This window comes from Gallinula chloropus (assembly GCF_964237585.1).
Source record: "Gallinula chloropus genome assembly, chromosome: 15".
Classification (NCBI taxonomy): domain Eukaryota; kingdom Metazoa; phylum Chordata; class Aves; order Gruiformes; family Rallidae; genus Gallinula; species Gallinula chloropus.
The window spans coordinates 16,034,569-16,096,009 of NC_140100.1; the positions used below are offsets into that span (position 1 = coordinate 16,034,569).

Genomic DNA, 61,441 nt, shown 5'->3' on the forward strand with positions numbered 1-61,441 from the left:
ATGGGATCCTGCATGCTGCTCCAATTCCCAGTCTTAAATATTATATAGTAGAAGTGGGTGAAAAGGGTGAAAGTTCTCAAGATATGGAATGAATCCTGTGAAGGGAATGTCCAGCAGTTTGGGATTCTTGTGCCTGAAGAGATGCAGAGTATGACATGTCCTGGAGGTCTGGACAGTCCTGAGCGGTATGGATAGGGAATGCCTCTCCCAAGGCAAGGCAGGAACCAGAGACTTGCACAGCCAGTGTAACTGAGCTGTGGGATTATTTGGCACAGGGAAATGGGACAGATAAAGAATCTTCTGACTCAGAAAGCCAGAGGAAGGAACAGAAGAGATGGAAAGATAATACGTTTGGCTCAGGAAGACCTGGGGCAATAAGTGGCAGTTGAGCTCATTACTCGTGTGCTGTATTCTTACGCCTTTACTGAGACAGCCACACTTGGTCACCCTTGGAGATGGGTCGTGGGGTTATGGGTCTTTTTGTTTGGGTCTCAGCTGGCTGTTAAACATGAAGGAAAATGCTTTTGAGGCTCACTTCAGTAGCAGTATAGAGTTTTATGTGACTTAAGTTCTCAGACTGTTTTGGAGTAACCTCCTCTTTATGTATTACCTTCAGGATCTGTTGAAGACCCGACTATTGAAGTTACTGCCTCTAAAACTTGGGGAAGTGCTGCAAATTATGGAAAGAGAATTCCCCACTCGATGCAATAGGATTCTCTCTTTGTGGAATAATCTCTGCAACCACTGTGGACTCTGTATAGAACAGACGTGTGGAGCCGTATCTCTGCCAAATGCAGCTATTTCAGTGTCAGACTGGATGGTTTTTGGTATCTTTCATCATTTCAAAGCAATAAGTTAATCTCTTAAGAAGTGGCAACTAAAAAAGAAACAAACCCAGTTCACAGGAGTATCACTGCAGCATGCAATATAGATGTTTTAAATGTGTTTTTAAAAAAATTTAATAACTTGGGAATGAAAAGAAGCTCTTGCACTGTTTTACCAAGGCCTGGAAGTTAAACTTACTGTGAATTTTTATGATGCCAGTGCAATACTTTTGTTTGTAAGGGTGCTTTTAAAATACCTACGTTAAACTCTTAAACTCTCGATGCAAAGTTGCGAATGTAAGAGAAGATGTTTATAGTGTAAATATTTGTTTACAGTGACCCTTGTAAAGTTTTGTGATTATTCTGGAATAACTCAGAGCTGGAGATTTTAGAAGTAGACAACAAGTAAAAATGGCAGTGTTGGCATACTGATGTTGCAAATGATGTAAAAGGATGATTTGAAGAAGCAGCATTTTCAGTCCCGTGATGTTGGGAATTATTTTTCTAATGTGTTTGGGGAGGGGAACAGCCAAGATACCCCAACCCCTCGTTGATTAACAATCACTCTGATGCTTTATAAAATATTAACAGATTTACCTTTAGATGTAAATGAGCAATAGCACCTAAGAAAGATTTATATTAAAGTTAATGATGCCTAGAGTTGTTGTGTGGAGAAGTTCCTCCGGAGCTGCTCTGGTTCTGGGCTGGAGCTGGAGCCCGCCATTGGCAAATATGGGTAGATCTGAAAGCGTCACAGTACACCTGCCTCTGTGCCACACCTCACTGCGTGCTGGAGGTGGGTCCAAGGGAAGTGTTTATGGAGAATGCTGCGCCTCTACTTCCTGGTGCTGACCTCCTGGAATGACTGTGGGTGCTCTTGTAAATCACTGCAGTCACTCTCACCTGCTCTGCGTGCGCTCATCTCCCAGCGTTTCGAGGAGGCCAGATGAGCACTAACCTGGAAGGGCTGTAGTGGGGCTGCTTCTTTACCAACTGCAGGTTTTGGGACTGGGCACACTTGTTTCCTCCTTTTAGAGGAACTGAAATGTGACACCGCTGTCCTGTTACACCACCTGATTTAAAAGGCAAACTCCTCCCTTAAAACCTATGGATCCCTGTTCTGTCATTTGGAGATTGGATTCCATTTCATTTAATCGCTCTGAACAGCAATAACTGCTTTTACTGATTCCTCCTGGTTTCACTTATAAACTGAAGTATGTTTAATCAGTGGAATGATTAGTAGCAGCTATAAACTAAATCAAAACTTTAGTGAGCAGCCACTCACGTTCTTCATCTGGTGAACAGCTCTTTTCCTGATCCAGTGCTGCAGTGGCAGTTACTGGGGTGAATTGACCAGGGCTTTGCATTCCCTCTAGATTACAATGTTGTTAATTTAAAATCCATATCAGTGCTTAATGATTGTTCAACAAGGATGCAGCTAGAATGTTGTGCTGTTGTGACTTCACTCAACAACTGCATGGGATTCAAACATTTGCAGTTATGAACCCTCTGTAGGTTTGGAAGATGAGGTAGGAGCTGACACACAGGGAAGGAGGATGGTAATGGCAGTGGAGTGCTAGAATGTTACCGGCATGGTGTGTCTAAACAAAGCACTTGCTGTGGAGCAGTGAGAGCCTGCCAGCTGGACACCTTCTTTTTGCACAGGTCCACCAGCTCCCAGTCTGGGCAGCCTGTTTGCCTTCCAGGCTAGGAACCGGGAGCTGGGTTATTCACAGCTAAACATTAACCACCGCACGGCTTTAGTCTCCTGGTGCCCTTATCAGCTGTCACTCTCTGCTGCTGCACAAAGTCCAAGCAGCACCCGTTTCGGGCTGCTCACTGCTGGGGGAATGGAGGGTTGCTCCTACAGCCAGGATGCCTTTGCACTGCCAGGCCAGCCCCACACACCCGGGTTGCAAGCAGCCCCAATCGTGAGGAGCCAAAGCCTGGCTCCAGGAGCGTGGTTATAGGGGAGGTTAATGCCTGGAAGCTCGGAGAGGCCTCTGGTATTCTGCTGAGGAAAAGAGCCGGACCCTAAGCTGTAACTAGGCAGAGGGGTGGCTGATGGCCTCTCTCACCGGGACTGTACCTGACGAAGGCTTCAGTGTGGCTTTTGTGGTTTACTTTGCTCACATGGGAACGCCTTCTCCAGGGAGAGCCGTTAAATCACGCCGTGAGTGCTGCATCGATCGCTTCGGCCTGACTGCGGGGGCGAGACCCGCTGCGAGGGGACACCGGCTGCCGTGGACAGAGCCCGCAGAGCGGGCTGGGCTCCAGCGACGCGTCACCCCGAGCCGCTGCGACCGGGTGTGGGGAGCCCGGAGCGGCATCACCCCTCCCGACCGGCCCGGACGAGGGATGATGCCGCTCCGGGCCGGGCCGGCGGGATCCCGCCGCCGGGGCCGTAACTTCATCCCCAACGCTACCGGCCTGCGCCCCGGGGAGGCTCCGCTGCTAGCCCGGGCCGCGGGTAAAGCTGGAGCTCCGCTTCCCCGGGCCGCGCCGAACGGAAGCGCTGCCGTTACCGCGCGCTCCCGGGAACGGGCTCCGGCCGGGCCAGAGCGGCCGGGATCCTTCCCGCCTGGCTTCTCTATGGTGCGAGGGGAGGAGCGCCGCTGGCTTCCGGCGGCTGGCGCGGCCTTTCCGCCCGGCCGCGGCATGTGGCGGCTGGGGCAGCCCGCGCGCGAGGCATCCCACGCGCCGCCGCGCCTGCCCCGCTAGCGGGGCGCGTGCTGCCGCCAGCGCGAGGCGCGGCGGGACCCGCGGGGCGGCCGTTGCCGGGGCCCCGGAGCCCGGGGGGCGGGGGGGGGAGGGGGCGAGGCTAGGCCCGCGGGTGCTCGGTCTCCCCGGAGGCGCGGGCCGCGGCCATGCTGGGAGGGGACGAGTTCATCAGCTCCCCGCCCAGGAAGACGGTGCGGTTCGGCGGGACGCTGGCCGACATCCTGCTGAAGCACGAGAAGGTGACTGCACCGCGGGCCCCCGGCCGGCCGCCGCCGCTCGGGATGCTGGGGCGGGGCGGCGCTGGGAGGGCCGTGCGCCTGGGCCGAGCGCCGCGGGCTGGCGCCGGGCTGTGCGGCCCGGTACGGTTCGGCTCGGCACGGTACGGTATGGAACGGTACGGCCCGGCCCGGCCCGGCCCGGTGCGGAATGGCACGGTACGGCTCGGCCGTGCGAGCGGGCAGCTTTCCCCGGGAGGCAGCCCGAGTGCTGCCGGGCGTGGGCGCGGAGCCCGGCCCGTGGCGGCCAGAAGCGACCCCGCGGCTCGGGCCGTGGCAGGGACAGCCCATCCCGGCTCGGGCAGTGCTTCCCGGGGCAGAGGGGCTCTCCCCGTGCCGCGGCATGTGTCTGGTGACTTACCCCCTTCTCCTCTCCCTGCCAGGGCGAGACCACCGACTTCGAGCTGTTAAAGCATCAGCTGTCAGACCCAGACATCAAGGTGAGGGCCAGGCCGCGGGGTGTGCTGGGGTCTCACACGTGTCATCCCCGTGCTTTGAGCAGCCTTTGCCTTAAACACCGGGCTGTGCTGGGCAGCTCATCGCTTTGGACACTAACAGAACCAAAATTAAACGGGAAAAAAGCAGAAAGAAAAAGCAGTTGTGTGTTTAGACACGTCTGTGTCTCCCATGCAGGGCCCTGACAGACGCTGTCTCGTGCTTACTGGCTGCTCTGGCCTGAGAAACACCTTCCTTTGTGACAGGGCCTGTCCTTTTGCCAGATGTTGTCGCTGGGGCTTGTTTCTGCAGATACTTCTGTGAATCAAACCATGGTTTCACACTTTCACAGCCTTTAAATTACATGAATTTAATTTTCTCCTCACTAAAGCTGGTGTAATTAGGCAGTAAGGTGCATACAGATGTAGTATGTACACCCAGAAGGACTGTTTGGCCCTTCTGTATAGCTGTGAGTACCCACAGCCGCTGTCCTTTTCTTTTCCCCCCTTTTAGTTAAGCCACAGAGCTGTAAGAAGAGTGCTGTAGGAAGCACAATGCTACATGGAGTTCCAAGAGGACACTTTGTAAAATACTGTGGTTTAGCAGGTCTCTGGGGTGCACCAGTAGAGTCACCTGGAGTTTTCTGTGTTGATTTGCTCCTGTTTCAGTAACACTCTTATTTCAGGGCTCAAATGTCCCCTCTGCTTGAACTAGAGAGAACAGGGAGTTGGGGGTGACTGCAGTTGTTTTATGTTCCCTGTGAGCGAGGTGTGCACACCCTCTCAGTGTGTACTCAGCTTCTCCAGGCAGGCTGGGGCTTTAGGAGCTGGCATGTTTATTCTTGCTTTGGGGAGCTTTGGTTTGTGGGGACACAAGCTTAAATCATTTGCATGTTAATATGAAAACAATTTTGTTTTACTGTCTTAATCTTTGACCTCTAAGGATTTTGTTGTTTTCTAGCACTAGGTAATACTGTGTATTGGAGTAGTGACCTGGTTTTCTGCTTATTTTAAGGATGCCCAGATCATTAACTGGCTGCATGAATTTCGAGCTTCTGTTGCATATTTGACCAAAGAGCTTGAACAACTGGTCAGCATTTTGCTGGTAAATATCTGCTCTGACACGGGGGGGGTGTTGAGAGCTCAGGACTCGGAACAGCTCTGGGGGACATCCTGCTCTGTGCTTGCTTTCAGAAGCTGCCATGGCTGCAGAGAAGCCGCGAGGTGGTGGAGGAGTACCTGGGCTTCCTTGGCAATCTGGTGTCAGCACAGACGGTCCATCTGAGGCCCTGCCTGCGGATGATCGTGTCGCAGTTCGTCCCCCGTGAGTTACCTTTCTCTTCATCTTCTTTGCTTATCAAAATCCCTCTGCTAGATAAATCTGTATAAATACCACACATGGCACGATTCACTGTTGGGTTGGGCCTTTTTCCCCCATTGGTTACTTTCCTACCTCAATAGCAGAACTGTGACACACGGGGTTTTCTGTACCTAGCTCTTCAAAGACCATTCTGGTGGCTCATCCAGACCCAGCTTGTGAAGGTGTCAGGGAAGGGGATGAACTGTATAACCTTGTTGTGGCTAAACCCAATAGCTGCTGTGAGGATCGTGTCAGATGTTCCCAAGAGCACCCCTGTTCTCTGCACAAAGCAGTCCTTTTCACGAGCTTCTGCTTGTTTTAGAAAGTCTTGTGGGTAATTCTGATGCTGTAGTCCTGATGAAGACTGTTGTCCAGTGGGTGTGATTTGGCATTGAGACTATTTCAAAACTGTACAAGTGTTATAGGTAACAATCACCTCCCTTTTTGCTAGCTCGAATAACCATCAGAGAAGATGATGTGGATATTTCAGACTCTGACGACGATGATGAAAGTGAGTATAAAGGAAGCATGGCTTACACATGCTGCTGTAATACCTTTGTGTCCTGGTTTCAGTCAGGATGGAGTTAACTTCTTTTGTAGCAGCGGCTGGAATGCTGTGTTTGGGTGTTAAAATGAAAGCAGTGCTGGTAACACCCTGATGGGTTTAGTTGCTGTCAGACAGTCAAGGACTTTCTCAGGGCCAAGCCAGAACAGGTGACCCAAACTGGCCAAAGAGAGTAATTCCATGCCAATTCCATCCTGCTCAGTATAACGGGGGCTGATGGGAGGAGGAGGGGGGGTGGCTCCAGGACACACGGATTTTGGGGGACGGTCGGGTTCCGGGACAGCTCTGGGTGGCACGGCCTGAGCTGTGGGTTCGGTGAGAAACTGCATCCTGTAGCAACAGCTTCATAGATTTTTTGCTCTAAAGTTCTGTCAGCATTGTTATATTTTATCTTTCTGCTATTTTAGTAAACAATCCTTATCCCAACCCACGGGCCTTTTGGTTTCTTGGTTTTGGGGTTGTTACTTGCCCCTTCCTTTTCCCTTCCCTTGCCTCACCCCACCCACCCCTTTCCTTGCTCTTTTCCTTTAAAGAGCAGGCAGCTGTGTGGATCTTGGCTCCCAGCTGGGGTAAAACCACCACACTTTGCTAAAGAGGTATAGGGTGCATGTTGCTCCTTTTTATAGAACTAATTCAGCTGAGTTAACAAACCTTAAGAAACAACACATCCTTAAATTCCTGAGTCAGACACTTCATTGTGCTTGACTCAGTGTGCAGTGACCTGCTCTTTGTTACTTTCAGTGTAACACTCCTGTTGGTGCAGTGTCTGTACACGTAGGAAAACGTTCTGGCTCCCAGATTGCTTCAAAGCCAGAGCAAAGTTAGGAACTCCTTGTTTTCCAGTTTATTAATTCAACAGTTCTGCTTGTGATGACACAGCTACTCTTCTGCTGTTGACTTGTGACACTGCTTGGTGCAGAGAGCCCACTGTAGGAGCCTAATTAGCTGTTCAACTCTTGTGAGAAGGAGGCATCGTCCCTCAGTGGATTTTGTCTAGTTGCAGGCTTGAAAGTAACATACCTTCCCAGGATTTGTGTGTGGTGGGATAAACTTGAGGTGTGCTGGTGTATCAGCATGAGATGGTGTATCAGCAGCACCTGGCTGTGGGGCTGGCAGCACAGTCAGGGCATATCAGTTGTGATGCCAGCACTGGTACATGGAATTATTTCTCATGGTTATTTTGGTGGTGGAGCAGCTCAACTGCAAACAAAACCCAAACAAACTACCACCCTCACTCCCCCAAAACCCCCCTGCATTTTGGCAAATGCAGTTTTCTTGGGAATCTCTGCAGTGTTTGATCTGAACAGGGTGTTTTCTGGTACTTGACTGAGTTTTCTGTAACCAAACACAAGTGCTTTTGTCTTTCTCCAGACCTGTCTGAAAACTTCAACACCTGCCACAGAGCACTGCAAACTGTTGCAAGATACGTTCCCTCGTAAGTATGGAGTCCTGTGGCTTTGTGTGCTCTTCCCTTGCAGATCTAAAGCTTGTCAACTGAGTATTTTTTTCCTTGTAATTAGAAGTATATTATTGATTTTCATGGCATGATCTTTTCCCTAATATTTGCCAGTGGGTGGAATACTGTATCCAGTAACTGAAACTTCCACAGGCATCTGCAGATGAAAGTCCTGTTAATGGAAATGGGAAGTAGGGAAACTTGTGCTTAGAGCAGTGTATTTGAAGTGGCTTCTAACAAGTCCACAGCGAAAGTTTTCTGCTTGTTACCCTTTTGGTGATCCTTGTAAAACCAAGTTTTATACCTTAAAATGAAGTGACTGTGAAATGATCTTATTCCAACCTGCCCTTAGAGTGCTGGAGCTTTGCTGTTGTGGTAACAACCTCTAACTGTGGGTTTGGGTTTTGTTGTTTTGTTTTTACACTGTAGGACACCACAGTTTCTGATGCCCATACTTGTGGAGAACTTCCCTTTCATTAATAAATCAGAAAGGACTCTGGTAAGAGCTGGAGCTGTTCTTTGTTCACTTCCCCTAATGTGTAAATACACCCTGTGGCATGACAACTGATCTGGTGGCATTGCATGCAGACTTTTGAGTGTGGTGTTTGAGTTTCTTGCTATTTTCACATATCTAAGTGTGTATACCTGTGGGGATGTGTTTAGTGTAAGGCTGCCCACCTGTATTTCAGTTCCTTGTGCATCAGCAGGGTGCCAGTCTGTAATGACTCGACTGCATGTCTTTCCCACAGGATTGCTTCCTTTCTCAGTGCACAAGATGCACCTCTGATGATGGATCTCAGGGTTGTGTAGGAAGGAGACGGTAGGGTACCTGTCTCTATGGAGAAGGACCTGGGAGTCCTGGTGGATGACAGGTTGGCCATGAGCCAGCAGTGTGCCTTGGGGTGTATCAGGAGGAGTGTGGCCAGTAGGTCAAAGGAGGTGATCCTCCCCCTCTACTTTGCCCTGGTCAGACCCCACCTGGAGTGTTGTGTCCTGTTCTGGGATCCCTGGGATAAAAAGGACAGGGATCTCCTGGAGAGAGTCCAGAGGAGGCTGTGGAGATGATGAAGGGCCTGGAGCATCTCCCCTGTGAGGAAAGGCTGAGTGAGCTGGGGCTGTTCAGTCTTGAGAAGAGAAGACTAAGGGGGAATCTAATTAATGTCTATAAGTATCTTAAGCATGGGATGCAGGGGGAATCAGCCAGCCCCTTTTCAGTGTCTGTGGGGACAGGACAAGGGGCAATGGCTGCAAGTTGGAGCATAGGAAGTTCCCCACCAACATGGGGAAGAACTTTTCCCCAGTGAGGGTGAGGGAGCCCTGGGACAGGCTGCCCATGGGGTGTGGAGTCTCCATCTCTGGAGAGATTCCAGCCCTGTCTGGACGCCGCCCTGTGCAATATGAGCTGGGGAGCTGCTTTGGCAGGGGGTTGGACCCCATGGGCTCTGGGGGTCCCTTCCAACCCCTACAATTCTGTGATTCTGTGATTTGCTGTCAAACCTGGGAAGGTTTTACCAGAAAGCCCAGGGGGTTGCTGGGCAGGAGGAAAGCAATGGGTGTGACAGGGGAAACCCCAGTACCCTGCAGCGCAGGGTGTTCAGCTGGTTTGTTATGGCTTTGATACAGCACTTGTGTGGTGGAAAGCAGCCTCAGCACTTCAGACAGGTTATGGCTCTTGTGATCTTTATATGTGCTTGTTCCAACATGCTACCTTGGTGTTTTATTTCAGAGAAAGGCAGAGCCTGGCTCCACCAGCCAGCTTCAGTTGGAGCTGTGTTTTGACCTTGCCAAGTGCTGAAACCCCCACAGTTCTCTGTACATCTTGCTAGCTTTTGGATTATTTTATTTTAAATCCAAATAACTTTGGGCATCAGTCCCCTTCTCTGTAAACCCAGGGGGGTTAAAGCTGTTGCATGGTGTTAGGATCTTTAGCAGCTCTGTGTGGCGTTTTCAGGGCAAGCTGCTACTGAAGCTTAATAAAAACATGGTCCATGCATTGTTGTTAAATATTACAAGTTTATACATTCTCCCTAAACCAGCCCTGTCCATTTTACATACTGAGCCAGATGGCCTGTGGAAAAACCCTGTGTGCTCATGGGATGAAAGATGACATTGTAATGCATGTTCACAGAGAGACTGTGGTGTGCTTGACCGTGGCCCTGTGCCCAGTTTGATGTATTGACTCAACAGTTCTGCAATGTGAGAGTCTCGGTGTTGCTGTTCGTAGGTAGTTGTGGGCACATGTGCTTGGAGAACTCATCTGTGGAGCTCCCTGAGCTGTGATCAGCACAACTCCAGGGGGACTCACCTGTGCAATTTAGGATTGGTCGTGAAAAACAATGTATTTGGTCTCATCTTCAGCAGCTCAGCTGGAGCTGGTTGTGGGTATAGAGAAGAATATGCTGCCTGTTGTAATTTTCCTAGAGAAACTTTGGACAAACTCCTATGGAAATTAGTAACTTTTCCTATAGAATATTTATACTTCCTCTGCCTAGAGGTAGGTAGGGAAATTTGCATGGAAATAGTAGATTAAGAAGTTAATGATAACACACCTTAACAATTGAAAGTTGTTGTTTGGCTTACACATTAACTTATTCTATAGGGTCTGGCACTTTAGGTATAACACATTAAGAAACGTGGGGTTTTTAAACTCCTTAGCAGAAATGACAGTTGCTGATAGCATTGTTCTAAATCCCAATGAATTTTGTGTTGTAGGAATGTTATGTTCATAACCTGCTGCGAGTTACACTGTACCTTCCAGCTCTGAGGCTGCAAATTCTGGAGCTCATTATTGAAAAGCTGTTGAAGTTGGATGTAAGTCTGTTCTGTATCATCTCTTAAGGAAGCTTGGTGTCAGACTGCAGAGAGTAGGAAACTAACTGTGCTTCAGCTTTAAGCTCAGCAAAAAGTATGTTGCAGTAGTGCTTGTGATCACCAGTATATAACCAGCCAGATTTACACTCCGTTCCCAGTCTGATGATGTTCCTGCACGTGAGGGTGCCTGAGGGGTGTGTACTGCTCACCCTCCATGCCAGAATCAGAGTCACTGTTCATGGTGATCGGTGGTGATGTGCAGAGAATGCGCTTCTCTGTGTCTACCTGATCTGTAGTAGAAGGATTTACAGCCTTGAAAAAGACAGGAGGGGTAGCACTGTAAGTGATGATGGCTTTTTATCATGGAAAACCTCAGCATGTATCAGTCTGGGGAGAGCTGTTACTCTGGGGGTGAATTTCCAGGCAGTTTGGGGTGTGTGTCTGTGTTACGTACATGCTGCTCCTGTCTAAGATGTTTATTTGTGAAGGACAGAAGCTAGTCTAGAAATTACTCATCATTTCTCATGCACATAGTAAAAAAAGAGGTTTCAGGTTGATGTTGTGGCCTTACAAAAGGGAATGTCTTGTTTGTGCTGTAGGTTAGTACTCCACAGCAAGATATCGAAGATGCTGAGGAAGCTGCTAATAACTCTGACAGCGAGAAGAAGTCTGCTGAGGAGGGACTCTTTGACATGGTTGGCTGTCTTGTTCTACTAAAAGATTTTTATAAAACTGTCACTTTTGATGTCACTGTGAACTCAGTGTAGGAATAGGCTTCTGCTGTGTCCTTACTGAGCTGCACACAGCGCTCAGAACCTGAGCAGCTGACAGACACTGTGTTCTCTGGGTGTTGACTTTGCTCAGGCAAATGCCCAGCGTGCATGCAGCCAGGCAGTGCCCTTATGTAAAAACACCAGCAGCCCTGCATAAAGCTAATTAAAGAATTCCTGGTAGTTGGTTAGTTTACAGGAGTTTTCTTGCACTGAGCTCTGTAATTAGATGCTGCTTTAAAAAACCAAAAGGACAAAACTTGAGCACAACACTGCAAGAGAAATTGAATGTCACTGTTCCTGTGATTGCTGTCTCTGTGCTGGTGTGTGTGTAAAAGCTGCATGGCTGCTGTTTTGCCCCCCAGGAGGAGGATGAAGAAGGAAAAGGAAGCAGCGTTGTCCCTTCCAGTAGCGAGAGAATGGCCCACCCGCTTGCAGAGCGCCTTGACATTTTGATGACCATCCTGTTTTCTTACATCAAAGATGTTTGCCATGTGGATGGTAAGAACACATAACCAAATCTGTTGGTTTGCTGACAAGTAATAAAAACCTAAGAGGTGTCCTTGCTGCTGTAGAATAGAGCCCTCACCCTTCAGTGGCAGGTTCCTGCCATCGGCACGCTGTACTCCACATCTCTGCCTCTGCCCCACGTCCTTGGCAGGAGCTGCAGAGGTACATTTATGACTTGAAAGGTCTAGTCTTCAGTTGGAGACATTTTGTTCCTATAAACATGACCCTGCATCCAAACTATGGCATTACAGGGTATAAGGGTAAATAGGGTTTAGTTTTTTCACTGTGCTACAAAACTTAAGGCATTAGAGACACGTCAGGGCATGGGACAGTGCTTTGGTGCTTGCTCTGCTGTATTGCTTTGAGCAGTAGAGTTATGGATCCTTTCTGCATCACAAGGGCCTGAAGCAATTAGACCAGCCAGCCAGGTCACTGGGTTGGAACTGCTACAGCAAGGCTTTCTGTTGGAGGGAGAAACCTGAAGGAAATGTCTTAGGTTGGCATTTATTAACGGGTTGAACTGCTTAGATTTCTAAGTATTCTGGTTTAAACATGTTTTGCTGTACCTTCTTCCCATAAATCAGGTAATTTATTTCTTCTTTGTTTTCCTCTGGCTTTTCTGAATTCATGTGTTGTAGCAGAGTTTGATGTCTGCCAGTGTGCACACACAGAGATTCTCTGTATGCCCCACTGTAAAACGCAGTAGCTCTGAAGGCCTGGGGGTCTTACTGTAAAAGTTTGTTAGACCTGAGGTGAGCCTAGAAGTCAGCTCGACTCCTTACGTGCTTCGTGGTGTTTTAGAAAGATACAACAGCCAGTTTTGCAGCATGAGGGCAGGTAAAAACCCAGAAATGGCTCATTTTGTTCTGTTTCCTTCTCTGGTGCAGGCAAGCTGGATATCAGCAGCACGAAGGATTTGTATCGGGATCTGGTGTCTGTTTTTGACAAGCTCATTTTACCAACCCATGCTTCATGCCATGTGCAGTACTTCATGTTTTACATCTGCAGCTTTAAATTGGTGAGTAGAAGATGGGTTTAAAATGCAGAGTCTTCTGTCATTTCTGCATCCTTGTTTTGGCTTCTTTACAAACAAAAAGATAGTTGTTTTTTGCCATAATTCTAGTCTGAAGGTAGTATGTCAGGGTCCATTAGCCTCTCTGCTTTATTTCCTTCTCTGTAACTCCTTTCTCCAAGTTTTTCTTTACATGGTTGCTCTCCCCATGCTGCTCATAAACTGCAGACAAAACCTGAGCTAGCTTGAAGGAACTTGGCTAGCAGACCTCTTTTACAGGACTCATTTGGACTCTTGAGCCTGAGACATGGTGCTCCAGCAAGGTGTAGGAGTAGTTACTTACTACAGTTAGAGGGACATTTATTTATTTATGTATTTATTTTTAATGGTTTGGTTATGGAAATGTTGGGAATTGAGTATTAGGAATCTATTGCTTAACCAGTGTCAACATAACACCTCAGGGTTTCTATGTATCTTGTTTCCAGGGGTTGGCTGAGGCATTTTTAGACCATCTTTGGAAAAAGCTGCATGATCCAAACAACCCTTCTGTGATCAGGCAGACTGCTGGGAGTTACATTGGCAGCTTCTTGGCAAGAGCTAAATTCATCCCAGTTGTGTAAGTTGGTTCTGCTCATACCTGCTGATTGCTGAGGATAAGTGCAGGGTTCGACAGATGCACCCACGGTGTTGGTCTGTTCCTGCTGCTGTGCCAGCCTGTGTCAATGGTCTTGCCTGTCCATTCTGTGGTACTGGTTCAGTATTGGCTTGAAGTTTCCAGGCCAGCACTGTGTTTGCAGATACAGACTGACAATTTCTGGGATTCACGATCGGCTTTTTTAAGGCTTCGCTTACTGTGAAGTGCTGAGCACGGGTGGGTTGTGTTGACTTCAGGAGGAGCTGTGGGTGCCCAGTATGTCTGGTATTTTTGATGCCCTGTGTTGGCCTTTTTTACAATGAGATTTCCTTACTGATGTTTTTATAACCACAGAGATTCTCAAGGACTTGTTTAACATGTTTTCCGAGCTGTTTCAGGTGCTATTTTTACATTTGTTTTTTTCCCCTTCATTACAGCACAGTGAAGGCATGCCTGGATCTTCTGGTCAACTGGATGCACAAATACATTGATAACCAGGACAGGGGGAGTAACGCTTACTGTGATGTAGCTCTCCATGGGCCCTTTTATTCTACATGCCAGGCAGTGTTCTATACACTCATTTTCCGTCACAAGCAGCTTTTGGATGGCAACCTAAGGAAAGGTGAGTGCATTTGGTGTGATTTGGATTCATTTAAGAGTGTGTTTCGTAATGCTCTGTTCAGTCACCTGTCTGATGGCAGGTTTATGTTGTTCTCTGTAAATAAAATGACATGGTTGGTACACCTGGGGGGCTCCAAGCTCAGTGTTAGCTCCTGGCGATGGAGAGCAGTGCAGATAATGCTGACTTCCAGCCCTACTTACTGAGCCTGTTTGAATTCCTGCTGAATAAAACCAGTGTGAGCTTCCATTAGTAATCTTTCTTGGTGACTGTGTGCCTCTGGCATTCCGTGCAGGGTAGTGTCTGTGTTAGGGGGTTACTGTTAGTTAGCATAACATTTCTGCTGAACAAGCTGTGGGCTGGATCTCTGCTGTACCAGAGGCTGCTGCAGGCTTGGGTGGAGTGCAGGTTGGCCATACTGCAAGTTCTTTGACTTAATTTCTACCTTGAATAATATATAACCTGTATTTGTCAATTGTTCTTACTTTGAAGGGCTGTCGTATCTGCAGAGTTTAAACTTTGAGCGCATTGTCATGTGTCAGCTGAACCCCCTGAAGATTTGCATACCCTCTGTTGTGAACTTGTTTGCTGCCATTACCAGGTACCTGCTCGTTCATTTAGATTTCAGTGTGGTGAGTGTGTGTGGGTCTATCTAATGTGGGTTTTGTTAGGCTCAGTATTACCTAAGGCAACTCATGTAACACTGCCTGGATTGTAGGTGGGGGGAGTTTATTTCTGGTGTGGTTCAATGGAATCCTGCAGTACTGTGAGGCTGATTGCTTTGTGATGGAGCAGACTGGGTCTACGTGGAGTGAAGCTTAGAGAGTGCAGAGGATGGGGATGGACTCCACCTTCTGTGTTGAAAACTGGAACCAGTTGGAAAACAGAAGATAGATAGATAGATAGATAGATAGATAGATAGATAGATAGATAGATAGATAGATAGATAGATAGGATGTTTGTTTAAAAAATAACTCTGTGCTTTCATACCATCTGAAATTCTTGCTTCCTGTGTGCTGGACATGCTTCTCTCTGTTACCTTTTCCAGGAAGTACCAGTTGGTGTTCTGCTACACAATTATTGAGAGGAACAACAGGCAGTTCATACCGGTCGCTCGGAGTGGCGCCGGGGGGGACCTGGTGCAGACCTGCACTAACCCACTGGACAGTTTCTTCCCCTTCGACCCCTATGTGCTCAAAAGGTAAAGGTTAAAAATAATCATCTTGTTTCTGCCTTGCAGAAAACAATGAACTAAGCCCAAGAAGCTGTCAGTGCTTCTGCAGTTGGCTTCCTTCCCTCGTCCTTAGTACCTCTGGAGCTGGGTGTTTTAACATCCCATAATTGAAACAGTCACAGCTTTGAACTGACATGCAGAGGTGAAGAAGGAACGGGACCTGGTTTCCTGGGAGGTGTAGTTAAGAGGTTTGGTGGCTTTGCTTGTGGCTTTCTGCCTTTAAGCAGTCTCTGTTAGTCTGACAGGCGTTTTGCTGGAGCTGTGGTGGTGTCGCTTTGTGGTGGTTTGGGTTGGGTTGTTTGCACCTTGGGTGCATTGATCATGTTGCTTCTTGACTTCTGTATTGGAGAGTGGATTATTTGCAGCTTTTCAGACATCTGTCAGTGTGATGCTTTAATGGCTTTTTGCCTCCAATGTTAGAGGGCAACGTTCTGGCTTTTTTGTCTCTTAAAGGAAGAAAAACTTGTCTCCACAGAAGTGAGACCTTTTAAAGAAGTAGAAATTACTGAAGAAGCCATATAACATTACCTTCTGAAAGTCTGGAGGAAAATTTTGCCTGTTTCCAAGCACAGTGTAGGTGATAACAAGTACCCAGCTAGGAATTAGATCTGACTGTTTCAGAACTCCTAGAGCAAACAACTGTAACTTACATCTCAGCAAAATGGAGTAGTTTCTTCATGACATTAACTGGGCACTGTGTAGGGATTAATCCAGTAGTCTGTAAAACCCTGGGGAGGACTATCAAAATCCCGAGTGGTTTATATTGTACTATTAAAATGTGACATGTGGCATTTACTGAATACATTAACTCATACTGTGTTTTAATTCCCTTTTCCAGGTCAAAGAAGACTATTGATCCTTTTTATCAGTTTTGGGAAGAGCTGAGTGTTCAAGATCTTGAGAATCTGATGAAACCCATTAAAAGGGTAATCTGTTCTGATCAAAATGCAGTTCAGCTTTTGCCAGATCTCTGTCTGCTCCTTCTGTTGCAGGATTAATTCATAGTAGTAGATAGGAGTGCAGCAAACACTTGTGTGAAGCCACCATTGAAGTTAGGAGGCCTAAAGCCTTGCTTTGTGGGCACCTTTCCCCTCTCTGCCCAGGAGTTAGTTTGGCAGCTCATGGACCACTGGGAATGCTTACAAACGCTCTCAGAATATGGGCTTGCTGATGTCGCTGGGATCACTGTGTAGATGGGATTTGGCTCCCTTATTTCCTTGACTGAGGTCAGGGGGCGTCTGGATGATGTGCTCAGTCCCATGCTCTGGCTTGGCTGCCCCTGTGTGGAGCCAGGAGTTGGGCTTGATGGTCCTTACAGGTCCCTGCCAGCTCAGGAGATTCTGTGGTTCTGCACATCTACCTCTCTGACTGTTCTAGAGAGTCTGTGGTAGTACAGCCCCGGTCCGGAGCGACATCCTTCCAGAAACCTGATGTGGTCTGCCTGAGTTCCTTAGACATTGTGGTTTTCTTTCCTTCCTGTGATCACACCTAAAAATACTCCCTGGTCCTTTAGCCTTGTTAACCTTTGTAAACCTTCCTGAAGCATTTGGATCAGCAGATGTGATTATTGCAACAACTGATGGTTTGGTTTAGAAACACCCTTTGGGTCTCAGCCTGCACGACTTCCATCCTATCTCAGTAGAGACCTGGAGTCTCTTTCTGCTCTCACTGAGCCTTTTAAATTTCTGCAGGGTACTTCTGAAGATGAAGATGACGACTTTTTGAAAGGAGAAACCCCTCAGAATGATGGTGTGGTTGGAATTGCTCCAAACTCTTACGAGTCCAGTACGCGGAGCCCAGTGAGCAACGCCGGCTCCCCTCCCGACTGTTACGTGCCCTACCCTCAGTGACCTGGAGAATCAGAAGGGAAAAGGTTGAAAATCGTGTGCAATTTTGTGCTCTGTAAAGAGACTTTAGCTCAACTTTCCAAAGTGGCAGATGCTCAAGTAACTACATTTAAGAAAAAAAAAACACATTACTGTTTCTTAATCATTAGATTTCTACAGATATGTTATAAATCGTATGTTGCTAGAAAAGCCTAGAGAATAAATAGGGTGATATTTTATTAATTTCACATTGAAATGGGTTTTATGACTTAAAAGGATGTTTTATAGTTTTTTTCCAGACTCTTAAATTTTGTTTATTGATGTTTACTAGTTTTTTTTTTTTTTATATTGGGTGAAATTCTGGTCTCTCTTCCTACTGCCTTGTGTGGGGACCAGAGTTTCAGTGCTGGCAATTCGAACTGTACTCTGATGGTTGGTTTGAGTTGGTTTCCAAGTAACGTTGTGATCCCGCGCTGGGGAAGCCGTGACTGGAGTCTGACAGCGATTCTTTTGCACGCATCTCTTGAGCTTTTCCTGTCTGTGGAACAGTATTTGTAAAGCCACTTCGTGGTGGAAAACGCATTCGGATGGAAAGCACTGTCGCTCCTTAAATCTGTGGCTGGCAGGGGCCTTCCCCAGCCCTGGGGGCTCAGGTTTGTGAAAGCCACGGGCAGTGGAAGTGCTGGAAACGCTGGAGTGGCTGAATGCTTTGTAGATAGTTGTCTTTGGGGTGCTTGTGAAGCGCTCAGAGGCTGGTATTTATTTCAGAATATGGAGTTTATACGTGTTAATGCTGAAAATACAGAAAAAAACTCACCTTCCCTTATAGAAAGGAAGTGATGGTGTCCCTGGTGTCCTTGTGTTCTCTGTCAGTGTAGGGCTTCTCTCTGCAGGTTTCTTGTCTGTTGTGATTGCAGGCTTTTGTATTGGAACAACAGCATAAACAGTGGGGGGAAAGTGTTATTTGTGTAAGGGTGGGCAGTGTTATGTGTTGGGGGCTAAACTCTAATGGCCCTGACTCAGCATGGGAGCTGGGAGGCTTTCAGCACAGCCAATAAAGGTCGGTATGTCCGGGAACTCCTACCCCTCTCTCTCTGTAGCTCGGGTGCGGGTGGCACCTGGCTTCTCAGCCGGGCCTGAGACACAACCCGCCCCGGCTCTGTGCCTCACGGGAGTTCAGACTCGGGCTGCGGCTGTGCTTTCAGCCCCCTGTGCCGTCCCGGCCCCCCGGGCGGTGGCCGAGGGCTGCCCTCCGGCCTGGGGCGAGCCGTGCCCGCCGGGAGCGGGGCCCGCCGAAGCTGCTCCGCCTGAGGAGGGGCAAGTGCCGGGCTGCAGAGCCGCGCCTGCTGCCGCCGCCGTGTGCCCGGGCCTCCGTGCCGGGGCGGCGGCAGCTCCCTGCCCCGGGCCGCTCCGTGTCCCGGGGTGCTGCCAGGCCCAGCGTCCCCGGGAGTGGCCTGCGCGGCGCGGGGCGGCTCCGGGCCGGGGCTCCGCGCACGGGCCGAGCCCCGCGGCTCCCTGCCGCCCGCCCCGCCGCTCTTTCCCGGCGCCCCGCGCGGCGACGCCCGGCCCGGCGCTGGGAGGAAGCGCGGAGCCGCCGCCCGGGGCCTGGGCCCGCCCGAGATGCCGCTGCTGGTTAACGGCGAGCGGATCGACCCGGCCCGGCCCGCAGGGGACACGGTCCGCGCCTACCCGCACCTCGAGGTGAGGCGGCGGCGCGAAGGGGCCCGGCGGGGCGGGGGCCGCCCGCGGGAGAACCCGCCGCCTCGGCAGGGCTGCGGGCGGAGGTGGCCGGGCTGGCTCCGGCTCTGGCCCTGGTCCCGGCCACGGGCCGCCCGAGAGTGCCGAGCCGCGGTGCCCGGGGGTTCGCGGGGAGCGCCCCGAGGCGGGGAGCGAGCGGCGCCCGCGGCGCTGGGGCGGGGACGGCTCGGGATCCCCGGGGAAGGGCCCGGCCTCATCACAGCGGCTGCGCCGCGCCGGGGCCCGGTCAGGGGGCGTCTGCCGGGGCCCGGGGCCTTTGCGGAGATCAGCTGGGCGCCCGGCGGGGCTGCGGCTCGGCTCGCACGGCCCGGGGCTGGCTCCGCAGCGCAGGAGCCGGGGCTCGCCGCCCGCCGAGCGGGTGAACAATGGCGGCGTCTGGCGAGCGCGGGATGAGGCGGTGGCGGACCGGAGCTTTGCCGCTTCGCGAGGTTCCTGCCCTGATGGAGCCTCCGCGGGCGGCTCCGGCGTTGCCCGGGGCAGACGCCACCTTTTGCTGTGCCTCCGTGTCATCGCCCGGGAAGGGGGTTTGTGTGTGTGTCTGCGGGGCGAGCGAGGGGCTCTGGCGTTAGCTGGTGTTGGGGAGCCGAGACATCCTCACATCCAGGCGCTCCATCACCCACAACCCGCCTGCTTCTCCCTGGCACAGCGCCCTTGGCCGGGCATCTGGGCACCTGTGTGCTGGGCCAGGCAGTCTCTGTTATCGTTTGCCTTCAGGAAAAGGCAAAGCTCCTGAGGAGCCAGCCTGCACGTGTTGTGGAACCCAGAGGCCTCCTGTACGTCCAGCAGAGAGAGTTTGCAGTGACGACCCCTAAAGATGGTACGTAGGAGCGTAAGCATTCATTCTTCTGGAGAAGCAATGATGAGAGCAGTTCCTGAGATGTTTCTCTCCTTTACAACAGGTTCTGTTTCCATTCTTGGATCAGATGATGCAACTACCTGCCACATCGTTGTGCTCCGACACACAGGTACCTTTAAAGGATGTTCAGAACAAAACCTGTACCCTGGAGGTGTTGGTTTAAGCTGCACTGTAAGCTAGGCAGCTGTTAGGTTTATCAAAGCTTGAATCTCAAAGTCAGGCAGCTCTGATGGGCCGACTTGTCCTGGAATCTGCGTGTTCAGTGTCAGAGGCTCCTTGTTCTGTGGCTCGATGTGTGGATCCCACACTTGATCTGCTCCAGGGGCAGCGGCACTTGGCCAGCACTAAATAAACAGCTGGGTTGTGGCACTAGAAGGACGAGACTTTTACATCTCTAAGTTTCCTGTCCTGTGCTTTGGCTGCCCCTCCATTTCTGTTGTACCTTGGCCAGCTGCTTGGGCCTGTGGGGTTTGGTAATGATGAGTAGAATCTGGGGGGGTGTCTCACTGTGTATCTGGGCTGTCGACCTAGAGACTGGTCCTGGCTTGTACCCCTTGTGTGAGCTCCAGTGACCTGGTAACGGGGCACGTGAGGGGGTGTTTGCCTTGTTCCATCAGCCTGTATCGTCTGCTGGAGACACCATCCCAAGAGGAGGTGCAGTGGTGGTGGGTGTAGCTCATGTAGTAGTGTGAACTGTTCCGGATTCCATTGTGTTATGGCCTCAAACTGTGCTGTTAACATGTTTAACAGTCTCCTCACACCTTCCTCAGGCAGCGGAGCCACCTGCCTGACACACTGCGACGGATCAGACACAGAGGCCGAGGTGTCACTCATCATGAGTTCAGTGAAGTCGCTCTCCACCACCACGGGATACGGCAGGTCAGCTCTGCCCTCCTTTCCTGTGTACCGCTCTTCCCAGCGCTCCTGCGGTGTGCAGGGCGGGGTTTGTCCGTGGAGGGGTGGGGTTTGGACAGGGCAGACCCGGGTGCTGCATGTGAGGCTTCTCTGACGAGGGCGTTGTGGTTGGGCGGGGGGTGTTTTGTAAAGCTCTTGGCTGTGGGATGTCTTTTTAATTGCTGTTTCCTGTTATTCCATCTCTGTTAGGCTGGAAGTGCACCTAGTTGGAGGTTTCAATGATGATAGGCAGTTATCACAAAAACTTACTAATCAGCTCCTTAGTAAGTTCATGTTTTTTCCACTCTCCTGTCCAAAAAACCCCAACAGTAGCTCTGACTGGATGTGGGCCACATTTGTTTAGTGTCAGCCCCCTGTCCATAGGGGAATGACACCCATATGGTTTGGAGGGGTGGCTTCTCTGCCCCAGAGCGTGGCGAGGGGTTGGTCTGGGGCGCGGGGGCGGAGGGGCTGAGCTGGGGACTCCCCTGCTTGTGCTCAGCTGGAGCCTTGGGCTGCGGGTCAGCCAGGCTGGAGCCCCGGCTCTGCTGCAACGCGCTGCGGACCTTGGTCAGGCCCCAGCTGCAGGGGATGTCACTGACACGGTTCATTTCCTGCCTTCATGGGATGAGGTGTGAGTTAATTGGCATTTGGAATTGTCTGATGAAAGAGGCTGTGTCTGCCTCTGAGCTGCTGCCCAGAGCAGCCACAGTGGTGCTTTACAATCTGCTGGGAACCGTAGAGTGCCCGTGAGCACCTGGGCTCCCACTGAGGCTTCCTGGGAGAGGCCCTGGGGCAGGGGGAGGTCCCTAGGGTCACCATGCTGGGATGGGGCACGCACAGAGGTCTGGGGATGCACCCCTGCCCCTCCACATCCCAGCACTCTGTCCGTGGCACACGAGAGTGCGGTGCAGAGGGACGTGCTTCAGAACCTTCTGATCTCCATGATCAGGTCAGAGTGTGAAACAATCACCTTGTGTTAGGGCTTTGGAAAAAGAGGAGGGGTTTGTTCTGGTGCGTGGGATGGTGGGAAGCATAATTAACTGCCAGCTAATGAACGTTGGGGTTTGCTCACCATGCACGTGTCACTTTGGCAACGTCCATTTAAGTACCAGCTGCTAAAGGTGGTGTGATGCAGAGCGGAGGCAGTGCAAGGGGGCGGTGGCACGGACCTTGAGTGGTGTGACCCTGCCCTTACGGGTGCTGCTGGGCCGGGCAGGAGCTGCGCCTCGAGGTGTAGACGTTAGTTTGAAGCAAACCTGCCACCCACTCTTTGCTCCTTATGCAGGGACAGTGCGTTAGGTAGCTCTGCGCGTGGGGCCTGCGGTGCAGCACGGGTGGTGCCCCGGCTCGGTGCCTCACACCTTGCTGCTGTCCTTGTTGCTGTAGGAGCCTTCGACCTCCAACCAGATGACGTCCATTTAGTGACTTTCTGTGTAACAGGTAAGGAAGCCTTTCCTTGCTCCTTGGAGTGACGCTGGCCACTGGCATCAGTGTGCCAGGGGCTTGTCACAGGTGCCTTTGTTATCCATCCTGGAGGGAAGAACAGAACGAGTCCCCACACAAGCTGTAATTTCCAGTTGTCGTGCTGGGGTGTGTATGGCGCTGTCGGGCAGGATTCCCTCTCACCTGGACCGATAGCAGAATGCTGTGTGATCGATACTGGGGCATTTCACCACCCTTGTCCTGGGGAAAGAGGCCATGCAGCTGCCTCGGGGGCCTTTGGTGGCAGCCAGGTTGTCAGCCCTGCCCACCTCAGGGCCCAAGGAACCCGTGAACTCGTGCTGTTAGGTCACCATGTGCGAGGTGTCGTACAGGAGGAAGTGTTTTCCTTCCCTTCGTGTCCTGCTCAGGTCATGCCTCCAGCATCTGCACCTGTGTGCTATGGGTGACTGACAGCTTTGAAGTGTGGTGCCACTGTAGTTTCACAGGGTGGTTTTCCCTGCAGGGCAACAGTTGGCTGGAGCTGGCTGTGCTGTTAGGAGAGGGAGCTCTGCTCCAGGCCCCAGGCGTGCTGGTACCAGGCCTGACCTGCTTCTCCATGTTTCTTTTAGGCTGCCTCAGGTGGTTTTTGTGTCTTTACACAACACCAGATCTGTTCTTCCCGGATTGGCACCCAGGGACAGGAACGCTGCTCAGAACACGCCCCAGAGCCCACACGTCCGACTTCTTTTTCTTCCCTTACAGAACTAAACGACAGAGAGGAAGAGGATGTTCACTTCCCCATCGTTTATGGAATAGGTGAGTTAACTGAATTCTTGTTTCTTTTTTGTGATCAGATTGCTTCTCAGCTGCTCTAACAACTGGGTCAAGGCGAGTGCTGCTGATGGAGGTGTAGGGAGAAGGGGAAGTTCTGTGGGCGGGCACAGATGGGGAGGTGGCTGCCTGCTGCTACAAACAGGATGTTTCCATGCAGCTGGAGCTTGGCCTTTGCCAGGGTGAAGCTGCTGTACTGGCCTTGGGGCTGGGATCCAGCTGCCCTGCAGTGTTTCTTGGTACCTTACCTGCCTCTGACAAGGTTGAGATGCTGCCAGAGATGGAAATCAAACTCCACTGCCACCAGCCAAGGGGGCTGCGCAGCGAGAGGCGAGCGGCTGATGTCCCTGGGCTGGGGCCATGTGGGGACAGGGTTCTGTCAAACAAGGGCTTTGTAAGGATTGGTTCTGCATTTACACCTTTTTCCTACCAGCTGTGAATGTGAAAACGGGAGAGATTTTCCCTGCAACCTTCCCCGTGAAAGGGCCGGATGAGGATCTGCGGTCAGCCCATGTTCTAACAGGAGCAACAGTGAGTAACAGGAATAGGAAGAAAGGGCAGTGCCGCTGGCAGGGAGACGGCGCTGGGGCTGGAGCTGGTTGAGGGGAAATGCTCCGGTGTAGTGTAGTGTCAGGGAGCAACGTGTGAGCGGGAGGGAAGAGCCGAGGCAAACGGCTGCGGCAGAGACCAGCCCCTCATGCCTGCGCTGGCTGTCACAGCAGCAGGGTGGTCGGGACGTCCTCAGACAGGCGCTGGGCACGTGGCGCATCCCTGCCACACCAGAGGGCTGGGACCAGCTGGAGCCATCCCCAGTCTGACAGCTGCCACCCTGTTACCTCTCACTGCTCCCCGTGTTGTTGCAGCTCACGAACATTTACGACGCGGAGATGGAGCAGCTGCACATCGGGCCCTACTTCTGGAGGCCTTTTCCCCATGTGGATTTCTGGTTGGAACAAGATGACGAACAGATTCTACAGGTACCTGAAACTGGTTTCTTATTCTTAGCAGAGCAGGCGGGTCGCTCAGAGCTCTCCCTGAGGAGCTGCTGGGGCAGGGGAAGCAATAGTACCGACAGGCAGAAGGGTTGAGGCCTTCACTAAGCAGCTCTTGCTCCCATCTTGTCTTTCAGAACCTTTCCACATCGCCCCTGGCCGAGCCCCCCCACTTTGTGTCCCACATTAGATCCACGCTGACGTTTTTAAAAGCTCACCCGTTCCCATCCCACTCCCTGTTCCCCGACAGGAAACCCCGGATCTACAAAAAGAACGCAGATGGGCTGTGGGAACAGGTTTGTTCTGACAAGACCTGACCTGGCCCCAGCCCTGCTCGAGGGAGGTGCAGCCTGGCAGGGGAGCCCCGTGTCCTGCTGGGCCTCCTGCTCCTTAGTGCAAAATAAAGTATTTTAACAGAAGTAACTGGCTTTTGCTGTGTCACTGTCATAGGGTCCCCACAGAAAGAACCTGACTTCATTTGTGTCACCCTGCACAGGCACAGTAATTCCGTGGGCACAGGCAGAGGGAGGGAGCGGAGCCACAGCTGCTCAGGGCAGGGCCGGGCACTGCAGAACATGGCTATAGCCACTGCAAGCCAGGGGCCAGGTAGGGAAGCATCCTTCAACACGACATCATTCAGGAGTCATAATTTGAAGAATCTTTATTGAAACATTCAGATCGTATCTAAAGAATGAAGCTCATTCCAACAAAAGGACTGGTTTGACACTTCCAGATATAAAAACATTAAAAATCAATCCTTGTGGTGGTAACTCCATCCCCAGCTGATTACTCTATTACCATACTTCATTGCACCAAAGAAACCAGTAAGGAAGACGAGTCAACTTCATTGTTTTTGCACTTAGAAAAATTGCACCGATTTACATAGGTCACCCCAACAGCACCGCGCCCCACACCCAAGGCACCCACCCCCCTGGGCTCCCAGGGCCGCCCCCCAGCTGGGCACCAGTACAAGCCAGGCCCTGCCCAGCTGACGGGCAGCGCCGGTCCTGCCCCGCTACAGCCCTCAAACCCCCAAGAAGCAGCTGGCAGCCAGTTGGCTTCCTGGAGCTCAGCGTCTCCCCGGAGCTCCTGGCCCCAAGGGGCTGGGGAAATTGGCACCAGAGCGATTCAGGTAACTGGGGCTGGGCCCTGGACTTCCCCACATTAACCTCTGATTTACCTGAAGCATGGCTGGCGCTTGAGGCAGCCCCGGGCGCTGCGAAGGTTGGCTGTAGTGTAAATACCAGCTGGAACTGCTTGGAGCCTGTGCAATGCCTACCATAGGTAAGGTACTGAAAAAATAAGTGCTGAAACCATGACAAATGTATCGGGTTTTCAAGCTTTACTACAACTACCTTTAAAACCACACAACAGAAAGAACTCCAGTTACACTACAGACATGTGTCCGGTAGTATTTGGTTTGTAAGTGGCGTGCAAAGGAAAGGAACATTGGGCCGGTGAGCAGCAGGGTGGCGCTGGGGCATGCAGAGGCACTGTGTCTGTCCTAAAGGCCAGGCTGTGGGGTTAGTGCCCAGGGCCTCAGACGAACAGCTGATGGCGAAGTCCTGCTCGGCCACTCCGACCTGCACGGGCCTCCAGCCCCGCTCACCGCGCTCCAGGGCCGCAGCGCTCGTCAGGGCATGGAGGAGGCAGCAAGATGTTGAAGTGTTAAAAAGGTGAACAATTGGCAGGTGATTTTTTTCTTTAGTGTATTAACATAAATCACTTTGCAATTACTGGTACAGCTGCATTAATCTGGCCTACGCTGATCAGTTAGCGACTATGGTCATGCTTGGTCCTACAGGAGGGGAACTGCCGGGTGTTCTCACAAACGGGTATGAGCACGTAATAAATGCCACGTGCGCTGTGGTGACACTGACATGGAGGAATAAAGCGACTGTAACAAGTGGACGAACAGACAAATCCCTGGCCCCCGGGGATCTCTATTTGTGCAAAACCCCAGTGAGTGAGCGCCAGCAGTTGTTACCGTTAGTGTGTGGCACCGCTCCGTCCCCAGCGCGTCACCGACAGCCGCTCCCAGGGCACGTGCGTCCTCCGCAGAGTCTGACAGCCGCCAGTCGGCCTCTATCTTTGACTGTCCCCTTCCTCTGCCCTCGCGCAGTCACCCGGCGGCTGGTCGCTCTGGACGTCCTCACCATCCACCTGCGTCCCCTCTCTCCGCTCCTCCAGCTGCTCCGGCTCCCAGGGTCCCTGCTCTTGGCTGGGGGACAGGGCCGGGGGTCTCGGATCCGCCTTCTCCAGGTCGTCACAGTGGCTGATGGAACTGGTCTCGCTGAACGTGTCAGAGCTTCTCACAGACCTTTTAAAGATCTTCTGACCTGTGAAGCGTTAGAGGGATCAGGACGGGTGAGGAAGCAGGATGGGTGCAGCTCCCCCACCACTCACACAGAGCACCCAAGTTCTGCCCCTGCCAAGAAACAGGTCTGGGCTCTACCTGCAGCCCAAGTGCAGGTGTCCCTGCGTGCGGTCACTGGTACCTACATCGTGCACCAGCACCTTTCAGCCTGTACCCATGGGCTGTTAAAATCCAGCTGGAAAACGAGCCACCTACACGTGCAGTGATGTTCCAGGGTACAACCTTGGACCAAAAGCCACAGGCTGCCTCGAAGCAGGGGTAAACTGGAGCTTTCCCACCAATAAGATCAACACAGATCACTAGCAGGACTGCACAAAAGGTGCCAGAGATGTCACAGCCCTTCACCTCACAATGACTGGCCACAGAAGTATTAGGTAGCAGCAGAAGGGCAGCTGCTCAAACAGGCGATTATACACTGCTCAGGCTTTTGCACAAATACAGCCCTGGGCCGGTCTGTCTGCAGCCTCAGTTACCTTCCAGCAAAGATCCCAGACCTTGGGGGTGGTTGTCAGTCAGTGGGACAACCACCTCCTATAGTGCCAGACAGAAAACAGGGCAGGTGCTCCCTGACCCCTTGAGATCAAGGCTTTTACAGGGCACTGAGGGCAGGAGGAGACAAGCACTGGGCCCGGGTATGAGGGAAGGCAGAGAATCACACCCACTGTCCCATGTCACACAGCTCCCACACCTCACAGCCAGGTTCAGAAACAGGAGGAGGAAGCTTACCGGGAAGTCTCTGCTTTGCAAGGCTGGACGTAGGAGTGGGTGGTGGAGTAGTGCCTGTTCCCTGGGCTTTAGATACGTATGTGGATTCTGTGGATTCCAAAGAGCCTGCAGGTCAAAACCAGTGTAAGTTGGAGGCAGCACAAACTCGTCAAGTTTCCTGTTCGTCTGTGTTCATGGGGTACAGAACAGTCCTGGGCTTGTGGCTGTTCTGAAACTGCAGCTGCCACCTGACCAAAACCAGTGTCCATGTGCCCGTAGACAAGAGTGCCGAGTGACACAGACAAGCCGAGTCCCAGCACTCTCCCTGCGCCACACTGCTACCTGCCATGTCCCCTCCCTACTCCCCTGGGCACCAGATGTGCTCCCAGCTGTGCTCTGCGGCCCTGGGAAGGTGCCAGCTACGAGGGGGAAGGGTTCTCAGGGAGAACCTTCCAGTTGGTGCCCCACAAATTGGAAAGGAGGAGCCCCAGGCCAGCAGAAAGCCTTGCTCCTGGTTTGGAGACAGAGAGAGTGCTGGGCTGTTCTGGGTCTGACTGGCTGGTAAGCCCTCGCAGCGCCTGCAGCAGGAGGTCACAGCAGTTCCTCTGTTAATAAGCGCCTGTGTCCAGCATGTTTCATGGGACCCAGCAAGTGAGAACATCATGGGAACTGCACCAGAGGGGTCAGAAGGCTGACTGGGTGCTAGAGAAGTGGTGATGGGCATGTTTTTACATCCTTTTGAGAAGGTTGTGTCACAACAAGTCAGCACCAGACTGCATGTTGCTGGTTTAGTGGAAAAATGGGTCTGGCACCAGCGTAACGCAGCTACAGCTGCACCAAGTCCTACCTGCTGTGAGGTTAAACGTTCTGCCCTTTGGTGAGGCTTGAAATGGAGAAAACCAGTTCAGCACAGAGCCCACCACAGGGATCTGTCGCAGCAGCCCCTGCAAAGGACACAATGACACACTGGCTGGTGAGCAACTGCCCACGCCCTGGCAAGTTCTCTCCAGTTACAGCAGGAACTCCTGTTCACAGCCTTACCTCTTCCAGAAGTCGCTCTTCATTTGCTTTCTGAAGCTGCAGTTGTGCTTCCTGTATCCCCTTTCTAACCACCTCCGTCATGTTCTCCAGCAGCTAATAAAAACAGAGATTAAACTACACTATAGGTATTGCTCGGCCTTGAAACTGTCTTTATACACAGGTTCTGAGGATGCAAACACAGCAGGCAGGTAATTGTCTAATTCATGACAGTATCTGACAACCACTGTTCTGTACAGGCTGACTGTGGGGTCCTCAGGATACACCCCAAGCTCCATACCACCAGGAGGGTCAGTGGGACAGCATTCAGAGCCCAAGGTAGTAAGCTTTGGCTCTGCCTTTCAGCACACTTCTGTAGCTCTAAGGACTGGCTGATACTGAGGTAGGGGTGTTCCCCTCCAGGCTTCCCTCTGGAACCCAACTTCACTTATGTCACTGATGTGAGTGTCACACTCAGGCTGGTTCTGCCTTGCAGGCTCAGATCAAGGGTGGAAGATCTGTCAGTGCCAAGGACTACACTGAGTCCTCCAGGACTCTGCCCCTCCCATGGAGCTTCATGGGCCAGAATTCCAACACTGGGCTCCTAATCCCTCCACCACCATGGGTCAAAAAGGCACTCTACATGCAAACATCCCTTCACCTCTCCCTCCAAGCGGCACAGGGAGCAAGCAAAGGCTCCAGAAACCCCCACTGAAGCTTCCTTCCCAAAATCACCATATTCCTGTGGGCAGGAACAGGCAAAGGGCTTCCCTTTATATTTAGGGATGAAATGAAACACCCAAGACTGGAGGTACAAGAGGATAACTGGTCACTGGGGATGCAGGCCATTCCAGAGTTCCACTCCAGAGAACACCATCAGGTAAGTGTTTTACAAGGAGTTACACCAGCAGCTTTATTACTTCAACAGACAATTAGTAATTTCTAGTTTTAAGCCACCAATTTACATCTTTTCCACACATTTTAGGGCACAGCCTTATCTTAAAGTCCCACCTTCCTTTCTTTTCCCCCAAACAGCTGAAATTTCCATGATAAAATGAGCCTTTTTCAGTACTACTGGAGTTTCTCATTAGAACTACTGCACCCAGGACAGCAGCATAAATCGAGGCATCCTCAGACTATCATAACCCTGTAACAGAAGTTCTCCTGATGTGGACACAGATCATTCCTGCCACAGTAATTAATACAGCTTCCTGCCATCAATACAATTTACTTTCACAAAGAACAAAACCATGCCCTGAAGCCAACATGGAAGGGGAAGAGAGGTGGTACAGTAACGCTCTGGGGCTCGTTAATACGTACTCTGGAGTTCTCCTCGATTTCCCTGCCCGTGGCTGCAATGGTTTCCACCAACTCAGACACGTCCAGATCCTCAGTCACCATGCCAATATAAACACAGTTCTTCTGCCCTCCAAACTCTGGCCCTGTGAGCACAGGGAGAATCATGGCTTCCTCAGGTACAGAAGTGCATCCTCACAGCCAGGGCAACACACGAGTGCCCAGCACACACACTCATTGCAGTCATTAAGGGCAGGATCTGCACAGGTATTAATTAAGCAGACTAAGGAATTTCAGTGTGGTTTGTTTTCAAAGAGAGAAAACGACATCTAATCCAGGAAGGAGGGTATTTCACACAGCCAAGGGCCTGCACCCTTCAGACATGTGCCTCCCGGCCAGGCTCAGGTCACTCAGCTCCACAGTTCCAGGCTGCTCCATTTCTGACAGCTGACTACAAAGGACCAGAGCTCCCAGGGAGCAAGTGCACATTATTTCAGCTGTGAGGTGGCACTAGGGCTGCCAGTGACCTTGAAGGTCAGCTCAAGGTTTTAATCTACACACAGGCCAGTGGGCTGTGACTGAGATCTGCTTTTCACCCCCTCTGGTACTGACAGACAGGCTCCCTTTCAGAGCAGGGCACAGCAGCTCCTGTCCAGGGGACAGGGAACCCTTTCCAGCCCAGCTGCTCACATGCCACTTTCACAAGTGCCTCTGAGAAGAGGGCACCTTGCTCACCCATGGAACATTTACCAACTGCAACAGGGCCAAGCAGGACACAGGTACAGGTGTTTCTAGCATAACCAGCTCTGCAGCAGAGCAATCCTGGATCACAGGGACCCACAGAACCACTACTGGCTTCACAGGAGGTTTTAAGGAGTGCAGTTACCCAGAGAAAAGGTGAGGTCAGACTCCAGCTCGTTCAGCTTCTTCAGAAGCTCTGTATTGATTTTTTCCAGCTCCTTTTCCTGCTTGTCATCATTCTTTCCATCGCTGTGGTAGCTGTACCTGTAACCCAAGAGACAGCCATTTCACTTGGCAGGACACACAAAGAGCCCTGTGCATTTAGCATGTTTATGAACCAACCCCCTCAAAACATTACAGCTCAGCTCAACCAGTTTCCTGGCTTTGGCCACCTGAGGCTTGGGGCTGGGGTTTGCTGTCACAAGCTGAAGACAACAGATTCCTCAGCAATATATTGATTATCCTTCAGCTGCTTTGACTAGAGAGAATCCTGTCCAACAGGCAGGATCAGGGGACCAGAACAGATCCTGGAAGGGTTTTATTCAGTACATTACTGAATCCCATTAGAGATGAACCCTGCAGTTACCCAGTAGGATGCATTTGCATATTACATATACACCTAACACATCCACACACTGCCTCCAGTATTAGAAGTGTTGCCCTAATTTTGCTAAAACAGCTCTTCAGCTTTTCTTAAGAAAACAAGATAAATTTAAAAAAAAAAACCTCAAACCAAGCAACATTAAAAGGCAATGCTTTAAAAAGTACTTAAAAGCTTCAACTGGGTGCAAAGCCAGCCACTACTCAGCAAACAATACACCCAAATCACTGCTAAAGAGCTCGCAGCTCCTCTCTGCTAGTGCACAGCTATCCAAATGTACACTGAAGGCAATCCTGAAAGGTTTACCTTACAACCCCCAATCCTGGCCAGCTGAGATCTTCAATATACAACAGGCCTACTGTTCTTCTCACTTCTTGCTCAAATTCCTCCCGCAGCTGCAGCGTGCTTGTCAGCACAGGTATCTTCATTTTTAGGCAGTCTACTAACTGATCCACGTCTTGTATTTCAGTTCCTAAAACTGAAGGGCCATGTGTTAGTGAGCAGTAAGAGTGAAGGGACACACAGAGGTCTGAATGAGGGAGGTCATCTCTAAAGAAACCCCGCTAAGGCAACCGTAAATACCATCTCCAGGGAGCACTGGAATGCCTTCCTCTGTGTCAGTGTTTCTTCCTCAGTGCTCTAGCCACTGACACAGAAAAAGGGAGAGTGCAAAAGACTTCATAAAAAAAAAAAAGCTAATGAAAAGGGTTTTCTGATGTTACAAACTAGCAGGGACAGCACCCTGCTTCATTATATCAGCAGCCATCAGAAGTCCTCTTCCCACAGCCCAGCAGATAATGCACTAGATTCCATGCTGGGTAAAAGCAATAAAACTTTAAAAATTAAAATAAATCAGAGCAGCAGCAAGAACTTTATTTTAAATCTCCTTTCCTGTGTGTGCTAGGGTCCTCTCAAGCACAGCCTAAGCTGTTCACCCCACACAAGCTAAAAGGAGATACCACACATCACCCCGAGCCCCTGCACATCGCTCTGTGCATCTGCTGAGTCTAAACAAGGGACTGCATGGTGCTGGCTTGAACAGGAGATCTCAGACACTTTCCACAACACAGATTTAAATTTGTTTCCCTCCTACATCAGTCACTGCAGAAAAACCTTGAGGTTTAGTAAATAATTCATGTAGTTAGGCAGTTACTCTGTGAACACCAGCACCATGCTGGAACGCCTGTGTGGAAAGTCAAACGTCATCTCCTCGCGTTAGGCAGCCGAGAGGACGGTAGGGTGAGTTACCCTTCATATTCCTCTTGCAACTGTCAGAAATAAAGAGCTTCTCCCCTCATTTTTCCCAATGACTTTAAAAATGAGCTGAAGGCTGTCTCTGCAGAGGCAGCGTCACACACAGCAGCTGAGCCACCTCTGACGCACCCGCTGCCGAGGCACAACAGGATGGTAAAGCTGAGACAGGTTTGCTTTGCTTGTAACAAAATCCTCACCACAAGTGACTACACTAATGGGTTCCCTACACACATCTGCTTTCCCCAGGAGTCTGTTCCACAGCTCTAGAGCCCAGCCCAGTTTCCCAGCAGCCAGGGGAAGTGAGTGTTACCTGCAGAGGTCATCAGCGGGCTGAAGCGCACACACGTGCCTTCGTCCTCCAGCTCCACCACATCAACCCCGCTGGCAGGAGCCAACTGTGCCAGCTGCTCTCCTAGCTGAAGGCAAAAGGCAGAGGTGAAGTACAGGCAGGGCTCCGGCTGTCTCTCACACTGCTGAGGTCCTACACCCTTCCCAAAGCCTCCAGGCCTTCCCACAAGACCAAGGGAACAGGGCTCTGGCCGCCCCTCACACTGCCAAGGTCCTACACCCTTCCCAAAGCCAGGCCTTCCCACAAGGGGACACCTGCTCCTAGACCTGAAGATGCAGTAAGCCCTTGGGTTGTAATTTGAGGTGAAACAACCACAATCAAAGCAACTCTGCCTCTGAGCAAAGGCACCTTTTTAACCCAAAGCACCCACTGGATCTGGAAAGGCCACCAGGCCAAGGGCAGGCCCCACACCAGTCTGCCCCAGGGCTGCAGCTACTGGGGAGCCCCAGACACAGCCCTGACACCACTTTTTTCCCTCTAAAGAGAAAAAGCATCTTACCCACTGATTGAAAGTGTCATAAACGTGCCTTTCATTGCTTATTATGGGGTGCTGAAGAGTTGAGGCCTGTGCAGCATGTGACGTTTGATCTGAATCCAAAGATACAAGAATCACACAAGTGGGGTTTTATTTACTTAATTAAACAAAAGGCAACCTAGAATTTAGATAGAAGACAATGGCATTTCCTAGTAGTGTAACACAGCCACACTATGTACTGGACTTCAGGCAGACTAACAAGGACTGGTTTTCCTTTAAACGTATATAGAACATGACAAATACTAGAATTAGAGCACTGAATACACTTGTTTCAAAAACACACCCTTTTTAAGGGCACTGCATAACATTTACCTCATCAAATTAATTGTACTGATTAGTAGTTTTAAAAAAACCCTACAGAGCAAGGGCTTTTGTTTGTAAGCCACATACCTCTGTTTGAATATTCCCTGAAGAACTTGAAAACCACCACTGGTGAACTCAGCTCATCTTCAACCTTAAAAAAAATTAAAAATATATGGTTTTACACAGCTTTTAAAGCTCTAACACTGCATATGCATCCTTAGGTGGCTGAGCAAAGGAGGGCATTTTGTTTTGACAGCCATAAAAAAAGTCTGGGCACTATGAGGCAATAAACCTAAGCGTGTCCATTCACAAACACACTGTGCTGAATAGCTTCTGTAGCTTGAAGTATTTTCAGATACAAACATTACAAAGAAACTTGAGCTCCCACAGCCACCAATACTCTTGTAAAAGCAACCTTTACAAAAATGGTTACTGTCACTCAGAATGGTCCATGCCCCAGAAATCTAAGCTGGATGCGTTTTCTATATATCAGGAATCAAAATTGGGGGGAGGGGAGGGGAAAGGGAGTAAACCTGCCAAACCCTGTTGAACAAGACACATCTCAGAGGAACTGAAATTGGAACAAATACCTTAGATGTAATTTCTGCAACTCTTTCTGGAATAAAAACCTCAGCTGGGATAACTTTTGGGTACAGTGTCACAGGGCTCTCAGCATCTGAGTAAGGTGCTGCCAGAACGTGTTAGAGAGCTTTAATGGAAACTGGTTTCCTAAATGCATTACTGAACAAAGCCATGTCACATGGAAGGCCATCAACCCGTGGAAAAAGCCCCTGGATGTTGTTCTGTCAGCTCCACCAAGCGCCTGAGTGCACAGGAGCAGAACAGATACAACCTGTGGTCACACACAATGGTTTTCATTAGAAAGACACCAAGCAGCTTCAAAACAAGGGCTAGGATTTAAGTAATAGTTTTAAATATTTTTACATCAAATTTACCATTTAGCAGGCAAAGACTAAGCTACATAACCAACATATTAAATGTAGACTGTACCGAAGTTTTAATGAAATCCAGGTTTTTCAAGTTTTCCAGCAGCCTCTGACTCTGAGCGACCACAGCAGAAGGGAAACAAAAGGAAGAGACAAACACACAGTTTTAGAAGTTGAAAGTTATTCTAAAAACCATTAAGAAATCCCTACCATCATTTCTACTTCTGAACCAACCCCTACAGCTTGTCAGGCTCATCCAGTTCTTATTTTTAAGTTTTGAATGTAACGTAAGAGTACTTTGGTTTGAGTAAAGCACTGACTGCTACAGAGTGGTTTTCTGGGTGTACTGATGACAAAGCCTGCTCACTATCTAAAGCACAGCCCAGGGCAGAACAGTTCATTTTCTCTAAGCTACTGCTGCAAGTGGTTATGAGGGCTTTCTAAATTACTGTCATTAGAAAAGACATTCTTACATTGTGGTTTAAGACTATTAATAGCCTATTATAGAAGCTAAGATCAATCATAGATGCCACAAAATCTGAATAACTAATGATACTGTGTCACTCTTTTAGGCCTTTCCTGCCAACAGCTTCTGCACTGTCCACTGCAGAACCTTCCTGTGCCATTCTGCCACCCTTTGAATTTTTAGCCAGCGCTGCACACCTTTCAGGACAGAGTGCTCTGCAGATAACAATGTATTTTTAAACTAACACATGATATTGGGCCTTCATTTTTAGTAGGTTAAGGACTCAACTTCACGAACAGCCTGCTTGCCACGCTGCATCAGAAGAAACGTGCTGAGTCCTTTTTGTCAGGCATTTGTAATCTGCCATTGCTGAAACCAACACGATGCCAAGGAGGGGAGAATAGGAAAGTTTTTCTCTGAACAGCTTTCAAGCAAAACAGTTAAAACACAGAAGTGAGCATAGTTATGTTATTTTCCTGTTCAGAAAGAAGACAGAATTACATATTCTCATTAAAGAAAATGTAATATATGATCTAACAGTAAAAGCACATCCCTTGCTCAAACACTACCCTGCTTTCATAACCTGTCTGCAACACAGTATGACCCATTGTGCTGTACTGTCAATGGCTACAGCATCTGGGGTTGATTCCTCTACAACACATGACAAAAGTAAAGAAGATGTGTTAATAGCATTGTGAAACAGTCACTGGCCATCTGAGCATCGCCTTACAATCTGAACTTTGCTTCTGCTTGGAGACCAAACTCTTTAGATCAGTTTTTTGACCCAGACTCAAGGCAGCAATGTATCCACTAACAACATGCCAAGCAGCTGTTGCTTACTAGTTGTGAGGCGTGCTTTATCCTCTCCACAATCCCATCGTGGCCCAGGTACTGCAGGGAGAGCCACAGCGGCAGGGCACGGAGCTTCTCTACGGCCTGACTCGACGTCAGCCCAGCTGCTAAGGACTGGAGAGGAAAACACAACAGCAAACCAACCACTGTTAACCTCTCCAGTTATTCCATTTTTGTCCTCCCCCTCACCCCCAGGGAGTGCATCACAGCTGAAAGAGGGGAGCTTTTGCAAATTATAATTTAGATGCTTACAAAGAACAAGACACTACAGCATGATCAAAGTATTAAAGTCTCAAGATCTCAAGAATATCAGCAGAGAAGTTAAACATACCAAAGATGGATCCTCATGTCTGTAGAGTGTCACCGCAGGCACAGCTGGGAGGCCCAGCCAGGAGCCCAGAGTAAGAGTCATACTGTCACACTTCGTAGCAGCCTGCAGGTTATTGCAATAAGCAGAACGTAAGGCATAGATATTCTGGTTAGATTAGGACCTTAAAACCTACAGAACATTATTAAATCCCTAGATACAGTAAAACATACCAGAACAGAAGAGGAGACATAACCCAAAGCCAAAGTTGCCAGATTCACACTAGAAAATAAAGCAGGTTTAGCACGTTAAACATGTATTGAGAGCATTTCAATCTTCAGTTAAACTATCTCATGATGATGTGTAAATGGAGGTAATTCTTGTAATATATTTTTCGTTAACAAGGCAGTAGATGCTGCTATGTAGCATTCCAAGACTGAGAACCCAAAAGTAAACATCTGTTTCAATCTAAACTTGTTTCAGTCCAACCTTTGGGGAATCATCCCCTAAGTCCTACCCATAATTCAGCATCAATTCGGTACCAGAAAAACACCATGCAAATGTAACACTAGAAAATGAAACAATCTATACTCCAGGCTCAAAGCCATAAATAGTTCTAGTCTTCCTTAGCACTGTCCAAGTTCTTGGAATTTCTTCTCCTCTTGGTGTAATCCTTCACCCAGTTAGGCTGCACACTGTACTCACAGCAGTCTTCTTGCAGCCTGCATTCAAGTGTCATCTCTTCCACACCCGTTTCATTCTCCTTTCTCACTCTCAGTAACCACCATATATCATCTCCTCTGATTTGTGCTATGTCTATCTGCACCCCAAGCTCTTCAAAGCAGGGGTAGGTAAGATTGCCATCTGAGTAGTAAGATTCTATGATTCTATGATTAATCATTGACCTGCACTGAAAGCTACTCCAGTTAATTATTCCCACATACATAATACAATCCATCCCTCACACAGTGACCAAATTATAACTGTATAACACCCTTAATATGAAAATAGAGATGGCCCTGTCACCTTCTACTGGCTGCTTAGCTGTGAGGTCATGTGCTGTCCATTAAATGGGCTTTTAAACAAATACAGTCACACAGAAATGAAGTTTGAAGTTTCATACCCTTCCACGTGGAGCCACATGTTATACTGCTCACAAAGCTCCTTCAGCCGGCCAAGCTTGTCTGTGTGCCCAGCACCTGGCGTCCCTTTGTTGACAAGGAAGAAAGGCAATGACAAAGGATAAGCATGCAAACTAGGACTCTAGGTAAGGGGCCCTCCTGTACTGCTGTCAGTCACACAAGAGCAGGAAAGAGGATGTTTAAGAAAAGCCCACTGCAGAATTTTGTATCATCATGACTTACAAGGAACTGGAATTCCAGACAAAAACAGTATTTGTTGTGCTTGTCATTGTATCTCAAAAATACATGGAAAGCTCCATGTCCCAGGCACTAGCAGACTCAGCAAGTTGTAACTGCTGCCAAGCAGCCAAGGACTTCTCATCTTCTCACATGGCCCCACCAAGAAGAAATTGGGGGTGCTGGGAGAGGACACGGTCAGGCCAGCTGGGATATTCCATAGGGATATTCCATACCATATGGCATCATGCTCCAGAGAGAGCTTGGGAGCTGGTCTGGAGGCAGCATGGCTCAGGAACTCCCTGAGCACCGGCTCTGGGCAGTGAGTGACTGTGCTGTGCATCACCTGGTTTGTATTTTCTTTTATTGTTCTTATTATTATCTTAATTTTCTGTGCCACTAAACTGTCTTTATCTCAGCCCATGAGTTCTGCCTATTTTCTTTTCAATTCTCTCCCCTATCCCACTGGGGTGGAGGACTGAGCAAATGGCTGTGCGTTTTAGCTGCTTGCCAGGTTAAGCCATAATATGTGGTCATTAAGATGTTTCCTGGCATTTCCTGACATGCCACCACTGAGCTGTTTAACAAAATAGGTTTTTATTTTGGATTTTACATATTAAGGAAATGGCATGTTTTGTTCTTGTTTATCCACAGCACTTACCAGCATTGGCCACAAGCAGCAAAGGCAGTTTTCCAGCCTCAACATCATCTTTAATCACTCTGTCCAACAAAGCAACATCCTGTTATCAATAAGAAAAGGGTATGTATTGAGAAACATGTTTTAACAAACAACACAGAATTGCTTATGCTGGAGAAATGCATTCAGAGTGAAAACAGACAGCACTCTGAAGTTCCAGAAGACATTCTTAGTGCCCATCTTTGTGGCTGGCAGCTTCTTCTTCCCAAAGGTAAAACCACCCAGAGGTCAGATAAAGCATGTGTCAAAAACACCCCACAAACCCATGGTGCAGTTTGTAAACACACCTCTGGGTACACGTATTCTAAAAAAACACCTTATGATCTGCCATTCAAAACACCTTACAAATGCCAAAACCAAGATACAAGGTGCCAGCTTTTTAGAAGATTTCAATCTACAATTTGTAAAGTAAGTACATTAATCAGCTTTTCCTGACAAACATACTTGACATTCATTTAGTGAGTGTTTTTGAATTAACAAAAGAGAGCTCTTACAGAAGACAAACTCACCATTTGATGCTGAGATCCAAACATAGTGTTACAAGGCACACGGCACATGCAAGAAAGGGGTAGCCCTAGCTGCAATAAAAGTGATGGAATTTCAACAGCTGAGACATACTCCATTCAAGTGCTCACAACAGTATATACAGTGACACAAGAACTAGTATATTTACTACACAGTAAATAGACAGTAAAAAGCTGAGTATTATGTTCCTGGTAAAACTTATAATCAAATTAATAGCAGAGAAAAGTAATCACAAGAGAGATGGGAAGCCACAGTCACCGTTTGGTTTCTCTCAGGAGCTGCCCGTGCCCTGTGCAGCAGCCCCAGCACAGCCCCAGCAGTGAATGACTCCTGTGAGACGCGTGGGGTTTGGGCACGGGCTGTGTTCTGCTGAAGGGTCACGGTCACTTTGCTGCTGAGCAGAGAGCAGTCTGCCTGCTGGGATCACAGGGCTCAGCTGACTTGCTGGCCAGCCTGAAGTTCTTTTGCTGGGGAACACTGATCAGGAAGCTTTGGACAGTAGCTACAGGCAACGTGTGGCGTACCAAAGACACCAATCTATCCCAACACATGTTTCCCAGCTGCTTCCCACATCTGTGAGGCCAAGTTCCACCTATGACACCATTTTATTTCTCTGCACTCTGCATTTCTGATCTGTTACCTGCCTTCCCCAAAGGCTGGGCACACAAAGGGCCCTAAGAGCTTGGCCATTCATTTCAGCACACGTTAAGCCTGAAGAACATCACTGGTGCACTGGGTGTTAGGTGTCTGCACGTGGCCTCCATGAGCTTACTCAGCCTACCATCATCCATGGCCAGACCAACAAGTTTTAAACATAATTAAGGAAAAAAAGGGGTTCTTTCAGGTGCTGGGTTGTGGGGATAAACAAGTTTCTGAACTGGGATCAGCACAATCTACTTCCCACTCAGCTGTTCCCTTTAAAAACCCCAGTCATGTTTACTGAAAATAAAGGGTACAGGGCATCACTCAGTACGAGTTTTGCAATAGCTCAGTGTTTGGAATTCCAGTGTGTTTGGGACTGGTTCTTCTTCACCATGACCAACAGTTTATGTGAAGTGCAATGCAATATTATCACTCTTCTTTTTAAGTTAGCACATAGGATCCTCTCACTTTTATAACTAAGTTGGACTTGATGATCTCTTGAGGTCCCTTCCAACCCCTGCAATTCTGTGATCACAATTAATAAAGCAACACCAACATTTCTGTATGACCAGCTTGCAGAGGTTTGGCTGCATCACCTCAGGCTCACTCCCCTGCCCACCCCGCTGTGTCGCTGATCTCTCACATCACTATTGTTTCCACCATGAGGAAAAATAACCAAAGTTTTCAAAATCAGCAGAGATACTTTTCCTAAAATCAACGTTTTGAGGCCAAAGCTCATTCCTCACTCTTCAAAATGCCCCTTTTTATACTGTGTTTCATCAGGCAGACACGTCATCCTATGCCTTAGAAACATCTATCATTTTATAGGCTATAAAACCCCATTATGTCCACAGAAAGGCAAAGAAGACACGTGGATGAAGGGAATCTGCTCATGAGGAATGTGCATCAAGCAAATGCATGGAAGGAAAGGAGAGCTGCAGAGAGCACCATCTCAATATAGCAGCACTGGGAAGAACCTGGAAGAAGCTTCACTTCTAGCAGTGGAAGTTCCAGGCAGACACGTGGATCTAAAGGAAAACTGCCATTGGCCCCAACCCTGTCAGCAGTGTATCAGACTGTATGGCAAATACCAGTCTCTTGTGGGAAAAGCCTGACTGTGTTTTAGAATCTAAATTTCAAGCAGGCAGCATGCAGCCAGGGAAGTTCTACTTCCAGCTAAAACCCCAACAGATTCCCTTTACCTGATTGCAGAGAGCTTGGCCCAAGCCTGTTCTAGCTGCAGAACTGATGTATATGACAGGCTGCTTAGCATACAGCACGTTAAATCCTTCTACTGTGTAATCTTCATAGCGCGTGTGGATGACGAGGCGGCAGATCTTCAGGAGCCCTTCGCGATCATCTTCATGATAATATGCTGAGCCGTTTTCATACCTGCAAGAAGAGCTGAGTCAACATGACCAACACCACCACCAGCCCAGCCTGGGGACTGAAATACCACTGACAAGCAGCTCACAAAGAGGACAGCTGCAGATAAAAACCCCTTCTTCTTTCCCAGGTGTCGCAAAACTGTGACCTGGGAAAGAAGGGGTTTTTATCTGCAAAGCAGAGTAGGAGACTTTGATGAGAGAGGCTGAGATGAACGATGATGGAAGCCTAGTACATGCTTTCATTTAGACTTGGAGATAAATAAGAGAGAAGAAACATCTGGGTTCCTAAGGATTTCCTTTACCGAGTTCAAAACCTTGCTGACTAGAGCAGAGCAGGAGAGGAAATGCACACAAGGCTTCATCTGGGTTCAATATATAGGTAAACCCTGGGCTGGTAATTCTGAAGAAAACACAACCTGACACTCTTTGAGTTGTTAGTGAAACCACAGTGAGACACATGACATTAGGTAAATGGGCAGAAACCTGCAAACTTTGTTATGAAATCACAGATCAAGGTGTTTTGTAATACCCACAGTTACTGATGAGATTTGATTTTCCAGAGTTTGAGAATGGGGCCACAATTTAGCACAATCTATTCAGCCCTCTGCAAGACTGTTTTCCAGAGGTTTTAAATAGAGAAGCTAGATAAATGAAGTGTATTTTTCCCCTGGAATATTTTAATGATTTTACAGCTCTTTTGGCTTCAATCTAATTTATTAGGCATGCTTCCTTGGGGCTCATGGGACTGTGTGGGGGTGTCTGCTCCTCCCCCACCCTTTTTAACCCTTCTGAGAATCAAGCTCATATCAGCACGTTAACATTCACAGCCCAGAACAGCAGCAAAGTAACCAAAGAAGAGAGAAGCCATGAGTCATGAGACACTGAGGGAATCCCTCAGCTGGTTAGCTGTAGAAAAGGAAGCCCCTACAGTGAGAGTTGTGGGTGTGTCAATCCATTAAGCAACTCACAAGCCAGATTCTTTTTGTAACACGTCTGCAACACGTGCATCAGCAGTCCTGGGCAATTTCAGAGCTACATTTCTCAACAATTACTTTATGTAACACCTGGAATACCTCAGATCATCACAGACTATCTGATGTGCAAATATTGCTGGATATCCCAGAGTTAACACTCTGGAAAGACCCACAGGTGAACATGTACTTCACCTGTACACAACAGTTCTGTGACCTAACAGGGGCCAAGGGAAATTCCTCTGGTGTTGCCTAGAGCCACAGAAAATGTTAAGAAGTATGAAGCAGCTCACAGCTACTGGAAAAGTAAACTAGACTCAGGAAGAGCAACACAGATGTTAACATCTTTTAAAACCAGGAAGCACCTCAAGCCTCAGCACCACAACACATGCCTCAAGAAACAAGAATATGACCAGCTGTAGGTCTGCAACTGCACTTTGGCCCTTAGCTCCACTATACAGCCCTTATAAAAGGATTTTTATGGCAACCATTTTACTAAAGTTCCTGCCATTCAACAAGAAGTTTCTTTTTTTTCTTCTGTAAGCTGAAGTGATGTGTTTCAGACCTCTCAAAGAGCGTTTGTAAGTTTGTGGCACAGTGGTTTCATCTGTTGACATCCCCAGTCCCATTACAGATATTTAAAAACAATTATCACTACCCAGTCATACACAAGTTATGCACAGTGACTCACCTGAAAAGCCTGCAGAGCCACAGAGTAGTATCAGAGAGGATCCTTGTTGTCAGTTTTCTCAGTCGCTCCTTGTCCAGCACGGATATATAAGCAGCCAAGCTGTGTCCCAGCAGAGCCATGTGTCCCTGCTCACCAACATTCTGGAGCCTGCAAGCCAGAACACAGTCACTGCCAGCTGAGCACACATCACAGACATCAGTGCAATCTCAGGTGGGCATGTTTTTACTGTAGAGAGGCAGAGTTTGGGGACACACAATTAAATATTCAGCAGAGGAGGAAAGCACAGCACAGCCAGCTTCCCACCATCACACATCACCTACTGAAATGTGGCTGTAGACAACAGCCATGGGTAGCACCTTGGCTGCTCTCTCAGCTGGTAGCTAGCATGGGTTGGAACCAAGCACCCTGTCTGCACTGGGGCTCAAACCCGCCTCTCCTCACACAGAGGAAACTTGGGCAACTTAGAGGCACAGCTTTCATTAGTTTGGGGGTGCTTTTTGGCTGGGGGGCTGTTTGCTTGAGATCAGGGGGTTTTAATCTCCAAATTGTTTTTCAAATGTTAGTTCTCAATGATCTTCTGCAGATTTAGTGTTGTTTCCATTTTTCTGTAAAACAGAAACCAATTTTATTTACTTTTCCCCCCTCCTTTTTCTTTAAAATCTGTAGGAAGAGCTGGTAAAAACTGCAATTCAAATTTTTTAAGACTTTCAGACTTAAAACAACTTTCAGAAAGTAGAAAACAAGAGTGAGGGGTCACACCAGAAACAATTCCCTTGTATAATTCAAGGCAGTAATTGGTAGTGAAAGCTTAAGAAAGCCAAGCCTCATGCATTATTCTGGTTCACTATACAAGCTGCCATTACACAGGTATATAACGTCACACTTAAATGTCTGAGTTCTATAAGAAATGATGAAATCTGGTATCTGCCACATACAATAAACCATATTGGCTTTACCTGTAGGCCTGTGAAGTCTCCTCCTCCTCCTCTCCATGCATCAGGTTCTGAACTAACTGAAGGATGCTCACCATGTCCTGGCCACTGGCATCCCAGGGAGGGAAGCACAAAAACCACACAGAAAGAACGAAAAAAAAGGTAAGAGAAAAACCTCAAATAAACCCCACAAAGTACCAGTACCTAAGGAAGACTCTGTGTGGGACACTGTGTTGCAGGTCAAGGCAACACTGCACTTCTACACAACGCTGAGCAGAGCGACAAAACTGGCTCCTTGCTCTCAGAGAAACAACTAATGCCAAAAGAATTCAATCACAGCCCTCCTTAAATACAGTAGGAGTTTCAGTAAGTGTGAACTCAGACTGGGGGGAAAACAACTCTACTGAAAACTGAACATTTAGACTGAAAAGTTTGACTTGGCAACATTTAATTGATAAATGCTACAGAGCAAATAGGGTAACAGCTAAGGATCCAAACTTCTCACGTGGCCCAGCTTCAGCTCCACACCTCTTATACCAGCACCTACAAGCACCAGCTTCTGGCACAGCAAAGCTGCTCTGGACTTGTGACCTGACACACTCTAAGGTGGGGAATGTTTCAGGATTTCATTTCAGTTGGCATTACATGCATTTCAGAGATTCTGGAAAGCACTATCCAACAAAAGCTGTTGCCCACCTGCCTTGGAGTGGCCCAGGAATGTCCTTCCGTGCGTATTTCTTTTCATTTTCCTCCTCCACTTTTCTACATTAAAGGCAAAAATAAACAATGGATTTAGTTTATGGTTTTTAACATCAAACATGTAATCAATTTCGACTCACCCAAGTACATAGTGACATGCTTGCAACCTACTTCCCTGACAAATCAGATGAGCACAACACAGAAGTGCAGCTCAGCCTGAATTTAAGACTTCCTAAGTTTTGGGGTTTAATTCTTTAACAGAAAACACCAAGTTTACAGAAGAGTCTCATACATACAGGAAAAGTTACTTGCACAACAGCAGTAATAAAAAAATCTAGCACCTCTGAAAAAGCTGGCTCATTGGACTTGCTCCAAATATTACTGGACATCAGTAAAAACATACACATTTATTATAAAAATCACATCATTGGAGAATCAGTGGTGATTTGAGAGGTATAAGAATGACAAAGTGACTTCATGTGGGAAACAAGTTCTTTCCTGCTTAATGACAGCAACATTACCACTCCTCAGCACAAACAGCTGTTGGCTTTTGTAGTTACCCTTTGCACATACCTCTGATTGTCTTCTAGCATCTTCATTGCTTCATTCAGATTCTTTCCCATTTCTGCTAGAGTAGGGTCGACCATCTTTCAGGGGAAAAAACAACAGGGTTTTCTTTTAAAACAAGCATTTTTCTTGGGGTTTTCCCTGCCATTTTCCCGTTCAGGTTTCCCTGTCAAACTTTTACAACAGTAACTTTCAAGATAGATGACAAAATCCTAATCCAAACACACCTGCAAATCTATATTTTCCTATTTCTGGTATCTTCAAACCAATTTTTAGTCTTAACTTCCTGGAAAGGTGCCTTTAAGTTTACCCTTTAACTAGACAAAAGGGAAACACTGACTGCAGAAGACAGCTGGCATACAGGAAAGACTTGTCTTCCAGCAGCCACTGCCCTCCAGCTACACAAAAGCAGTGAAAAATCCCAAATTCACTGCTGAAACCAGGCACCATCAGACACCTGTCAAAGAGCCCGTCAGGCTGGAAGAGCTTTAAAATCACTTAACTTCCCCTGGATCAGTGTGCTTGAAAAATAAACCTCCTACTGTGCTTGAGAACTAAACATACCCCAGTATGAAGGCAGAAGGTACCACCACTGGTGAGACCCATCACACCCGACAGCACGACACCCCGAGGCACTCCTGGCTGTACTCGGTATCACCCCCAGAAGCTCAGCATCTCTTTTCAGGCTGGCTCACAAAGCAAAGCCTCTCAAGATAACCCTGTAGCTGCTGCTAAGCTTGGGGGGGGGTGGGAGAGGGCTGTTTTTTCAAAAAATATATCCCAAACAAGTTTAATATCTGAACAGGCAAATATATTTGCTGGTGCAGATGCAGACACAAGAGCAAATCTAATCACAGGAGGTAGTGGGATTAGTTTACATGAGGATCTTACACTATTTTCATCCAAAGAACTGATCAAGAAAAGAAAAAAAAAAAGTTGAGAGTTACCATATGTTCAGAGACTATTTTTACCAAAATATTTAGAGATTTAACTCAGATTACAGCAAGTGGTAGGTGGCTGACAGAATCAGTAGCCAGGCACGGTCACACTGGATCAAACCACCATTGATAGGTCTCCATCCTGCTGCTTTGGAAGTGGCCAGGAACAGATATTTGAGGGAAGAACAAAAGAATAGTGCAAGTATTTAATAACTTTTCCCACAATAATTCCCAGCACTTAGCAATAAAAGAGTTTTCATGGTTCTGGCTTCTCCAGCATCCACTGGCTACAGCGCCCAGCACCGAGTTAAGCATCACAGGAAAAGCTGTAGGAATATGAGTGTTTCAAGACCTCATGACCCAGACTAAACAACACACACACTGCCACACTGGACAGGTACTTATAGGTACAGCAAGGAGAGAAATCCAAACGCCATCACTGGCAATGTTTCCATACATCTTCTGTGGTTTCCAGAGCTGCACCCCACCAAAGGAACTCTGGAGAGAACTTCCTGAGGAATGAGCTTTGCTCCTGGCAGACCTTAAGGGAGGGAGCACTGGACTGGACAGAATCCTCTGCCAGCAAGGATCTGCACACTTCAGCTCAGGTGGCTATAAAACACGAGCAATGGCCAGTAGGTTGTTATTTACTTGAACCTTCCTCAGCACCACACCAAATACTTGAAGAGAAAAGGGCTGAGAGCTGCTTCTGTTTGTGACAGATGCAAAGTTCACCCACCAGCACTGCACCAGGTATTCAAACCTGCACAGGCTTCCCGGGAGACTCATCCACCTCACTAGTGACCACATGTGCTGGAGACCCTTCTGCCAGCGAGCTGGTGGAACACATACATAAACCAGTTTTAAAAGTCATTAGAAGTTAGGCCAAGCTCCACAAAACACTAACAAACCCAGTGAGTCTTTGAATGCTGATGAGGGTGAATACTCATTTTCCAAATGAATCCTATCTTTACCCCCTCAACTGCTAAGCAGACGTGCAGCAACTTATTCTGTCCTTTGAATTATGGGAAGAAAACCCCAAGAAACCAAACCCTCTTCCTGCTGCACACTGAGTTTACACACTTTCTCCTCTGCTCACCTTGTTAAGGGCATGGAGCTGGGAAGCAACAACTGCCTGCTTACTTCAGGCAGCAAAAGAGTAGGTGTGGCAAAGCCGCAACAAGGAACTACTGGGCTCGGGAAGGTCCTGAGCACACTCTAACAACATGCCATAATAAAGTGGTACGTTGCTTTACTTCAGTCTGCAAACAAGATCAAGTGTGTATAAAGTCCAGTCAGCAGCAACCAGAATACTTTTTCCATGTGCCTGAACTGTTCTTAGGAAGACTGGTGGACAAGTTCTCCAATGCCACTTCTGAACCACGGGACAACACGCTTTGAGGGGGGTTAAACCAGCGGCATCAGATAGGATGATGTGATATGAGATTAGCCCTGGTGCCTGCACTCAGTGCTTCCCCTGGTGCCACAGGATCCCATCAATCACAGCTCAGTCATCCTCTGACCAGATGGGCTACAAGACGTGCCACCTCCTTTTGAGCCCAGGGAGGCACCCACCACAGCTTCCTCCTTCAAGGTGCCTGTGCCACAGCCCAGTGCTTCCCCAAATCCTGACAGTCACCACCCTGCTTCAGCACTCATCTCCTCTCCGACCCAGCAAGGCCAGCTCGCAATAGGTTTGGTTTGTGGCTACTCCCCTATCTTGTAACTAGCCCAGTAGAATTTTTTAAGCACTCTGAACTTTGTAAAAGCTGCTTCTGGCTTTAGAGGGAGCGTGTGGCACCTCAGGGTCACTGGGAATGAGGAAGGGACCATTCTCTGCTTGTGATAAGCCTGCCCCTTAGTTACACATCCAAAAGGGAGAATGGTGCCTCCTGTACCAGCACCTGGAGTTTGCCACAGCCCTCACGTGCAAAAGGGAGTGCTTTTCTACAGCCTGCACAAACCACTGTGTGTGCAAAGGGGTGTAGCTCAGTGCCTATCTCACAAGGGGCATGCCTCATTTTACCACCACGCTACTCTATTTGCCTAGAACAAAGTTTTACAGTCCAAAACTAAAAACCACAAATTATCGTCAAACAACATCCGTGTTCTTCAGCCCAAGGGACACCGTTTACTCTTCAGCTGATGGCAAGGTTTGGCTGCTCCACAGCTGTTGGGCTTGGAGGAAATGGACACTGGGGCTTCCACCTGCAAGCACCATTTCTTTTAGCCTTCACCACTCCCCTGGCAAGCAGCAGGATGTGCAGGCAGGGCTGCAGCCAGGAGCTCTCCCCAAAGTTCCCGGGATGCTGCAGTCACAGCATGGCAGCAACAGACACAAGTCACCGGCTGAGCGAGAACCCAGCGCAGTTTTCTCTGGTTCAGGGGACAGCAACAAGGTACCAGGAAAGGGTTCCCCCTACTATACCAAAGTCAACTCATTTGACAATCAAAACCTTACACTCCTGCAGAAGATTGGTCACTTCTATTAAAATGCAAGTGGGGGGAATTTTAAGAAATCCAGAGGTCTGTTAGCCAAGTTGTGAAGTTTAGCACAGGCTCCCAGAAGAACTCAAGTGCACCCCAAAACAACTTTCTGGATGTCAGATAAAATTAATTCTAATTATACCACTTACAGACACACAATATTCATAGAAAACCCCGAAACAGTTTGATAAAACAAAGATAACCAGCAAAATCAAACTATGAGGTCATTGGTGTGCACACCTAGGGTCAGAGTTGCTAACAGCTTTCCTCACAGTACTATCTCACAACATTTTGGATTCTCAAAGTTTCCCATCCACTAAAGAGAAAAGGAAATAATAATAATAATAATGCCCTTCTTCCTGCAGTCTTTTTGCCTGGACTCCTTCAGTGCCACCGTGCGCTACAGCTAATTCAGTGATCCTACCAAATTCTGTCTTTGTTATAGAAAAATACAGCATTTTGACAAAGTTTGGCACAAGTTAAAAAGAATGTATCACTGGCATATGCATGAATACATAACGAGGAGAGAATCCACGGTTCAAGGAAAAACCAGTCTCAGATGTATTACAACAGCGCTCAAATAAGCGCAAGGGAAGAGGATGCACATTTTCCGAGGATAAACATATCCCAACTTGGATGAATTTCAAATTTATTTAGGGAGACGCCTTCTCATATGCCTTGCTCAGGACCAGATAAAGTGCAGACTGTACCGACTAACAACAACCTTAACCAAAGACTATTTCAGGAGAGCACTAAAGGCAAAGTGGCTAAAGGCAAGAATTGTTTCACAGCACATTATCATACAGAAGACTACAGCTTCTGTCGTAGCTAGGGAAAAACCCTTGGCAAACGAGGAAGTAACCAAGTAAACTCTTTATATGCATCTATCTATCTATCTCAAAAAATCAGACATGCAAGTTTTTGTAGGGCCCTCATCATTATAGACTATTTGGTATATCAAAAATACAAATAACCAAAGCAGGGACTTGTATTCTGTTGAGAAATTGAGGTATTTCATTCTTACACAGTGCTTTTATTCATCACATGAGGAATATCAAAGTTTACCAGGCCTCTGTCAGTACTACAGGACAATCACCTGCCCTGTACTGGGGTGCCATCCGTAGAAAACTCCCTCTTGTACTGGTATTCTGCTTGAGACAGCTAATAAAGACCACATTCCAAACTAGTTAACTTTGACTCAAGTAATGAAAGCTTTTAAAAGCAAGCAGCAGTCACTGCAACTTTTGTCAGCACCAGCAAGGAAGTGAAGCCTCTAAAGGCTACCAGGTACTCTCTTAACACTGGGTTCCTCTTGAGGATCGGCACCTGTCAGGCCACTAACCACATCAGAAAGCCACGTCCTGCCTGCACTGCTCCTGTCACCAGCACACGTCCCATGCAAACACCTCTGGCCAATTCCAGTGACGACCAGACATGCTGGGTACGGTGCACAACGCAAGGGGAAGGATGCTTTGACACCTCCCAAGCACCTAAGGCCTAAGTCGTTCCAAACGTACACTGTCCTGGCGAGAAGCAGCACCGGCCCTTCGCTCCCAGGGCGGGCTGCTGGAGCACGGCGGGCGCCGGGCCCCGCTCCCAGGGCGGGCTGCTGGAGCACAGCGGGCGCCGGGCCCCGCTCCCAGGGCGGGCTGCTGGAGCGGCCAGAGGAAGCGGCGGGTCCCAGACCACTCTGCCGGATTCTGACTCACAGGCACAAAGGCAGAACATGTTTTGCCAGGCGCTTCCAGCGCCGCAGAATCAATATTTGCTCTGTGCAGCGCACCGCGCGGGGGGGAGCGGACACGGGCCGCCAGCACCTCCGGTACAGGTGCACAGCCGGGTCCGGCAGCGCTCACCGTCCTGCTGCGGGGCGCTCTGCCCCCTCAGGAGCTCCGTCCGTTCCTTAATGCATTTCCCGGGAGCTCTTCAGCCTGTTGAGGACCCGGCCGCGCAGCCGGCGCTCACCCGAGCGGCGGAGGCCGGGCGCCGCGGCCGGGCAGGGAGGGCCCATCCGGGGGCTCTGCTGCCGGCTCCAGGCTGCCCCACGCGAGGCTGACTCGGGCACGGCCGCCCCCCCGGCGGAGCCGGACGCCGCCGCCGCCCCTCGGCCCCGGCTCCAACCGGCCCGCCAGCGACGCGGCCGCCGGGGCCCGCTGGCCCCTCGGAGCCCGCCGCGCCTCAGCGCCGCTCCGGCCCCCCGCTGCCCCGTCCCCCTGGGCCGCGCCCGCCCCGGCACTCCCCGCAGACCTTCTCCAGAGAGGCGTCCATGGCCAGCGGGTATCCGCTGCGCACCGCCGGGCGCTTCCGCCTCAGTCCCGGCCGGCTCCACGCTGGCAGCGCTGACGAGGCCGCGGCGGGAGGGGCGAGCAACGCGCTCACCTAGGGAACGGCGGCAGGCCCGCCCCGCGGCCGAGACCACGGCGGCAGCCGGCGGGGAGGACACGAGGCAGAGACGCTGAGGCGGCAGCCGGGGCTGGGGACTGCGCCGCCAGGAGCCGCTCCCGCCCCCCCGCCAGCTGGTGGAACAGTCCCGGAGAACGGCCGGGGAGGTGACAGGTAACGGCGCATGTGCAGTCGGCGCTGTCCCCGCCGAGGATCAGAGCGCGACTTGCGTAGAGTGGCGGGTGCTGGGTTCGAGTCCCTGAGGCGGCGGGTCGGGGCAGCCCGGTACCCCGGCAGGGCCCTGCGCGGCTCCAGCCCGCGGCGGCGTCAGCTCGGCCCGCAGGGGCTCGTTACGGGGACTAAGCACAGTCCTCTGACCATGGGTCCCGCGGGGAAATGCAGCCCCAGTGAACAGGCCTCATCTGGCCCTGAGCAACACCCATCCTGGGCAACTGGCCGCCCTGTTCCGCCAGACGCAGCAGGGACCCCGCGGCAGAGAGCACCCTGGGACAGGCGCTGAAGGAGGCGAGACAGCCGTGCTGCAGGCTGCTGGGGGTCAGGCCCTGGCTGCCAGAGCTGTAATTCTGCTCTTTCTGACTGGAGGGACTTGTGGCATCGCCCTCTCCCTTTAAGCAGCATTGATGGCCCATAACAGCACACCTTGGCCTGCTTTTCCCATGCCTGTGTGCTGGGACATGGGTAAGGACAGCCTGTGGGCCCACACACCGCCAGCTTCCCATGCAGCCTGCTCACAGCCCTTCCTGGAAGATTCCACGGTGGTTTCAAGCACGTTCACCCCAGCTGGCATCAGGACACTGAAATCCCACCTGCCTGGAGATGGTTTCCCAGGTCAAGTCAGCCCATCCCCTCAAACTCCCAGTGGCACTCAGTGTCGTGCTCGGCAGGGGCCACCGTGCAGGAAACAAGTATCTGAGCTGTAAGCTCCCTGTGGGGACTTGAAATCTTTGCAGCAAGGGTTCTGTGCGTACAGAGCGGTGTATGTGAGCACCTGGAGTCAACATGTGTCTCTCCTCGAGTTGTCTCAGCAGGGCGAGGAGTGGAGGAGCCGCGGGCTCTGCGAGGTGACAGAAACCTGAGTGCTAAGACCAGCAGAGCTGGAAAGAAGCCATAACCCACTCGCGTAGGCACCAAGGAGATGGCCACAAAGGCCATGAGCGGTCAGTGTCCGGCTTTCCCCTGTCTCGGCCGTGGCAGCGATGCTGTACATGCCACGCCGCGCCTGACCGCAGCCCGAGCGGCCGCGGGCAGCTGAAGCGCCGAGCCCGGGAGCCCAGCGATCACCCGCGGGCCCGCCGGAGGGGGCAGCCTGGCGGGAAAGGGAACGGGCCCAGGCCTGGCAGAGGCGGCAGCCCGGGCGGGGAGGCCCCGAGGCGGCGCGGGCGCCGCGGAGATGGCGAGGGCGGCGGCGGCGGCGGGCGGGCCCGCGGGGAGGCGGCGGCGGGCGGAAGAGGCGGCGGGCGATGGCCGGGGCGCTGCTGCGCGGCGGGGTGCGCCGCTTCCCCTGGCTCTGCAACGTGCTGCTCTACGGCGGGCTCTTCGCGGCGGGGGACGCGGCCCAGCAGCTGTGGCGGCGCCGGCGGCAGCCGCCCGACTGGGCGCAAACGCGGCGCGTCGCGCTGGTGGCCCTCGCCTTCCACGGCAACTTCAGCTACGTCTGGCTGCGGGCGCTGGAGCGGGCGCTGCCCGGCCGCCGCCCGGCCGCCGTCCTCGGCAAGGTGCTCTGCGACCAGCTCCTCGGCGCCCCCGTCGCCGTCCTCGCCTTCTACACGGGTGGGTGCCGCGGGGGGCGGCGGGGCGGGCCTGCTGGGCTGCGGGCGGCGTCGAGCCAAGAGACCCGGAGCCCGCACCGAGAGCGGGATGGGGAGGCGGGCCGGGAACCCGCCGCTGCCGGGCGCTGGCCGCCGTGGGCCGGCTCCCGCAGCCCCAGCAGCGCCAGCCTGGGGCCGGGCTCGCTGCGCTGCCGCCCTCGGCTCGACGCCAACCGCGGCTCGGCACAGGGGGAGCCGGGGAAGCGGCTGGGACTCGTGAGGGCCGACAGTCCCCGGGGCGGCCCGCCGGGCAGCGGGGGAAAGTAACCGTGCTGAGGCGTCACTGGCCGCGCTGGGTGGGACGGGCCCCGCGGAGGCCGTGAGCCCACCCCTGCAGCGAGCGGGGACGCCCCCGAGCGAGAGCTCCAGGGACGGGCCTCCCCCCCGCCGGGCAGCCGTCCTGCTCGCGGGTGGTCTCCAGCAGCAGCGGGTAAGAAGAACAGCATCCCAGAGGGAATCATGAGGGAATAGGAAAGGTACTAGGTGAGAGTAGTGTAGAACCAGGCGCTCGTTTGATTTCCACTTGACGTGGAAGAAGCATGGGGCGGGTATGCTGTGCCTGGGAGAGCCGCACTTGAAGGCCCTGGCAGGGAAATCCTTCAGTCCGTGACTGTGACTGAAGAGGCACGGAGGAAGGAGTCACACACCCGCTGCTGGCTCTCAGAATTCTGTCCAACTGTGAGCAGAGAATCGCCCGAGGTCCAGCAGGACCTGAAGGACCAGGAAAGGGTCAGTCAGAGTCCCAGAACTGGGTAGCAGTGTGATGTAATACCAAAATAACTATCCATTGAGACACTGAGAACCTCATGCCATGCGAATACCTGGAAAGATTCCTGGGTTGGGCTGGGCCTCTTTGGCCTCTGCTCAGGCACAGATGCATAGCTTTTCATGTTTGATTGGTTCGTTAAAGCCGGTTGCCTAATACTTTCACTTAATACAGGTCACGTCTCCCAGTTAAGGTGATTTCTGAAGAGCTGCTACATCTCTTAGAAAGGTCTACCCTTAATTTGACACCTGAGCAGCCCCATTGCATGAAACACCGTTTGAAGGGTTTGGTTTATTGTTGTGAGCCCTTTGAGCGATATTCTGTGTGATGGGCATTTACTTATTTCCAGTTTGCATGTGCCTGACATGTGTCTCAATTTCAGGTCGTTCCGCTTGTCTCTTGATCTTGGGTGCAATGTCAGGAACCTGTCCTGAGGCTGGCTTGGGCTGGAATCAGGAGGATCAACTGGAATTTCTTTAAAATTTTGGGATGCTCTATGTGGACTGCTACCTGAGTAGGGTTCAGAACTGATCTGCTTATCAGTTCTCAAGTTTGGATGTGACGTGGGCAATTGTGGAGGTGAAAGAATCACATGGTGATGATGGCTGAAAGACAGAACATGAGGTGCCCTTTCACCTGTGCACTGTGTTCCACTTGGTCTGTGGTGTCCACACCGAGAGCCAAGTCAGTGGATGAGGAGATAGCATGGGGCACCATTAGGCAGCTGGAATGGTATTATTTCCTTCAAATCATATCAGCTTTTCTTTCAAAGCTGTGGCAGTGTGTCGTGAGAAGAGTTCGGGGTATCACTGGGAAACACGAATGCTTTAATTTTGTGGCTTTTTTCCTGATTGTTGTAACTACTTTGCCACCAGGTATGAGCATCCTTCAGAGGAAAGAGGACATCTTTTCAGACTGTAAAAAGAAATTCTGGAATACATACAAGGTGAGGCAAGCAATTAAAAATAGCATTATTGGATAAAATACCTGAAATAGTCCTTCCTCCAAGAGCCTTTCACTCAGCTGAAGACACTGCTGCCTTTTCCCTGAAGGAGTACCCACACGCTGTGTTCAGTTCGTGGTGCCGCTGGTGTGAACACCTCTGAAAATCAGGAGTTGGAGACATCTTCTTAAGGAATCGTTTCCAGCCTGTGCTTTTCAGTGACAGTCTTCTCACTTCCAGAAACACAGTCCCTCGTTTTAGGGCGACTTTGGTATAAATAGCTGGGCTTGGTTTGCGTTTCTATGTACACAGGGAAAAAAGCCACATTCTACCTCAGAGCTGAGCAAATTTGGAATCTTAAAGATTTCTCAGGCACAAGAAGAAAGATAAATGAGCAGAAAAAAATATAACAGGAGGAGAAACTGTAATGCAGTGTGAATGTCTCTTCACTGTGGAATTACATAGGTAGAATAGAAAAGGATTATTTTTACTCCTATGGAGGATGATTCCAAAACCAGTGCCCACTATATCCTATTGAAGCATAAGGTTTGTATTGACCTTATGTGCTGTGAGTAAATTACCCATTGATTTTTGCAGAAAAGTCTTGCATGCATGAGTAAGTAGAAGGAGCATTGCAAGTGTGAAATAAATAGTGTTCAGTGGTATTTTTCCTTCACGGCTGAAACAAATGTTCAGATAGTTAAACATTTGTTCACCCATCTGGTAAATGTGCTTCTTTGTCAGGTGACTGCAAAGACTTCCCTGTGCTTGGGGGTTTGGATTCAAAATGGGTTAGAATAATGTGCTTGAGGAACTCCTAGCATAGGGGCCCACGGAGATGAGGAGTTTAGTACTGCAGCCTCTGAGTTCAGCAAGGTAGTTTGCAATTGAATAGCTTTCATTAACTGCTGAAACAGGTTTCAGTCTTGGCTGGACATGGTAAGAAGAGGTGAATTGTGGCTGAAGTCTGTAAGAGTAATGAGTAACCGGTGGTTCCTTTTCATTTCAGACGGGACTGATGTACTGGCCTTTCGTGCAGGTGAGTGTGGAGGGTAACTTGGTGACCCTGCCTTTCTCCTAAAACCTGACCTGGGGTGTTCCTAGTGTGTCCTCCCCAGGGAGAAGTCACTGGAGCCCTTGGGTGTGAGACCTGGCCCTGCCTGGAGCACTAACCGAGCTCTCTCTCCTTCCAACGCAGCTCTCAAACTTCCTCCTGGTGCCCGTTTACCTGCGCACAGCTTACACGGGGCTCTGTGGCTTTGTCTGGGCCGCCTTCATTTGCTTTTCCCAGCAGAGTGGAGATGGCACAGCAAAGTCAGCGTTTATGTGGCTCCAAGGAGAGAAGGTCAATGCAGATGAAGAGTCATCAGAGGAGTAAGAGCTTCAGTTCTGAACGCATTCTAAATTGTTCAGCCGAGTTTATGAAAGTCAGTAAACCCCACTGCAGCCTCATTGCTGTGTTTAAAACAAACAGTCATCTCACCATTTGGTGGTTAGTGTAAGCAGTGGAACAGTTTGTCTTTGTGCCTGTTTATTTTTCATAAAAGAGGCCAGTTGTATGTTGGCATTTCATTGTTACCGAGCTGCCAGCCCATCTCTTCTGGGAACAACTGACTGGCGGGGCAGTGCAGGCACTTGCACAGCATGTCACACTGCCTCGCTGGGGAGCAACAGGAACTGTAATTTCATTTCCAAGCAGCTTGTAATAGCTAGAAAAATGGTAATAGAATGTTAAATCATCAGTTGTCGGACTCGACAGTTGTTATCAGTGCCAGATTGCTTTTGCCAAACAAAATGTGGTGGTTTCTTATCTGAGAAGTGACAGTGAGTCTGTTGTTCAGAGGAGACAAGTGCTGTCTCTGTAGGGACCACTGCTCTGTAGGTGCAGGCTTGCTTTCTGCCACGTGAAAATCTGTATAGCAGTTAATTATTTCATAGAATATACAAACCTCAAATATATTTGTACATTTTTTTGTCTCAGCTGGGATAGTAAAGATAACTAACTGTGCTCAGAGTGCTCTGGGGAAGGCTGCATACTGATGCTTGGGGTCATGGCAGCTCCTGCAGGAGGGAGCCTAACTCAACCCACCCTCAGCTTTCTCTGTGTGTGTCAACAACTTCTGCCTCTGCCCCTCAGGGGTCACAGTTTTGCAGAGCACATGGCACTCTTGACACCTTCACTCTTTCCTACTGTGTCATTATGTCCAAGATGAAGAAGCAGCACAGGAAGGCAGGTGATGTGAATGCCAGAATCCATCTCTGTAAGAAACCCCAGACTCCCTGGTATGGGTGGCACTGCTGGAACCCAAGGTTGGCTGTTCTGTAGCTGGTAGCTTCATTCTAGATGCTCCTGCTTGTGAGTGGAATTGCCCTGCGTGGTGTCCATCGTACATGTCCCTGTGGGAGCACTGTAGGTGTTGCTGTGTGAATCCCACGGTGTGAAATGGGCAGTCCTGATGCTGGACATGCTGGCAGCAGTCTGCAGAGGAACTGGCTGCCTTTTATCTGTCTATTTAAAAATGAAAGATGAGTGAATAGGTGTTTCAGACAGCTATAGCTGTTGAATTGTCAGTGTGTGTATAAAGTCCTCAGGATAGAGGAGCAGTTTCACTCGCAGCTTTTCTGTTGCTGCTTTTAGGATCAGAGTAGTGCTTATCAGTGTGTGAGGCTTAAACATTTCAGACAGGGTGTGCTAATTAAATATGTCCTTTTTTTACAGATGCTATTTATTGTTATTTCTGCTTGAGCCTTAAGTGTCTAATGATTAATAGAATTCACTTGGAGAGGGGAACTGGAATATAATGACATGACAAGGAGCGTGACAGAGTGAGATGGTGTTGGTTTGTGTAAGCAGCGTGCAATGTTCTGCTGCAGCTCTGTTTCTGCATGGGTGGTGTTGGTAAAGCTTAATCCCCAGGTGAATCAAGAATCTAAAACTACTCCCATGATCTGTACAATGCTGATGCTATCCTTCAGGAGAGGTATTTAATGAATGAAAGTTCTGCCTTTTATTTTAAACGGCTTAAAAGCTTATGCAAGCTGTGCTTACTGCTGTATGCTTTCGTGCTGCTGGCTTTCTGCTTGGAAACTCCAGCTAAATCCTGCTTTGTCTTCAAGTTTCCCTGACTCTGGGCTTCAGGGTTTCTCTCCATATTTCTATTACTATAGTTCTTCCCCATCATGGAAGCCTATAGCTCCTATTCCAGAAAACTTCCAACTCTGCATAATAACTTCACTGTTTCTCATCCCAAGGCACTTGTCAGTGAGGTAACCCAAGGCCTCTCCACATCAGCTTCTTGGTTATTCTTGTGATTACAAGGATGGATGGGTCACCTGAACATTACAGACCCATGTAATACAAAGCTGTGAAGCTGTGTTGGGACAGATTCTCAGTGTGAATGAATTAGTGCACCTTCTGAAGGTGTTCTGCCGCTCTCAATTTAGTCTGAGGACCTAACCCCTCAGTTGTTAAAGACTTCATTATTTCTTGACAGTTTTTTGGCTTAGAAGATTAATTTCACAGAACAACAGAATGGTTGAAGTTGGAAAGAACTGCTGAATGTCCAGCCCAGGTCATCCAGTCCCACCCTATTTCACATATAACCTTCTGCTTGATTTAATTCCAGTAATTCAGCAATTTCTTAAAAAAAAATACAAAAAGATGGGTGAGACTTTGTCTTAACGCCCCCACACACCTTTCAAAACCAACTGCCTAGGCTGTAGGGCTGATGCAAGGGATTGTGCTGATCTTGGTGCCAGCTGACTGTGCAGATTTCTCTAGCCAGAAGGACAAACAGACCTGGACCTCACGTTGGTGCTGGGGAAGGAGGGAGCAGCTGCCTGTAGCTTCCAGGCACACACTGGGGTGACATGCTCCTGCCATGGGTCCTCTCTAACAGCAGATGGGGTGAGAAGGCATTTGTATCAGGTGGGGGTCTGGGTAGCTGTGGAGATGCAGGGTCTGAATTAGATGAGAATTACAAACTGTATTTTTCTACTGCAAATCTTCTATGCAGATGTAACCCCTGTGCTCACTGGCACATGAAATCCAGCTGACTAAGCTGGGAGAGCTCACCAGGAGTCCTTTCACACCAGGAACACAGTGTAGAACAACCAGTTTCATACTGCAGCGAAGGTGAAAGTGCCTGTAACTCGTTACTGTATCTGATAAGTTCTCTGGATAGAACAACCTTTGAAATCTATGCAGCTTCAGCCTTCCCACTGCCTACTGTAAGTGCCAGTGCTTTCTGCTTGTGCTGCTGCATCTGCTGCTAGTGCCAGTCCGGTGAGATGTGCAAGAAATACTTGAATTTGACTAAAATAGTGAATTTCAACTTGCCTGAGAAATGTCTGTGGGTTTGCAAAGGTTTAATAAACCTTACACACTGTTCTTCTGTGGCTCAGTCTGTCTTTAACTGGCATGTCCGTAAACAAAGTCGGGTCTTATGCAAAGTTCTTCTGGGGTCTTCACGGACCACCTGCAGCAAAAAGCTCACTTTGATGTCCCAGACCTAAACATGGGAGCAGAGTAAAAGATAAGCAGATTATACACTGCCTTTCCTTACCTACCTCCAGTCATCTGCACTTCTGACAAGCTCAGAACCAAACCCCCATCTTCAAAGCCTTACGCTGCAGCCTGTGGACTTGATTTCTCATTTCTTAGGAAGAGATAAAACTTTGGTATCATTATCTGTTTAAATAGTTAATACAGCTGCAGAGGGAACTGAGGAATCAGGTAGAGAGAAGATGCAAAAAGCTTTTAAGGAGAGCAGAGGCTAGCAGTGGGGTCCTTACTGAAGGACTGCCCTGAGTGTAGCTTGTGTGGGATACTCTGGGGAGGAAACAGAAGATTTGAGGCTGAAGGGAGTAATGTATGGTACAACAGCAAGAGACATGCCACCTCCATTCCCTGCTGTAACTTCTTGTATATTTAGAATGAGGGGGAAGCTTTATGGAAAGGTTTCAAGTTGAAAAATCCTGTTTCAGAGACTTCCTGGCCAACAGGGACAAAAAGGATCATCCAGTCTGAATCCTTGCACAACACAAAGCAGGGAGCGTCTCCTGCACCAAACCCGTGATCTCGTGTCTTGTGTCATCTTCTAGAGGTGCAGCCAAAGACAGCAAATAACAGGGGATCTTAGGAAATCTTTCATGTGTTTTAATGAATGTTATCAGCTATCTAAATCCAACCAGCCCTAATGTTCCAGTGACATACCGGTACCCCCTCTCAGACAAGATTTAACGAGTAGGTACAGCAGGCAGCACCTGTCAGGTTTGTGGTTACTCCCTGGATAAACTGCAATAGGTTTAGCTCTGTTAACCCCTTGCTAAAACATTATTCAACCTCTTCTGTGAACCCTTTTTGCCGTGCAACCCCTAACATGAAGTGTAGACAGCAGTGCTGTAAAGATTAATCCCAGCAACCATTTCACATATCCCTCACAGAGATGGTATTTTTTTCCTACTTCTGCTTAATATTCCCATGCTTAAGCAGCCACAGGCTGCATGTGCTCCCTTACATTCAAAGAAAAGGAAATAAAAGGTTCTGACAAGTTCTTTTTGCACCTCCAAGTCTTTTCCTTTCTCCTGCCCTGGAGGAGTCTGTCTCTCAGAGACTGGTTCGCTGTGGTGTTCTTACCTCACCATTGCTTATTTCTCTCAGTGAAGTTAAAACCACCTTTAGTTACCAGCTGAGGGTGTTCAGCTGCTTCTGTTTCATGCGCCTCGCACTCTGACACCTAAACATAACAAGACTGTTGTTAGCTGCTCCTGATTTCCCCTGATGCATCAGTGACACTGGAGGATTTGTATTAGTTCAGCATCTGGCTCAGAATGGTCATCATAGAGTAAGGAGTCGCTATGTGTTTGTAGTAGTTACACCTGACAGGATATGGCAGCTACCTGTACGGACTCTTGCTTACTGTTTAGGGGCAGAAGTTGTAATACAGACTCCCTATCAGCAAAGGCCGAGTTTGGGGAGAAATTTGAGTCATGAAGATAGCTCCCAGTTGGAGTGAAGGGGGTAGCACAGTGCTCCACACAGGTGATGGCCATGCCTGTTAGGGTGCAGGGGCTGTGGGGCATGTACACTGTGTAGGAACCTGGGTCAGCAAGACACTGACACAGCCTTTCCGTGTGCCTCGGAGCTTGCAGGCAGCTCTGAGCTGTGTGAGGCTCAAGGGTGTGTAGGCAAAAGGGAGGCTTACAGCACGTCACCCTTCCATTTGGGACTGAGGTGAGGAGGGGCTGTGTTCCCAAGGCCTGTGCTCCAGACGTGTGCTGCCCTGTTTGTACCTTCATACAGTATGTTTATGACTGTAAAATGGCCCTGCTGTCCTACGCACCGAAACAGCGCTTGCTGCCCGCTCTGTTTGCACGCCTTCCAAAATGTCCCAGACCAATCCACCCCAGTGCCTGGCTGTGCTGAAATCCTGTTTTCCTGTGCAGCTACAGCCACCCATCACTGGTGCAAAAGCCTCCTGCACAGAGTGACTCACCTGCACAACAGGCAGTCCAGTCATCGCACTGGAGTTGGCTCCCAGTGCTGAAAATAAGCCTCTTGCATGGATGACTTCGCTGCCCGTGGTAGTATTAACATATCTGACAGATGCTCTAACAGCTTTTTCTGTAAAATTTTTACCTTAAAAGGAGAGTGAATGGAGAAAGGGTTTACTGGGATGAAAATAAAAGGGGAAGGGGAAGAGTTGGTGTTCAGGTCGCAGTGACAGCCACAGGTTGTTTCCATTCTCTCTACCAGACACATCAGCCCTGTCTCTTCTGCTGCCACATCTCCTGAATTTGTGCTGTGTTTTCTGACCTCCTGTGCTGGAAGCAGCAGGGATAAATCTGAGTTAACCCATGCTCTGGTTGAGCTACAGATGCACGTTTGTGTCCCGACAGAGAGGTGGGATGGATGTGGAAAGGACCAACGCTGTGGTTACTTTACCGTGAGTTCTGTAGGACCCTAAAACCACTTTTGAAATGAATTGTTAATACCTGGAAAGGTCTGTCTGTAAATAAGACATAAATCTTGAAAAGGCTGTACCTAAACCCCACCACAGTGCCCTGGCTGCCTCGGGACAGCGGCAGCACCTTAAGGGAGGCCAGAGAGCCACAGGCAGGGGAGCGGCTGTGCCCAGTGCTGCTGACCAGCCGCACCTCCTCTGGCAGCACTTGGGAAACGGGAGGGAACTAAAGCAGCCAGGGAAACCATCTCAAAGGCAAACTGCACCTCTGTCTTCCTACCAGGCAGTATCTTCGGAGCAGTGGGAGCTGAAGTTTTCTATTGTCTTCCTTAAATGTGCTCTCAGCAGCAGAAAGCCAACCTGCTCTGGTGTTTAACAGTCGGCAGGACCGGGCCCTTACTGCATCTCACGGCGTTTTCAGAAGGGGCAGTTGGAGACCTCCTAGTTACAGTAAATCATCTCACACGTTCTTTGCCTTACGTGAGTAAACTCTCTGCATCCAAGTTTCTGGCCAGTGGGTGTTTTCCTCCCGTACTAACAAACATAGAGCTTTAAATATGCAACCAGGACCGTTCCTCCATCTCCTAAAAACCACCCTTTCTCTAAAAAACATCCAAGGGATGGATTGAAGTTCAGTAGCCCTGGGATCCACCAAAAATTGGCCCTTCTCCGTAGTCAGCCTGCTTCCCTCAGTCCAGCTCTCATCCAGCTCCCACAGATGAGATGGGCTCTCATCTTCCTCCCACACCTACGTTCCTCACTTCTCCAGTGAGTCAGCCCAGTCCACCCCAGCAGGCAGCTGCACCATCACCCCAAATCAGCTGTGCAGCGTGCCACCACCAGCTTTCCTGCTTGACTCACAGCTCTGTTTGGGCGCCATCTCTAAAGGCCAAAACCAGCAAGGATGGAGCACTGTGCCATCAACAAGAGCTCTTCCAGCATGCCTGGGCGCAAATCGTGGTACATCCCAGAGCACAGCTGGCACAGGAAGGCCAGAGCGCCTCTAAAACATTGTCCAACTCTTCTTAATTAGTTTGCTAATTCCAGCTCTCAGAAAAAGCAGAGAACCGATTGCAGAGATTTCAGTGTTACCATTTTAAGACC

The 61,441-nt window shown here is 49.6% G+C and overlaps 4 protein-coding genes across 6 annotated transcripts; 3 read left to right on the top strand and 1 right to left on the bottom strand.

The window, feature by feature from the left end:
- Positions 1-3,654: 3,654 nt before the first annotated feature.
- RRN3 (RRN3 homolog, RNA polymerase I transcription factor) lies at positions 3,655-17,887 on the top strand. Of its 2 annotated transcripts, XM_084270898.1 has the most exons (17): positions 3,655-3,784; positions 4,204-4,260; positions 5,270-5,359; positions 5,449-5,578; positions 6,066-6,125; positions 7,551-7,614; positions 8,065-8,134; positions 10,348-10,446; positions 11,046-11,141; positions 11,582-11,717; positions 12,614-12,744; positions 13,224-13,354; positions 13,810-13,994; positions 14,484-14,592; positions 15,040-15,192; positions 16,064-16,151; positions 16,917-17,887. In XM_084270898.1, exons 1-17 carry the CDS (start codon positions 3,692-3,694, stop codon positions 17,073-17,075), a joined length of 1,851 nt encoding a protein of 616 aa, XP_084127024.1. In that variant the 5' UTR covers positions 3,655-3,691; the 3' UTR covers positions 17,076-17,887. The 2 variants fall into 2 exon arrangements, with proteins under 2 accessions (XP_084127024.1, XP_084127025.1); XM_084270899.1 differs by lacking the exon at positions 5,270-5,359.
- Positions 17,888-18,628: 741 nt separating this feature from the next.
- NTAN1 (N-terminal asparagine amidase) lies at positions 18,629-24,230 on the top strand. 2 transcript variants are annotated; one of them, XM_084271082.1, is made up of 10 exons: positions 18,629-18,752; positions 19,524-19,626; positions 19,709-19,774; positions 20,436-20,544; positions 20,770-20,843; positions 21,949-22,002; positions 22,747-22,800; positions 23,249-23,346; positions 23,679-23,792; positions 23,945-24,230. In XM_084271082.1, exons 1-10 carry the CDS (start codon positions 18,672-18,674, stop codon positions 24,122-24,124), a joined length of 933 nt encoding a protein of 310 aa, XP_084127208.1. In that variant the 5' UTR covers positions 18,629-18,671; the 3' UTR covers positions 24,125-24,230. The 2 variants fall into 2 exon arrangements, with proteins under 2 accessions (XP_084127208.1, XP_084127209.1); XM_084271083.1 differs by having other exon boundaries at positions 24,058-24,230.
- A 228-nt stretch (positions 24,231-24,458) lies between these two features.
- PDXDC1 (pyridoxal dependent decarboxylase domain containing 1) lies at positions 24,459-49,839 on the bottom strand. The gene is made up of 23 exons (XM_084271288.1): positions 49,700-49,839; positions 44,034-44,107; positions 43,458-43,523; positions 42,786-42,869; positions 41,830-41,976; positions 39,982-40,171; positions 38,122-38,190; positions 37,577-37,655; positions 36,681-36,765; positions 35,791-35,839; positions 35,582-35,683; positions 35,239-35,364; positions 33,997-34,047; positions 33,073-33,136; positions 32,647-32,735; positions 32,109-32,214; positions 30,851-31,022; positions 30,089-30,207; positions 29,227-29,348; positions 27,931-28,023; positions 27,737-27,833; positions 26,911-27,015; positions 24,459-26,146 (listed from the first exon to the last, which is right to left on the bottom strand). The coding sequence occupies exons 1-23, from the start codon at positions 49,718-49,720 to the stop codon at positions 25,893-25,895; spliced, it is 2,364 nt and encodes a 787-aa protein (XP_084127414.1). The 5' UTR covers positions 49,721-49,839; the 3' UTR covers positions 24,459-25,892.
- Positions 49,840-51,315: 1,476 nt separating this feature from the next.
- MPV17L (MPV17 mitochondrial inner membrane protein like) lies at positions 51,316-54,750 on the top strand (the record flags this gene model as incomplete). The annotated part of the gene is made up of 4 exons (XM_084271235.1): positions 51,316-51,625; positions 53,305-53,375; positions 54,382-54,411; positions 54,571-54,750. 4 exons carry the CDS (start codon positions 51,316-51,318, stop codon positions 54,748-54,750), a joined length of 591 nt encoding a protein of 196 aa, XP_084127361.1.
- Positions 54,751-61,441: the final 6,691 nt, after the last annotated feature.

Bases quoted from the DNA above. Each gene is read 5' to 3' on its own strand.
- RRN3 (XM_084270898.1), top strand. From the start codon at position 3,692: ATGCTGGGAGGGGACGAGTTCATCAGCTCCCCGCCCAGGAAGACGGTG. The intron at 4,261-5,269 runs GTGAGGGCCAGG...GCTTATTTTAAG, and splicing joins TGTCAGACCCAGACATCAAG to GATGCCCAGATCATTAACTG. The intron at 8,135-10,347 runs GTAAGAGCTGGA...TTTGTGTTGTAG, and splicing joins ATAAATCAGAAAGGACTCTG to GAATGTTATGTTCATAACCT.
- NTAN1 (XM_084271082.1), top strand. From the start codon at position 18,672: ATGCCGCTGCTGGTTAACGGCGAGCGGATCGACCCGGCCCGGCCCGCA. The intron at 22,003-22,746 runs GTAAGGAAGCCT...CTTCCCTTACAG, and splicing joins AGTGACTTTCTGTGTAACAG to AACTAAACGACAGAGAGGAA. The intron at 22,801-23,248 runs GTGAGTTAACTG...TTTTCCTACCAG, and splicing joins CCCCATCGTTTATGGAATAG to CTGTGAATGTGAAAACGGGA.
- PDXDC1 (XM_084271288.1), bottom strand. From the start codon at position 49,720: ATGGACGCCTCTCTGGAGAAG. The intron at 28,024-29,226 runs GTACGTATTAAC...TGTTTTTATTAG, and splicing joins AAATCGAGGAGAACTCCAGA to CTGCTGGAGAACATGACGGA. The intron at 27,016-27,736 runs GTAGGACTTGGT...TTTGACCTGCAG, and splicing joins AACGTTTAACCTCACAGCAG to GCTCTTTGGAATCCACAGAA.